General features: G+C 38.5%; 1 long non-coding RNA gene across 1 annotated transcript; it reads left to right on the top strand.

Annotated features, from left to right (window-relative positions):
• Positions 1 to 13176: 13176 nt before the first annotated feature.
• Positions 13177 to 50464, top strand: LOC143272684 (uncharacterized). The gene is made up of 3 exons (XR_013050301.1): positions 13177 to 13328; positions 48859 to 48971; positions 49109 to 50464. It is a non-coding gene; the product is annotated as an uncharacterized LOC143272684 (long non-coding RNA).
• Positions 50465 to 72089: the final 21625 nt, after the last annotated feature.

A 72089-nucleotide genomic window follows, 5' to 3' on the forward strand; every position in this document is an offset into this window, starting at 1 on the left:
GTGATAGAAGGGTTCTGGGTATCCCAGACTTTTGGGTCTGCCTAAGGGACTGGCAAGGGAAAAGAACTGTTAGAGTCAGTAGAGTGAGTGGCTAGGAGAAGGAGGAGGGGAGCTGCTGGCGCGTCTGGGGTGAGGCTAATGTTGGGAGCAAAAGAAATGGATGCTCTTACCTTAGCTAGAAGATCCCTTCCCATTAAAGGTACAGGGCAGCTTGGCACCACTAAGAATGTGTGTGTGAGAGGGATGCCTCTGAAAATGCAATTAAGTGGTGGTGTCTGATGAGGTAGGTAAGGCTGTCTCCCAACCCCAATAATAGGGAGATGAGAAAGAGAGGTAGGCCCCCAAAACTCTCTCAGGACAGAGTAGGTAGCTCCGGTGTCCAAAAGGAACAAGATGGGGTGCCCATTTACTTTTATTACTACCCTTGGTTCCCTGTGTGAGATGGGAGTGGCCGGGGCAGGAACTGGGCAGCGTCAGTCCTTGCTGTAGGCCAAGCCTAGAAAGTCAGCTGGAGGGTGGGCTTCGTCTGGCGTTCCTATCTCTCTTGGGACATTAGGACAATCAGCTGACCAGTGACCCTTTTGGCAACATTTTGGACAAGGCCCTGTCGGTGGCCCCCGTGGGGTGGTGGTGCAAGCCCGGACCTTATGGCCTTCTTTCCCGAACTTGAAACAGGGACCAAATGGCTTTCGGGAAGCCGGTCAGATAGTGTTTGCCAGCATCTGGCAGCTCCTTTTCTGGGCCTTCTCATCTCTCCCATGGAACACCTTAAATGCTCTCGCTAGCACATCTGCCTGTGGGGTCAGAGGGCCGTAAATGTTTAAGTTTAGCTCTAATGTTGGGGAAGCTCTGTGAGACAAAGTGGGTCATTAGGAGCTGCCTGCCCTCAGGGCTCTCTGGGTCTAAGCTAGTGAACTGAAGTAGAGCCTTGGTGAGACACTCTAAGACGTGGGATGGATTTTTGTCCTTATCTTGAATTATCATTTTTAGTTTTTCATAGTTTACTGTTTTAGGGCAGCCTTATGGAGGCCTGTCAGGAGACAGGTAATAAACCTATCTCTGGCTAGAGAGCCACTCTAGCTGTTATAGTCCCAGTGTGGTTCTTGGTCAGCAACCACCTCAGCTCCTGGGGGATGTGAAAGGTTATTCTGCATGGGTCCTAGCCTGTTCCCATACCCACCTGCACTCCTCAGGAAGTAAATTATTAGGAAGTATCATGTATAGATCATGAAAGGTGAGCCTAGAAGATTGAGTTATATATTGAAGCTGTTTAATAAAGGAAGCAGAATTAGAAGTAGAGGAACCCAGCTTAGTTTCTATCTGAGAGAGTTCTTCAAGAAAGAATGGAACATGAACCTTAATCAGTCCATCTACACCAGCCACCTCTCGAAAAGGAAGAATAGTGGACGGGTTTGGATAGCTGGAATCAGGCACTTTAGCAGTTCGAGAATGGGTAGTTGGAGGAGTAAAGTTTGGAGCCAGGCAGGGCCTTTGGAAATGGCCATTGCCGAGGAGAAACAGCTGCTGCCGAGGAAGAATCAGCTTTAGAGGAAGAAGAATCTGGAAGAGGAGCTGAAGGAACAGTCACCCTAGGACTAGGGGTGGGAGCCGGAGGTTCATTAGCAGGATCTAGAGTCAGAGATTCTGGAGTCTGAGAATCCTCTGGTTTAGGCATAGCTAGGAGCATATGAGCAGGAGAGAAGGAATCCAGAAGAGAAGGTTTAGCACTGAGAAAGAAGAAAGCTATGATATAGGGCAACTCTTTCCATTTGCCTGTTCGCTGGCAGAAATTAGATAATTTCTGTAAAATATCGGGATCTAAGGAGCCGCTCGGTGGCCATTTTTTGTTATTTTCTAAAGCGTATTTGGGCCATCTCTTAGTACAGAGACAGATAAGCTTAGGAATATAAGTTTAGGAATATTTAAGCAAGGCATTAAGCTGAGAGGTATCAATGCTTCAAGAAGAGAGCCTAAGGGAGAGGATGGACTGATAGGGTTGGAAGCCTTACTTCCCATGTCTGCAGCCGAGGCAGAAAAATAAAAAAAAAATAAAAATAAAAAAAAAAAACATACGTGATCCGGAGCCAAGGCCCCAGGCATCCCTAAAGCCCAGGACAGATACCGGGCACAGGCAGCTGAACAGCTCATCAGCCGAGAAGCGGACCCCCCCCCCCACACACACACACACGCTGTGTGAAGCAAAGATTCTCTGGGAATCTGGAACAGCATCTAACACTTCATCAAGCCGGAAAAACGTGTCACTCCCACACAGCCTCAGGACGTAACCAACAGTGGTGGTCTAACCACAAGGAATATCTCAAGCTGCAGATACGGGAGATGGCTAGAAATTTAGGGCCGACCGTAGCCAGTAAAGACCATGGTCGGGGGTTCCCCCAGTTTCAAGAATACTCAGTGAGATACCAGACATTCAATGGTCATTCTCACAGATTTAGGAAACCGTTTACGCTGGCCAAAAAGTGGGAGACTCGCCAATTGGAGCAGTGGTGTCACATGGAAATTCGAATGGACAGTGGTTTGGTGCCTTCGGAGCGGAATCCCCGGTTTACAGGTTTACAGGTGCAGGAAGTGCCCATTTCGTCATGGCACCAGATGTTAGTTATTTGCGGCACTCTTACCCTGCGAGGAAATGTCACAAAACATGACAGAATCCACTAACGAGAGTTTTATTAAGTTAAGAGAGAGAGAGATAGATGTGCTCAGGCCTGTGGGGAAGACACGTGCATAAAAAGAGGAGCCGGGAATATGGCATCAGCTTATAAAAGCTGGGCCATGCCTACATACACAGGCTCATGTGGCTACTCCACGCATGCGTGTAGATCTCATGGTTGCACTGCACACTTTACAAAAGCATGCAAAGCCACAGGGTCTTGGTCATGTGAGATGTTTTGACCCGGAAATGGCTATTTTGACCCGGAAATGGCTAGGTGGAAGTGTCTAGGCTTGCCAGATATGAGGGCATATTGTGAATCTCAATCATTGCATCAAATCTAATGATCCTGTCATATACATGCAGGGCCGGTAGTGGAGAGGCCTTGCTCCCAGCTTGTCAATCATGAAGACACATTGGAATCATGGCTCAGAACATTTGGATTTGGATTTTGCCCTCCAGTTAATGAAACCTTGTATCAGGACAAATCAGTCAGTTGTTCCTCCTTTATGGAATGGGAACAATTACATTTTCACTACTTAACTAAGGATTTGCAGGAATAAAATGGATACAGTCAATACAGACGTAAAGACGTAAAAAATATCTGTTACAGAATATAAAACTCATTCCTTTCTTTGTCCTTTTCTGTTCAAGAGATAGGTGGAAAGCCTCTAGTATTCATTTCTCACATGGACTATAGAGCAGGATCTCTCTTGTGGTATGATTTTGAGGTATGTTTGCTGTAATATTTCCATGTTTCTCACCCTTTTGCAGGAAGAAATTTATTCTTTACTGTTCAACTCTGAAGTTTCTGAGGTGTGATAGCTATAACCTATTTGTCCCTTAATAGCCTTTGGTGGCTAACACACATAAAAAATGTATTCTGTTTGCTTAGTAACTGTGAGTAGCTGAGAAACTCACTTGTGAAACATGCTAGGGGTGAAATTTTACTTTGTTCTTTCCCTGGAGCTATGGATACTCGATATGTAAATTAAATGAGTGCTGCCTAGGCCACTGGCCACCTGATTGGCTGTAGGGCAGACATTTAGATTAACATCCAAAGAGAATCAGAACAAAAGAGATAAGGAGGGGAGGGGATGGCTGTAACCCAACAAAAGCAAAGGAATACAAACAGGAAAGGATCATTGTTAAAGCTCACAAGGAGAAAATAGTGAAAGAAACTACCATCCGCATCATTTCTTTTTGCTGGCATTATCCAGGAAAATGTGTGTGTGTGTGTGTGTGTGTGTGTGTGTGTGTGTGTGTGTGTGTGTGTGTGTTCTGATTGTTTCCGTTCAAATCTAAGTGCCATCCATCTTTTAACTTTCTGAGAGTGGTCATTCCAAAGATACTTTCTTTTGTTAAACCTGATTCTCCTTTGTGCTTTAGTAGCTACAATTTAATGCACCTAAAAAGCAGTTTCTGTCCTTGCAAACACAATCTTGGAACTGATTATGCACCTTTGAGCGGCCATCTTTGAGGCCTTTCAGTGCTTCTAGCACAGGTGTCAGCCATCCATAATTATACCAGATGAGGGGTTTTCATGTGAGGACCACAGTCGATGTGCAATGGAATTATTATGTGGATGCCTATAATGAGTTTCATTTTGTTTTTGCAATACCAGAAGTTGGCAACTTCCAGTATAACTCAAGTACTCCCTCATGATGCCATTCAAAAAAATCAGGAGACTGGGTGGCAGTGTCACACGCCTTTAATCCCAGCACTCAGGAGGCAGAGCCAGGAAGATCTCTGTGAGTTGGAGGTCAGCCTGGTCTACAGAGCAACATCCAGGACAGGCTTCAAAACTACATGGAGAAACACTGTTTCAGGGGGGAAAAATGGGATATTGAAAGAACCTTGGATTCCTTTGAATGTACTATGTACTTCTATATTTACTATAATTTATGAAATAAATACTTAATTACTTATGAATAATGTTGAGCATGAGAAAAATGTTCATTCTTAGCATTGTACAACAAAGCTATGTATTTTATTATTAACTCAAGAGGGTTTTTTCCTCTTTTCTACAGTTAGCTACAAGGAGAAGAAAAAGAAAAATATAAGTTAATTTACCCTGTGCTTATTTCTGAAAGAATGTTCCAGTTAAGGGGTTTAAATGCAAATTCTGAGCTGAGCTTCGAAATTGAAGGACCTCAGTGGATGGGGAACACATAGTGAGAAAAAAATAAAAAGGATTTCATCTAATTAGCAGGAAACACCAAAAGGAATGTGGAAGACAGAAATAAATGGATGACTGGGTGACTCCTCCAGTGGGAGTTGTGCTTGAGGGCTGTGAGATGCTGAGTGTACCGAGTATTGTTTCTATGAATCACAACTGAATTGTCTTGTCTAGTAGTTTCAATGCATATTTATGCTTTCTTCTCCCGGCTTTTTTTGTTTATTTGTTTTGTTTTTGTTTTTTAAGACAGGATTTCTCTGTATATCTCTGGATGTCCTGGAACTCACTATGTAGACCAGCCTGGCCTCAAATCTGGAGATCAGCATCCCTCTGCCTCCCATGTGCTGGGATTAAAGGCATGCGCCACCACTGCCCTGCATTCTCCCTGCTCTTGAAGGCTGTACTAAATATATTTCTTCTTTGGGTTCAGAGCTCTCTTTGTGCCCTGCCTGCAGGGCTACATTGGGTTCTCGACCACCCTAAGGAGGGAATGTAGAGACAGGAGATACAAAGGAAAATACACCAAATCTAGATTCTGATCAAGGTGCAACTTTATTTCCTTCTACAAGGGTTTATATAGTTCATGCAGGGTGGGAGGAGCAAGGAGCTGTCATCTGCATAAGGTGGGGCAAGCTAACAGGATGTTTGTATAGGATGTTTACAGGGTGAGAGGGTCAAGGGCTCTGACTCAATGTCCTGTTGCTAGGGAACTGTGATCTAGTTCCCTGTCTTATCAGGGGTCTGTATTTTTTCCACTAACTAGAGATTCTGTCCTTGTCCCTGACATCTTTGTAAGTCTCCAAGAAGCTGTCTAACATGAGTGATGACTATCAATAGTCACAATCAGTACCGAAGTCTCCAGGTATTCTGTGTTGTTTTCTATAGAATAACATTTCCCATAAAGATGATGATAGAAGGTTGATAGTGAGCACAAAAGCCTTAAAAATGATGCCTCATAGAAAAAATATGTGACTAAAAGCCTGGAACTTTCTCACATGCCTCCCCAGATCTACTATGAGCAACACAGACATTAGGTCATGGGAGATCCACATTAAAGGCAAAACTGGTAATAGAGAGAGAAGGTGATAAAGATATTTCCATAGCAAAATAAGGAACTGGAGACAGATGGTGCCCCTCCAGACTTTTGGGTCTGTAGGAGTCACAATCAACCAGGAGCCACTGGCCCCACCAAGGCCTGAATCTACATTGGACACAGATGGCATCCCTCAGACTTTTGGATCTACAGGGGTCATAATGAATCAGGAGCCCACCTGGGCCTCTGATGCCAGTTGATCAGCTGTCATCATACCAAGTACTGCCCAAGGTCTCTAGGCCTGGGTGTGGAAGAGAGGAAAGGCAGCAGCTCCTGGCCATCCCTTATGGCCCTGACGCATCTAGGCTTTGTATTTATGTCTGTGGCTCCTGAGACCATCTAAGATTGTGCCAATGCTGGGGTATAGACTACCATCCAGGGCCACAAGGGCATCTACGGGCCATGCTGCCACCAGGGACAGCCTTATGTGAGTGGCCTATGCTATCACCTGCAACCCTGGTGTTGTCTGGGCTGCTACAGAGGCTCATGTCTGGGTCCATTGCCCTAGAGCAGTCAGGGGTGGGGGGTCTGAGTTTATGTCCAGGGCTCCTGTTGTCACAGAGGGCCATGTGGAGGACAAGGGTCTAGTCAGCCACCTTGGACCATGTCAGTGTCCAAGGACCATGCAACTGGGGGCATGGTAATATAGGTGGCTGGTGCTCTCCCCTGGAGCTATGGAGATGTCTGGGCCCAGGCCACTGCCTAGGGCCGTGTCTGGGTCTGTGAGCATGTGGAGTCCAGGGTCTGGGGTGGTATCCACGGCTCCAGTTGTCACCAAGAGCTCTGCAGATGCCCGGGGTCTAGCCAGCCACCTGGTACCATGCTGATGCATGGAGGCCATGCTGCTGCCAGGCTGTGATGATCCCAGGGGTCTGTGCTTCCACTAGGATCATGGTGGCAACTGGGCCCAAGCTGTTGCCAAGGAACATGTCTGGGTCCATGGTCTTGCTGCAGCTGGGGTCTGTGGTGATGCCCATGTTCCATGTTAGCATGGGGGTTATTGGAACCATGCTGTGCTGAGCCAGCTCTGCCCTCACTGGCCCTTGGATAGCTGGATATTGTAGCAGGCAAGCTGATCCTACCCCTCAGGGGAGAGCTAACCACCCCCAGACCCCCACTCAGGAAATACGGCTCCACCCTCATCATATGTGTGAACCTTACCAGGGAAGCAAACTAGAGCTGACCCTGTGGTGGCCAACCCTGAGGGCATGAGAGCAGGAGAGCTGACCCTACAGTCACCCCTCATCTGTCATGTGGTGGCATGGGTGAAGGAAAGATACCCTCCCCACTTTACCTATTACCACCAGGTGAGAGAGCTGGCCCCAAGGCCACAAGAGTAGGAGAGCCAGCCCTGATCCTGACCAGCTACAGTACACAAGAAAGCAACCTCTGCTTCCCTTCCCGGCATCATACTAGAGCTGACCCCAATGCCAGGGATGCATGTGAGCTAGCCCAGAGGATGTGAGAGGAACAGAGCTGATCCCCTGCCCACCTCATCTGCAATGTGGTGACATACGTGAAGGAAAGATGTCCTCCCTTCTCTGCCCCTTGCTACCTGCTGCAGACAAGAGAGCTGGCCCCAGGGTCACGAGAGTGAGAGAATTATCACTGCCCTACATCAGCTACAGCACACAGGAGAGCGGGCCCTGACCCTGTCTGGGCAGCACACTAGAGCTGACTCTGTTATCTAGGAAGCAGGTGACCCAGCCCTGAGAGTGTGAGAGCAGGAGAGCTAACCCCATCCCACCTCATATGCTCCCTATAGCAATCAGGAGAGAAGGTCCTGCACCTTGCCTAGTCAAAACAACAGAGTTGGCCCTGGCAATATGAGTGAGGGGGACCCAGATCTGAGGGCCTGAGAGCAGGAGAACTGGCCCCACTCCTTGCTGTAGGTTGCTTTGGGTGAGCTAGCCACGGTAGTGCTGGAGAGCTCATCCTGGTAGTGATGATGAAGGAAAGCTAGCGGGCTGACCAATACAGCTACCACCCAGGTCTAGAACCAGGGCTATAAGTTGGCCCACCCTAACATCCACCTCATCTATGAACTGTTGGAGCAGGTTGTAGTGGGTAGCCATTTCAGCTTTGATCTGGAAGTTCCAACCCCCAATGAGACTCTGGCAACTGTCACGCCTATGTGGCAGGGCCAGGGGAGGCGCCTGGAGAACCGAGATCTGGATGGGCCAGTGCTCTCTCTGTTCCGGACCCTGAATGGTGGAGGTGGACTGAGCAGAGCTCCAGAAAACACTGCTGGACTGCGATACAACTTCCCCAGACCCTGCGACCTACCTATCCCTTAATTTGTAAGTTACGCCATTAAATAAATATCCTTTTAACTACGTGGAGTGGCCTTAATAATTTCAATATCAGGTGAAGGGGTGAACCTACAGATGCAAAACAACAGGATCCCTACCACACAGGACAACAACAGGATACCCAAGAGGAGCCCCATTGAAAGCCTATTATCAGTGGTGCAGCACTGATAATGGCCTAGAGCCAGACCAATGACTCGTGGTAATGAACAATTGCAAGTAAAGATGAATGGACTAAGGGTAAACTGTATGTCTCAATGGGCTACTATAGCTTCCACAACAAGATTCTTCTTCTTCTTTTTTTTTTTGTTTTGTTTTTTAGTCTTTTCTTTTAATTTTGGTTTTGTTTGAGTGGAGGTTGCAAAGGCAGAGGGTAGATGCAAGTATCCAGGGAGATAAGTAGGATTGGAATGCATGATGTGAAATCTATAAAGAATCAATAAAAATAAAAAAAAATAAGAAATTGGCTACTTCCTGGTTTTAATTACTGTTAAACATCCACTAATAACATGATGGGTTTCCTGAATTCAGAATATCTGTTAAGCTACACATGCTATAGAAAATATTCCTTATGTAGTACATTGGTAGACTGTATAAATATTTTTTTTCATTCCATCAAAGTGAATGAGATTATCTAGAGTCAACTAACATCAAATCTACTGAGAGCTCAGAGGAGATCTACATTTATAGATTTTTTATAGTGTGTCATAATATTAATTTTGAGATTAAAACTAAGTTACTGAAAACCAAAAAGATAAGACTTGAGTAATTTTGAATTTACAATACAAATAAAAAGTAAAATATTCTTTACATCCTCCAGAGGCTAAATATCTGATAAAGCTGAACTGAGTCAATGAAAGCAACCTTTACAGAACCTAGCAATTATTATTCACTGCTCTACCTGCAGCTAATTCAAATCTCTTGTCTGTAACAAAAAAAAAAAAAAAAAAAAAAAAAGAAAGAAAGAAAAGGAGCTAGGATCTTACAAAATTAAGTCTCCAAGATACAATTTAGCAGCCAATTTAGCAATTTCATTAGGGAGCACACCCATCTCATTAAAAACAGGAAGCTGACCTGTCTAGAACTTTACTAAGTAATCATAAAATGGGATTTTCTAAAGTGCCATGCAATTTTCTGTATACTCTTCTTAAACTGAATGGGGAAGTTCCTTTTAGAAGGTTTTAAAGTACTCTAGCAGTGCAGTAAAGGCATGGGGAATCTAAGGACAGCCTGGTGGTAAGGAGTGCAATGCCAGTAAGCTCAGAGTGTTAGGAAACTGTAAAGCTGGGAGAGGTGCCTGGGGAAAGTGTTAGCCTGCTGCAGGAGCCTCTGTTTTGCTTCCTACAAAGGTCTGGCTAGCTTCAGCTTTCTTTCCCTCTCCCGGCCACCACAGTTCTACAAGACTAATGACATCAGCCAGAAGCCAGTTTCTATGTCGGATGAGCACCCGAGACTCAGTTTGAAGCATCCAGAGAATCAACCTTGTCACCTTCACAATGTCACTCCAACATATGTATTCTTCTCTGCTTTAGTTTCTCCTTGAACTATGACTCTAATTGATCATGCTCAGGAGTATATATCTTAAATTGAGAATGTGCTGGAATGTATTGCCCTAAGTGTCTCAACCATAGAACATGTGGAGGCTTCCCTATTAAATTTCTCAATCATTCTTTGAGAGGGTTATGCCATGTTGGGAAATTGTGTTCTTTTGCAAGTAGACAATAAAAATCTACTTTTACTCTTTCATGAGCTGGCTGTACTTTTCAGCTTTAAACTGACCAAGTTGTGAATACATTGTATTTTCTTCCAACTTTGTAAATACATTCAAAGTATGATTTCTACAAATTACACAATTTGTAGAGTAATATAGATTCAAGCAATAGAGAAACTGAAATTAACTCATGAAATATGATGCCTAGATGAGTCCTGCCTCCACGTGCTTTCTTGGTGATTCTGCTCTGTTCTTTATCTTGCACCATAATTTTCATCCCGGACCCACGTGGGAGCCATACTCCATTGCTTTCTTAGTAAGAATGCTCAGTCACAGAAACCAAGCTGTCCTTTCTTCAACTAAAGCCCAGCAAGGAGCTACACTAGGGAGCTTTCTTGTACCTCACCCATGTAAAAACCCTCCATCACTAAGCCTCTCAGGAGATACCAGTAATCTCTGAAATTAAGTCACTTCATACCCTCTAGATCCAATCAATACAGAGTATCTGAAGAACTGAGCAACAAATTCCTTCTATCTACTCAAAATTAACCAAGTTTGGGCAATAGTAAAAATCAGAACCAAATTCCCATTTAACGTAAACGGGTCAGAAATTCATACCAGACATACAATCAATGAACTATCGCTGCATGCCCAGAAGCCACAGGAAAACAAAAAACATGAAAGACCAAGGCAATACTCCTTCAAAGACCACCATTTGAAGTACTCTTCAATGGGAATTAACTAGATGAGCCCAGAGAAACAGAATTTAAAAGAAAAATTATAAACAGGATCAAAGTATTCAAGGTATCTAAAGAGTATACAAATACTGTGGGATGATCCTCCTGTATGCTGTGAATGTGTGTTGCTCTCATTGGTTGATAATAAAAGCTGATTTGGCCTATAGCCAGGCAGAATAAGGCTGGGCGGGAAAGCCAAACAGAGATATAGGGAGAAGAGGGGCAGAATCAAGACAGTCACCAGCTAGACACAGAGGAAGCAAGATGAGAATGCCATACTGAGAAAAGGTACCAAGCCATGTGGCTAAACATAGATAAGAAATATGGGTTAATTCAAATGTTAGAGCTAGTTTAATAATAATTCTGAGCTACCAGCTGAGCATTTATAATTAATATAAGCCTCATGGGGCTGGAGAGATGGCTCAGTGGTTAAGAGCACTGGCTGCTCTTCCAGAGATCCAGAGTTCAATTCCCAACAACCAGATGGTGGTTCATAACCATCTGTAATGAGATCTGGTTCCCTCTTCTGGCCTGCAGGCATACATGCAGACAGAACACTGTATACATAATAAATAAATAAATCAAATAAATAATTAATATAAGCCTCTGTTGATAATTTGGGAAGTGACCACCAGGTATAATTAGGTGTACGGGACAGAAGCTCTGGTCAGTTTACACACAAATACCTGAAAGAAGTTAAAGAGAGGAAGAAGAAACTTTTTAATGAAGTCCAAGAAAACACAAATGGCTCAATAAAATGGTGAAAATAATTCAGTATTTTAAAAGTGAATTCCACAAAAATAGAAATCCTGACAAAAACTGAAGCTGAAACTGGAAAAGAAAAAAATCAATAATCCAGGTATAGTGGTAAACCCCCTTAATCCCAGCACTTGGGAGGCAGAGGCAGATGGATCTCTGTGAATCTGAGATCAACCTGAAGCCTAGTGTACACAGAGACAACCAGGGAAAGAAAAAAAGAAAGAAAGAAAAAGAAAGAAAGAAAGAAAGAAAGAAAGAAAGAAAGAAAGAAAGAAAGAAAGAAAGAAAGAAAGAAAGAGAAAGAAGGAAGGAAGGGAAGAAAGAAGGGAGGGAGGGGAGGAGGGAAGGAAATTAATAACCCAATTATAAAAGCCAGTGGAGAGCCTTGCTGGTAGAATGGAACATGTAAAAGATAAGCAATCAAGACTTGAAAACAAAAATAGAGGAATTAGGCCACTTGATCAAAAAATAAGAAAAAAATTAGATACACAAAAGGAATATGCAAGAAATTTAAGACACTCTACAAAAAACAAATCTATAAATTACAGGCATAGAAGAAATAAAAGAATCCTGGGTCAGTGTCATAGACCAGTCTTTCATCAGGCTCAAAGAAGAAACTCCCTAATACTAAAAAAAGACATTTTTCTACAGATAATAATAGGCACATTGAACACCAAATAGACATAGCATATAAAAATACAACTTCCCAGACCACATTATAGTTAAATCACTGACTTAGTTACCTTTCTTTTGCTGTGCTAAGACATCATGACCAAGGCAACTTACAGGAGAAAGAATTTATTTCAGGCTTATTAATTCAGAGGGTTAGAGTCCATGACTATCATGGCAGAGAACATGGCAGCAGGGAAGTGTGGTTTTGGAATAATAACTGAGAGCTCATGTCTTGAGATACAACCATGAGTAGAGAAAACTCACTAGAAATGGAATGGTCTTTCAAAACCTCAAAGCCCACCCCCAGTGCAGCACCTCCTCCAACAAAGCCACACCTCCTATCCTTCTCAAACAATTCTATCAGCTGGAGACTAAGCATTCAAATAGAGGAGCCCATGGCTACCATTCTCATTCAAACTACCACAATCACTAGCTGCTGAGAAAAACGAAAGAGTACTGAAAGCTGCAAGCCAAAAGACACAAGTCATACATGCAGGAAAACAATCAGAATAACATCTGACTTTTAATTGGAAACTCTGAAAATCAGAAGAGCTTGGATCAATCAATGTACTCCATATTTTAAACATCTAGAGATGCCAATCCAGACCATGGAAACCACAAAACATTATCTGCCATATTTGAAGGAGAAAGAAAAACTTTCCATGGTATAAGCAAGCTAATAACTCATGTCCACCAAGTCAGCTTTACTGACAACATTAGAAGCAGTATTTCAGACTGAAGAGAGGAAGAAGCACAGACAAGAGACTAATAAAAGTAGAAAAAAGAACACAAACAACAAAGAGAACAAAATTAACAGCGATCAACACACACTCCTAAAGAACTCTGAGTATTAATGCTATCATCTCCCTAATCAAAAGAAATAGAGTAGTTGAGTGGACTAAGAAATAAAATCCATCTCTTTGTTGTCTATGAAACATAGGTACCTCCTTAGAGAGTTCTTAGGGTTTCTATTGCTGTGAAAAAAACACCATGGCCATGGCAACAATTGTTCTAGGTGTCATGGCAATTAACAAAGGGACCTGAGAACTTGACTTCAGGCTTTTCTGAGGAAAGATCCATGGTTATATAGTCAATCTACCTGTTAACTCGATGCCAAGAGGAAAACCTATCAGAAGTCAGGAGAGAACAGAGCAGGACAACTAGTCTAACTTTGAGGATCAGAGAGTCTTCCCTGAGGAGGTAACATTGGAGCTGTACATTGGGGGAAAAAAAATGAATGAAAATTAACTAAGCAAAAACAGTAGAAAAATAATTAGCCAATGATGCTGAGATTCAGAGAAGGGAATAACTGTGCATGATGAATTATAATAACTTGGGCAGGCCAAACCATGGAGAGCCACAGGGGCCATGTGAAAGATTATTTTCCTTGTCCTAAGTAAATAAGAAGTTTAAAAAAAATCAGAAGAGAGCTACTGGTATGTCAAAGTTCACCCTCAATCCTGATTAGCCTCAATTATCTGTTGTGTTACAACCTAGAATCATCTGAGAGAAGCCTCAAATGAAAAATTGCCTATGTCAGATTGGCCTGGAGGCATGTGCGTGTAAGAGTGTCCTAATTAGTAATTAGTGTGCCTAGCCTACTGTAGGCCATATCTGCCCTGGGCAGATGATCCTGAGATGAGTAAGAAAATGAGATCGGCATGAGCCTGTGAGGCGAGCCAATGAGAAAGCCAGCCAGCAAGCAGCATCTTCTATAATCCATCCTGTACTTCCTTTGTTATGAGTTCCCTAGCTGGAGATGATGTTTCGTGGAATAGCAAGCAGTCTTTTCTTCAAGGCCCTGCCTTAAGCTCTTGCCCTGACTTCTTCCAGTGATAGACTGTAACCCAAAGTATAAAATGAAATAAACACGTTACTCCCCTATACTGCTTTTGGTCAGATTTTTTTTTGTTTTTTTTTTTGTTTTTTTTTTTGTTTTTCGAGACAGGGTTTCTCTGTATAGTTTTGTGCCTTTCCTGGAACTCGCTTTGGAGACCAGGCTGGCCTCGAACTCACAGAGATCCGCCTGCCTCTGCCTCCCGAGTGCTGGGATTAAAGGCGTGCACCACCACTGCCTGGCTGTCAGATTGTTTTATCACAACAACATAAAACAAATTAGAACACCCTGGAAGGACTATAGAGAATTATAGATAAGCGGCACAACGTTATTAGAATACAAGTGGCATGGTGGTAGCTGTAGAAATGGAACCTGTCAAGGGTGATCCTTTCAGTTCAAACTTTTCCCCTAGATTGTGATTTAAATATAGAGAAGAAACAAGTATGGGACAGAAAAAAGGACTAATGAGTTAAAATGTTATCAAAATATACTAGAAACCAGCCTGGAGTCAAGAATGCTGAACATGAAGCAAGGTGAGGTAGTGCACACCTATAATACTAGCACTTGGGAAGCTAAAGGAAGAGAACTAGGAATTCTAGGCCACCCTGGTCTACAAAACCTCTGCCTCAAAACAGTATGAAAGTATTTGTTATGTAGATGAAAACTGTAATAAAAGCTCCTTCTTCATTTCCTTTCACTATTGATGTCAACAGTGAAACTACAGAATTACAGCTAAATACTGCCTCCCTCAGCAGCCTGAGGAGTTCTCCTAGAGCAGCAGTTCTCAACCTGTGAGTTCTGACCCCTTTGGGGGTCACCTAAGACCATCTGCATATCAGATATTTACACTACAAATTATAAAAGTAGCAAAATTACAGTTAGGAAGTAGCAGCGGAAATAATTTCATGGTTGGGGTCACCACAACATATGGAACTGTATTAAGGGGTTGCAGCACTAGGGAGGTTGAGAACCACTGAGTTTTTAACAACTTTACACAAATCAAACCAGGGTTTCTGACTTCAAGACTGAAAAGAACTTCAGGACTAGACAGTTTGTGAACAGGATTAGAAATTCCACTAAAGATATTTTAGTTTAAGCTTGAGCACAAGGTTGATGATGAGAGTGGCAAGTAAGACATCCAAATGGGAGCCTGTGCTTCCCAGGGGAGAGGAGGGGAAATTCAGGTGACCTAGACATGGGGTTGAGCTCATGGAGGGAGAAGAAGTCAGTGTTTTAGGATTAGCCATACTTATCATTTTGGTGGCTCTCAGGCAACATGTCAAAAAGTTGCTAAGAACTTCTATATCTTTTTCCTTTTCACTTAATAATTGAGGTAAGTGAGGCACTCTGGAAATGTCTTGGATACTACAATGTAAGACCACAAATGTCTTGGATTGGAACTACAACTGATAGCATGAAACCAGGAGCCACTATGAGTTTAGAAAGTAAATGTCCAGTCCCTATAGATAGTCGTGCTAATTAGTTTTTAATGTCAGTTTGACACAAGGTAGAGACATTTGGAAAGAGGGAATCTCAACTGAGAAAATATCCCTCACCAGACTAACCTACAGGTAATGTTGTGGTCCATTTTCCTAATTGATAATTGATATGGGGAAGACCCGGCTTACTGTGGGCAGTGTCATGTCTAGGTTGGTGGTTCTAGATGCTATAAGATAGCAAAATAAACAGGTCACAAGGAGCAATTCAGTAAGAACATTCCTCCAAGGTCTTTGCACCAGTTCTTACCTGAAATAAGCACTTTCCTTCTCCAGTTGCTTTTGGTCATGGTGTTTTATCACAACAAAAGAAACACTAACTGAAAGAGAAATTGGTATCAGGTTATGGGGTATCACTGAGACAGACCTGACCATATATATGTTTTGGGGTGGATGGTTGTGGCAATTGAACTTTGGATGGAAAAGCCATTGAGTGTTCAGTGGGCTGTTCTGTGGGAGCTTAGAAGATAAGAATGCTAAGAGAAGTAGAGACAGTGGAGGCCTGGCTTGTGAAGTGCCAGAGGGAAGTCTGAGAATACTTCAAAGACTTTATCAGGGCCATTTCTTTGATAGCTTGAGTTAGGAACCATTAAAATGAAATGTTTGCTTTGCTGGAGCAATTGATTATGGTCAACTGGGGCTGAATCAGATGTGATTTTAAAAGTACCTGCGTCATTGAGGTGAAATCTTCTGGGAAATGATTCCTCAGAGTCAGCACACAGAAGTGGTCCAGAGAGGACCAAGGCTCTACCATGTGCTGGCAGCCAAACTTGGTAACGTGTAAGATTTTCTCAGGAGACACTGGTTTTGAAGATATTAAGAGTCATGCAGAGCAGCTGAGGGTTGCCACCAGGAGATTCCACTGGTGAAATTACATGATTAAAGTGGTCATGGAGTGAAGCTGAGGATCAGCACCATGTGACAGGGTCACAGTCCCTGAAGAGAACCCGAGAGCCTGTTGATGAGGATGCAGCCCATTGGGGGTGAAATAGAGAGCCTAGAATTCTGGAGATGCTGCTGTCATTGGATGACCATCCATGACAGTAACAGCGATGGAGTGAAGTTGGCATGAGCCTCGGAGACAAGCTGCATGTGCTACGGATCACAGAGCTGGAGGAATGCCATTTTCTAAGCCCTTCAGAGCCTAGAAGACTGAAACCGAACTTTATCATTGGACTTTGGCTTTGATTTCATTTGATTGTGATTGTGGTTTTTATTTTTCTTATTTAATTGAAATGCATTTTCCCATAAAATATGAAATTCTGATTATGATTTTTCCTTCCCTAACTCCTCCCAGATCCTCCTCACATTCTCACCTATCCAAATCTACACTTATTATTTCTTCCTCTTATTAGAATAAAAAGGCATTTGAAATAAGGAAGTATTCTTTAGGATGATAGACATATGAACTCACTGAGGTTGTGACAGTACTCACAATACTTACACAAGGTCAAACCAGACAAAATTCCAGCATGAAGAATTGGAAATGGACCCAAAGCCCCGCCTCTAACCAAGAAGCAGCTATTTGCAGTTGATAAATGTGGAGAAACGGAAATCAGTTTTCTCTAGTGGGATGCCACTGGGTATATCACATTTAGGGCAGGCCCTATTATAATTCACTCAGGTTTTTTTTTGTCTTATTGTTTGCTTTGACCTTTGTTTTTTTATGAATTTTTTTTTTTTGAGAGAGAGAGAGAACATGAAGTAGGGTAGGTAGGGAGGTTGGGATGATCTGGGAAAAGTTGGGGAAAGTAAAAAATAAAATCAAAATATATTGTGTTTAAAAATATTTAATGAAAAAGTTTTCAAAAGGAGAAATATTTTACTTGATTTTTCATAATTTTTATGGGAACCTACAGTTATGAGATGTCAGAATTTTATAAAGACTTTGAATATTTTAGAAAAAATTTGAACTTTGAAACTGTCTTTGGATACCTTAAAGAGACTGAACTAAAGTGTTTGAATTTCTAGGAACTTTTAAAAATTGGAATGTTTTATACTGTGATATTGATATTCATATGAGGTCTTGGCAATAAGCAAGAAAGGAAAGGTTATGGGTTAACAGTATGTGTTTATGTGTCAAGTTAACAAGGCACCACTTGTGCTGGCTAGTTTTTAATGTCAGCTTGATACAGTCTATAGTTATTCTGGAAAAGAAACTCTCATTTGAGAAAATGTCCCCTACCAGCTTGGCCTGGTGGAAAGCTTGTGGTTCATTTCCTTGATTGATAATTCATCTGGGAGGGCCCAGCTCACAGTATGCAGTACCACACTTGGGCTCATGCTCTTGGGTGTCATAAGAAAACAGGCTGAGTACAGTAAGGAATTATGTTTTTCCAGCAGAGTGGTGGTAGTATATTTTTTTCCTAAGGTCCAAGATCTTACTGGCCCTGAGAATCTGGCTAGATTTCCCACACCAGGCTTTCTACCCATCTTGCTGAATGGGCCCGAAGTCCACTTAGAGGGCTGTTGGTAGTCACTGACATGTGAACTCTACTTCTTACACCTTTATGCTTATTTTGTCAAGCTGGCAATTGTTGTGGTTCATAGGTGTTGCAGCTGGGAAGAACTATTCAGTTGCTTCCCACCCTTGGTAGCTTGCATAGTATTTTCTGGAACTATGAAAACTAGACCATAGGAAAGAGGCATTCTAGGGAGAGGAGAATTAGCCTTTCCCAGTGATAAGGACCCTTCCAGGTTTTCAGATGTAGAGTCATCAGCCTTGAAATCATGTATACACCAACAACAAAAATGGACTCAACAGGTGGTATTCATATGTATTTGCATCTACACACATGTATGCAACAAATATTATCAAATAAAACAGGTTGTCCACTTAGGAGTGGATGGTTATGGAAGGGGTTGGAGACAGGGAAACTGGGAAGGGCTAGATGAAGAAAGGGGAGTGGGTATATGATATAATTCTATTTCAATTCAAACAATTTAAAATATTTAAAAAATAAAAGAATTTTGAGCAAGTCATGAGGAGCAAGCCAGTAAGCAGCACTCCTCTATGACCCGTGCATGACTTCCTGTCTCTAGGTGCCTGCACTATTTGAGTTCCGGCCCTAACTTCCCTCAGTGATTGCCTGTGATGTTGTTCAACTGTAAGCTCAAACAAACCCTGTCTTCTCTAAGCTGCTTTTGGTCATGGTGTTTTCTCATGGTAATAGGAATCCCAGCTAAGATAATGGGGTTTCTAGTGAGATTCTTAGAAAACTTCAAGTTTATGGCTGACAAGGTAGAAGGTGTTTGTACTAGAAATCTTGTTTCTCTGCTGGTCAGAGGTTAAAAACACATTCTAGGGTGAAGGGCTCTTTTCTTCTCATGTGCTCATTTTCTCTGCCTTTCTATCTTACCTCAGAGGGTACTACCATGGTATAGTAGCTTGGACAACTATATTTAAGTATAGTGTGGTAGCTTAGAGTACATGATCAATGTTTAACAACCCCCTCAGTATATATATATATATAATTATTATCAACAATAAGAGTAACAAAGCATATTTATAAATCTTTTTAACTCAAGAAGCGGTCGGGCGGTGGAGGCGCACGCTTTTAATTCCAGCACTCAGGAGGCAGAGGCAGGCAGATCTCTGTGAATTCGAGGCCAGTCTGGGCTACAGAGTGAGTTCCAGGACAGCCTCCAAAGCTGCACAGAGAAACCCTGTCTCGAAAACCGCCCCCCCCCCCCAAAAAAAAGAAGAGCTAGTTCCCTTGTAATTCCATATTGAATATGTGGTGCTGTTTAGTTTCTCTGAACACTTAGCTTCAGGTGAGTTAAATGGATAGCATGTGATACAGATTCCAGATTTGAAAGAACAAAGTATCAGTCTGGTCAGTAAAATATATTTCTTAAATTGGTGTAAAGAGGTGTGTGTGTGTGTGTGTGTGTGTGTGTGTGTGTGTGTGTGTGTGTGTGTAGAGGGGCAGCAAATTCCTGATCCTTTCTATAATATTGTTTTGTTTCTGTGTTATAAAGAAATTCAAATAGTGTGTGGCTCAGCATCCAGTGCAATGGTTGCTTAGAACAACTCTCAGGAAGACCTTTATTTACAATGGAAGCATTGGCTTACCAAAGTCTGTGTCATTGTTACCATTTAATCCACTAGTAAAGAGTGAACTATTATTAATAAAATAACCTAGCAGCTTGGTATGGCTTATTATTTAAGGTTTTAAATCAAAATCAATATGACTTCATACAGTAAAGCCTAGGTAGAGTCTAAAGTGTTGAATGTACATGAATTATGCAACTGTATAAGGCATGCAGCCAGGGGTACATTGTTAGTAAATCAAATGCCATAAATATAAAACCACTCCAATAGCTTAGTTGAGGTGACTGGAGCTACTGCCCCATGTAAAACAATATTAACACAGAACATATTGAAAAGCATTATATGTTTTGAATAATGTTTCTATGTAGCTGTTTGAAATGGTCCACTGAGTATAAGATTACTAAAAGCTAAAGTAATGATGACTAAGAACTCCAAGCAAGTCATTTAGCACTTTAGACAAATACTTTCTGGTTCAATACCAATTATGATCGAATTGTCACCTTGGGACTGAAAAAAACTAAAATTAGAGTTTTGTCTTTCCATTAAATCATAAACTGCCAGGTAATTTATATGCACAACCACAACAATGCAGAACAAACAAGGAATACTGTAAGAGCACAAGACCTCTAATCAAACTGGTCTGCTTTAATGTCCCTACAAAGGCATAAGGAGTCTTTCTCTGTCCCACCAGCCAGCTCCCAAATAACAATGCAGAGACTACTTATTGATTGTGAGAGCTCAGCCTATAGCTTAGGCTTGTTCTTAACTAGCTCTTATAACTTAAAGTAACTCATATTTTATTTACCTTTGTTCTACCATGTGGCATTACCTCTCTTTCATCTTGCAGCTCCTGTTCCCTGTCTATGTCTCCTGGCATCTCCGCTGCCCTCTTTTATCTCCTCTTCTTCCTTTCTCTCCTTGTAAATCCTGTCTATACCTCCTGCATAGCTATTGGCCGTTCAGCTTTTTATTATGCCAATCACAGCAATACATCTTCACACAGTGTACAAATATCCTGCAGCACAAATGCTCAAAAAATCATTTGTGATGGAATTTTTGTGATGTATGAAACCCTCCACATTTATCTGTTCACCAACTTAAGTAGGCTTTGTATAATAATCTATTCTCCTGAAGTTAATTTGTCATAGACTATAAGAACTGAAACTTCATCTTGACAAAATCCATCTTTTCAAAGTTATAAAAACTTGGCTTCTTTTTGTAAGGTAACATGTAATGATAGTCATCTCAAATAAAATATACATGTCAAACAAATATTAATATATTTAATTTTAATGTAATATATACAAACAACATAATCATATATAATAAAGTACAAATTTATTATTTTATTAATGCAGATGTACATATGTGTATATATTAATTGCATAAGTGACACAACTAATTTTTTCATAATCATCAATTGTCAATTGTACAGTATTGGAATAAATTACCTTTGGACCTACGGCAATAATTTGCCAAAAGAGTGCTTGATGTATACTGTAAACCCTGTGAAGAAAGTAAGTTATTTTAAACAGTATGAAAAGAATATCCATTAGTGATCAGACTTTTAAGATGTGAAAATGTAGCATCTTCTAGGCTAAGTAATACTCATTTACAAGTGGTCACATTTTCTGTAGAGTATATGAATGTAAACAGTTTAAGGAACTCACATTTGTATAATTCAGGAGCTTACAGAATGCTATCATCTTCTACTTCATTCAAAATAGAGTAAGTTAAAAATAGTTATTTACCACTGAGGAGGCAAGAGATTAGATAGCCTCAGCAGAATGAGCTTTGAGACTTGATAGAACTTAAATATGATTCTTTTATATCAAGAATTTATTAGGCCCCACCATCAATATGGACTATCTTTTTTGCCAAGATTAATCCCCATTCTGGTATTTCCTTGTGAGCTACATAAATGATAAAAATCTTTGACTCTCTCTCTGTGCAAACCGTAGACTTACATTATATTTTATTCATACTGTAAGCTGTCTCAGAGGAGACATGAAACTGCTGGAAAAGGCAGAGAGCAAATTGGATTTTTAGACTAGTACAGAAGGCTGCTTTCAGGAATCTCTCAGAGTGAAAACAAAGAACGAGCACATCCTCGTGAAAAGCAATAAGACAGATGGGTACATAGGAAGCTTGCACAGCTACAGCAGGATGTGCAAGAAAACAATCTTTCTCGGAAAGTAAAAAGTAATTGCATGTTACCCTCTGTTTAGTATAACACTTTCTTGCTAAAACTTCTATATATTTTTACCTTTCCTCTCATTCTATTGTTACTGTATTTTCTTCAGGTTAACACAGACAGGATATTCCTTGGCAGAACAAGAAGTCATAATCGTGATTTGACATTACTAGGAAATAAATCGTTGAAATGCATAGCCTTACAATATGGGGTTCAGATTCCAGAGAACTTTGAGCTGAGCTTTTGCTTTCACATTTTCTTCCACACTCTTCTGCTTAGCAGCTTTCATTTCAAGAGGCAGCCATTTGGAACCACATACACCTATAAAGGTGAAATCTCATTCTCCCTATACACACTGACCAGTTGACTTCAGCTAATTAATGCATGTGGTAGAGTTTTCTGAAAAACAAAGTGTCAAAAGTCATTTTGTGCCAAATCTATTTCACTTACTCACCTCTTGATTCAGTGTTCTAAGTGTCTTCAATTATTCTTTTTTATTTTATATATTTTTCTATATTAAGAAATTTTCTACTCACTCCTCATGCTCTCCACAGACCCCCTCCTCTCCCCTCCCCCTCCCAGCCCCTCAATTATTCTTTATGTATGATAGCCACTAAAAGAACTACTTCATCTTTTTCTGAACTGAATCGTTTTGTGCATTTTTGTTAAATTCTTATATTCAATATTCTCTTGTTCAAATTCAACTCTCAAACAAGTTATCTACAGTAATTCCATCTATAAGTAAGGTTTCACTTTTGTTCTATCATGTTCTTCATTTACTTACTCAATAAGGAGGAGAATCCTGTGTGTGTATCTGGTATATACTTTTAAACAGAAAAGAAGATTTGACAAATAGTATTTGATAGGTGCTAACAGGTATTGAACATTTTGGGTTTTTTCTTATTGTTGTTACTTGTTTGTTTAATTTTCTTAGCTGATGATTTACTGTGTTTCCCTGTTCAGTATCTTTTATTATTGAATTTGATTTTTAAATTTAAATATATTTTGATCATATTCTTCCCCTCCCCCTAGTCCTTCCAGATCCTCTTCCCTGACTCTTTTCAAAAACAAATAAAAACTCAGTACAAGAACAAAATCACCCAAAACTAAGAAAAAAAATACCACTCAAAAAGAAAACAAAATAAAAAAAAAAACCCTACCAAACTGTAACAAAATAAAAGAACACACATACACACACACAAATGGGGAGTCCATTATATGTTGGTGAACTACTCCTGAACATGAGGTTTGCCCTGCAGTGGGGGATATATCCAGTGTCACTCTGTTGGAGTAAACTGATTTTCCCTCTCCCAGCAGGTGAGTGACAGTTCAGCTGTTAATCCTTACCGTAGTGGCTAAGTTTTTGTTCATTTATTCATTAATTCATTTTTTTAAGACTTCAACAAAATCAAATAAAATGATACAAAGCAAAAACTATCACATCAAAGTTGGACAAGACAAACCAACAGAAGGAAAAGAGCCTAAGAGAAGGCACAAGAATCAGAGATCCACGCTTTCCCATACTCAGGAATCCAACAAAAAACTACACTGGAAGCTATAAGTGCAGAGGACCTAGTGCAGTCCTTTGTAGGCTCTATGCAGCTGTATGCTGCTTCAGACTCTGAATTCACATGAGCCTTGGTGATGTTGATTTAGAGGGTATTGTTTTCTTGATGTCCTCCATCCCTTCTAGCTTTTACCCTCTTTCAATCTCCTCTTCCACAGGTTCCCTGAGGTCTGAGGGGGAGGGATTTGATGGATATTAAATCCCATTTAGGGTTGAGTGTTCCAAGATCTCTTATACTTTTTGTTCCCATCTGCTGCAGGAGGAAGCTTCCTCTGATGATGGCTGAACAAGGCACTGATCAATGAGTATAGCAGAATATCACTAGGAGTCATTTTATCACTACACTTTTTCTTTTTTCTTTCTTTTTTTTTTTGGGGGGGTTTTTCGAGACAGGGTTTCTCTGTGTAGCTTTGCGCCTTTCATGGGACTCACTTGGTAGCCCAGGCTGGCCTCGAACTCACAGAGATCCGCCTGGCTCTGCCTCCCGAGTGCTGGGATTAAAGGCGTGCGCCACCACCGCCCGGCCCACTTTTTCTTTTTTTATACTAGTATTATTTAGTTTTATCCTAGGTCCCTGCTGGGCCATGTAGCCTCAGGTTTTTGGTCACCCAAGCAGTGACCAAGCACTCAATTAGATGTAACCCAATCCCAGGACTGGATGCTTCATTTGATGACAAGAGGTAGTCAGTTAGGACTCTATCTCTACCATTATTTGGTGATTCCATTTACATTGCCTTCATGTATGTATATATTTTAAGATTGTTTCTAGTACATTAGGTTGCCATACTATGCATCAAATGCTCCTTAATTTTAGCTGTCTCTTCCATATTCCTCCCACAACCCCCTTTTCCCTCCTTCTCCCTACTTGATCCTACCATTCCAAGCCCTTTCCATCTATATCTGTCTATTCTATTTCCTTTTCCTAACACAATCTATCTATTTACCTCTAGCCCCTTACTCTATACCAATCCTCTATGATACTATAGATTGTAGCTGTGTTATCATTTACTTAACAACTATTATCCACATATAAACAAATACATATCATTCTGGATCTGGGATACCTCAGTCAGGATGATTTTGTTCTACTTCCATCTATTTGCCTGCAAATTTCATATTGTCATTTTTTAATTGCTTAGTAATAGTCCATTGTGTAAATGTACCATATTTTCTTTATCCATTCTTCTGTTGAGGAACATCTAGATTGTTTCTAAATTCTGGCTATTATGAATAGGGTGGCAAGGAACATGGCTGAGCAAATGTCTCTGTTATAGGATAAAGCATCCAGTGATGGTATGAATAAGAATGGCCCTATAAGCTCATATATTTGAATGCATAGTCATTAGGGAACTGCACTATTTAGGAGAGATTAGGAGGTATGGTCTTGTTGGAGCAGAGATGGCCTTGTTGAAGGAAGTATGTCACTTGGGGTGGGCTTTGAGGTTTTAAAAGCCCAAGTCATGCCCAGTAGCTCTTTTCCTGCTGCTTATGAATCCACACGTAGAACTCTTGGCTACTTCTCCAGCACCATGTCTGCCTGCATGCCACTATGCTCTCCACAATGATGACAATGGAATAAACCTCTGAACCTGTAAGCCAGCCCCAATTAAATGCCTTCCTTTATAAGAGTTGTGTGGTCATGGTATCTCTTCGTAGCAATAGAACACTGACTAAGACATGTCCTTGGACTATATGCCAAAGAGTGGTCTAGCTGGATCTTGATTAATTGATTAATCAATTGATTGCTATCTTCCTGAGAAAGCACAACACTGATTTCCATACTGGCTATTGGAGTTTGCACATCCATCTGCAATGGGTGAGTGTTCCTCTTTCTCCACATCCTCTCCAGCATAAGCTGTCACTTTTTTTGATATTAGCCATTCTGATAGGTATGAAATGAAATTTCAAAGTAATTTTGATTTGCATTTCCCTAATGGCTAAGGTTATTGAATATTTCTTAGTGTTTCTCAGCTATTTCAGTTTCATCTACTGAGAATTCTGCAGGGTGGTGGTTGTACCTCATTTTTAATTGGGTTATTTGTTTTCTTGATATCCAGGTTTATGGGATCCTTTTATATTTTAGATATTAGCCATCTATCAGATGTGTATTGGTGAAATTTTTTCCTATTCTACAGGCTACCACTTTGTATAAATGATGGTGATGGTATCTTTTGCTATGCGGAAGATTCTGACAGGTCACATTATTTTAGTGCCTGTGCTAACAGTGTTCTGTTCAGAAAGTCTTTTTCTGTGCCAATAAGTTCGAGGCTGTTCATCACTTTCTATTCTATCCAGTTCAGTGTATCTGGGTCTGTGTTTAGGTCTTTGATCCATTTAGTGTTGAATTTTGTGCAAGGTGATAAGTATGGATCTATTTAATTCTTCTATATGCAGCCATCCAGTTTGACCAGAACCATTTGTTGGTGATGGTGTCTTTTTATCCAGTGTGTATTTCTTTATTAAAAATCAGGTGTTGCTGGGCAGTGGTGGCACACACCTTTAATCCCAGCACTCGGGAGTCAGAGGCAGGTGGATCTTTGTGAGTTCGAGGCCAGTCTGGTCTACAGAATGAGATCCAGGAAAGGCGCAAAGCTACACAGAGAAACCCTGTTTTGAAAAAAAAAATCAGGTGTCTGTAGGTCTGTGGAATAATATCTGGGTCTTCGATTAAATTACATTGATCAACATGTCTGTTTTATGCCAATACCATGTAGCTTTTATTACTGTAGCTCTGTAGTATAGTTTGAAATCAGAGATGGTGATATCTCCAGTTGTTCTTTTATTATTCAGCATTGTTTTTAGCTATTTTGGTTTGTGTGTTTGTGTGTGTGTGTGTGTGTGTGTGTGTGTGTGTGTGTGTGTGTGTGTTTGTGTGTGTGTTTCCCTATGAAGCTGAAATTGTCATTTCAAGGTCTGTGACGAATGAAGAATTGTATTGAAATTTTGATGGAGACTGCATTAAAACTGTAAATTACTTTTGGTATGATGGCCTTTTAATACTACATTAATCTTACCAGTTGATGAACATGGGATATCTTTCTATATTCTGATGTCTTCCATTTCTTTCCTCAGAAACTTGAAATTTTTATCATACAAGTCTTTCACTTGCTTGGTTAGAGTTACAAGATATTTTATTATTTGAGTCTATTGTGAAAGGTGGTGTTTTCCTGATTCTTTCTCAGTCTGTCATTTGTATATATGAGGGCTACTGATTTTTGGAAGTTAATTTTGTATCCAGATACTTTGCTGAAAGTGTTTTTCTGCTGTAGGAATTTCCCAGTGAAATTTTTCATGTTATTTATGTATTCTATCATACAGTAATGGTGCTTTGACTTCTTTCTTTTCAATTTTTATCGATTTAATCTTCTCCAGTTGTCTTATTGTTCCAGCTAAGTCTTCAAGTACTGTATTGAATAGGGGTAGACAGAGTGAACAACCTTGTCTTGCTCCTGATTTTGGTAGAATTGCTTTGAGTTTGTCTCCATTTAAGTTGATGTTGGCTATGGGCTGGACATAAATTACATATATTATATTGAGGACTGTCTCCTCAACCATTAATCTCTCCAGGACTTTAATCATGAAGGGGTGCTAGATTTTGTGAAAGGTCTTTTCTGCATCTAATAAGATGGTCATGTAGTTTTTGTTTTTCAGTTTGTTTATATGATGGATTATATTTGTGTATTATGTATGTTTGACTATCCCTGCATCTCTGAGATAAAGTCTATTATATTATAGTGGATGATCTTTTGATGTGTTTTTGAATTGTTTGCAAGTATTTTACTGAGTATTTATGTTCATAAAGGAAGCTGGTCTGTAATTATCTTTCTTTGTTGGGTCTTTATGTGGCTTGAGTATCATGGTGAATGTAGCCTAGTAAAATGAATTAGGCAAGGCTCTTTCTGTTTCTATTTTGTGGAAAAATTTGAGGAATATTGTTGTTAACTCTTAACAGTAGAATTCTGTGCCCAAATCCTCTGACCTTGGGCTTTTTTGGTTGAGGGACTTAATGACTCTTTCTATTTCACTAGGAGTTATACATCTGTTTAAATTGCTTATCTAATTTTGACTTAGCTTTGGTAAGTGGTATGTATTGACAAAATTATTGTTGTTTTTGTTGTTGTTTTTTAGATTTTCCTATTTGATGGAGTACATATTTTTAAAGAATGTCCTTATGATTCTCTGGATTTCCTCAGTGTCTGTTATGTAACCCTTTTTGTTTCTGGTTTTGTTAATTTGCATATTCTCTTGGAATGTTAATTTGGATAATGATTTGTCAATCTTATTCATTTTTGTTAAAGAACCAACTCTTGATTCATTGATTCGTTTGTTTCTATTTTATTCATTTTAGCCATGAATTTGATTATTTCTTGGTGTCTATTACTCTTGGGTGTTATCTCTTCTTTTTGTTCTAGAGCTTTCAGTCAGGTGTGCAGTTAGGTTGCTAGTATTCATTCTCTGCAATTCTTTTCATATAGGTATTTAGTGCTATGAACATACCTCCTATAACAGCCTTCATCGTGTACATTGTGTGTAGATGTAACCAACCGTCTTATTAAATAAGAAACACAGAAACAATGTAAAAGAGAAAGCCAAGAGGTCAGAACTCAGAGCTAAAATCTCACCCTTCCTTCTGCTGTCCCAGCTTCCCGTAAAAGAGCTATTTCCTGTGTGTAAGTCGATTTTCCAGTCATTCTGCCTTCTCATTGGTTGTAAACCCAAACACGTGACTGCCTCGTCACTGTCTGAATGTACAGCCCCCTAGGTCTTAAAGGCATATGTCTCCAATGCTGGCTGTATCCCTAAACACACAGAGATCTATGGGATTAAAGGCGTGTGCCACCACTGCCACATTCTTGCTATGGCTCTAATAGCTCTGACCCCCAGGCAACTTTATTTATTAACATACAATCAAAATCACATTTCAGTACAATTAGAATACCACCACAATTGTGAGTTGGGTATGTTGTGTATTCACATTATTCATTAATTCTTGAATTATTCAATTCAAGAAAAGAAAATCTTTTCTTTCTTATGTATGTCAATCCATACATAAGAAACTTTTTCATTAAGTAGAGAGTTGTTTAGTTTTTATGAGTTTGTAAGCTTTCTGTTGTTTCTATTGTTGATATTCAGCTTTAATACATGGTGGTCTGATAGGATGTAGAGATAGATTTAAATTTTCTTGTGTCCATTGAGACTTGCTTGTGTCTAAGTATGTGGTCAATTTTGGAGAAAGTTCAATGAGGTATGTTCTTTTGTGTTTGGGTGTTCTGTAAATATCTGTTAGGTTAACTTGGTTTATAGTACTAGTTAGCTCCAGGATTACTCTGTTTATTTTTTGTGTGGGTGACCTGTCCATTGGTGAGAGTAGAGTATTAAAGTATCTCACTATCATTATGTGAAGGTCAATATGTGATTTAAGATGCAGTAGTGTATCTTTTACAACTTGGCTACTACTGTGTTTGGTGCGTAGACATTAAGAATTGCAATATCCTGGCTATGACAAATAATGCTGTTGTGAACATAGTTGAGCATGTGTCTTTGTGGTATGATTGAGCATTCCTTGAGTATATGCCCAAGAGTGGTATAGCTGGGTCTTGAGACCTGTCCTTGGTGCATGGGCTGGCTTTTGGGAGCCTGGGGCCTATGCTGGGACTCTTTGCTCATCCTTGGTGTAGGGAGGAGGAGATTGGACTTGCCTCCATTGAGTCTACCAGGCTGGGCTGACTCCCTAGGGGAGACCTTGCCTTGGAGGAGGTGGGAATGGTGGTGAGAGCTGGAGGGTGGGAGGAGGGAGGATGGGGGAATCCATGGCTGATATGTGAAATTAAGTTAATTATAAAATAAAAATATTAAATAAAAAAGATATAAACAAAAGCAAAACAAAACATCAAAAAAGAATTGCAATGTCCTCTTGGTGGATTTTTCCTTTGATGAGTATATAGTGTCCTTCCTTTATCTGATTAGTTTTGATTTGAAGTCTATTTGTTAGATATTAAAATGGTTACATTAGCTTGTTTCTTGGGTCCCTTGGCTTGGAATATCTTTTTCTAACCTTTTAACCTGAGGTGATGCCTATTCTTGATGTTGAGGTTTTTGTTTGTTTATTTTTGATGGAGCATCAGGGTGAATCATGTTTTCACATCTGTTCTAGAGGGAATTGAGACTGTTGATGTTGAGAGATATCAATGTCTGATGATTGTTGATTCCTGTAATTTTGTTGCTCCTGTTGTTATTGTTGTCATTGTTGTTGTTGTTGTTGCTGCTGCTGCTGCTGCTGCTGCTGGTGGTGGTGGTGTGTGTTTTCCTTCTTTTGAATTTGCTGGTCTGAGATTATTTATTTATTGTGCTTTCTTGGTTGGAGTTAACCTCTTTAAGTTGGAGTTTACCTTCTAGTATCTTCTTTAGGGTAGGATTTGTAGGTAGTTATTACTTAAATGTGATTTTATCATGGAACATTTATCTTATTTTCTCCTTCTATGGTGATTGAAAATTTTGCTGAGTATAGTAGTCTGGGGTGGCATCTGTTTTTCTCAGAGTCTGCAGAACATCTGTCCAGGCCCTTCTGCCTGTTGGGGTTTCAATGAGAATTCAGGTTTAATTCTAATAGGTTTTTATATGTTACTTGTTCTTTTTCCCTTGCAGTTTTAAATAGTCTTCTTTGTTCTGTACATTTAGTGTTTTGATTTCTATGTTCTGGGTGGATTTTCTTTTCTGGTCCTGTCTACTTGGAATTGTTTAAGCTTCTTGTACCTTTATAAGAATGTCCTTCTTTGGGTTAGAAAACTTTTCTTCTGTCATTCTGTTGAAAATATTTTCTGCACCTTTTACCTGAATTTCTTCTCCTTCCTCTCTTCCTCTTATTCTTAGCTTTGCTCTTTTCATAGTATCCCAGATTTCTTGGCTGTTTTATACCAGGAGATTTCTAGATTTAATATTTTCTTTGACCAATGTATCTATTCTATTTTGTCTTCAGTGCCTGAGATTTTCTCTTTTATCTTTCGTATTTTGTTGGTGAAGCTTGCCTCTGTAGTTGGTTGTTGTGGATATCGCTCTGTAAAAATAAAATGCTGATTGGCCAGTAGCCAAACAGGAAGTATAGGCAGGACAAGCAGAGAATTCTGGGAACAGGAAGGCTGAGTCAGGAGCTGCTGCCAGCCGCTGCCATGAGTACTAATGTATAAGATAGTGGCAAGCCACGAGCCATGTGGCAAGGTATAGATATATAGAAATGGGTTAATTTAAGATATAAGAATTAGATAACAAGAAGTCTGCCACATCCATACAGTCTGTAAGTTATATAAGTCTCTGTGTGTTTACTTGGTTGGGTCTGAGTGGCTGCAGGACTGGCAGGTGAGATTTGTTCTGACCATGGGCCAGGCAGGACTGGAGAAAACTCCAGCTACAGTTGGTTCTCGTTCAAGTTCCTAAATTTTCCATTTCCAAATTTCCCTCAGTTTAGATTTTTTTTATTGATACCATTTCCACTTTCAGGTATTAAATGATTTTATTCATTTCCTTCCTCTGCTTATTCATGTTTTCAAAGATTTCTATAAAGGATTTATTTGTTTCCTCTCTAAGGACCACTGCCATATTCATAAAGGTTGTCTTAAGGGTTTTTACTTGTGTGCCAAATATGTTGGAATATTCAAGGGCTGCTGTGGTAGCATTCCTGGATTCTAGTGAAGACATATTTCCCTGGATATTATTGTGTTTTTACACTCATGTCTAGGCATATGTAATAGGGAAGATTGTAACTATAGGTTCTCCTATATGGTCTTGTCTTTTGGGTGGGTGTTTTGTTACTTAGTTTTCATTTCTTCTCTGTTTTTCAGGAGAGTGTGGTGGTTGTGTGTTGCCTGTAGGAAAATCTTCTGGTGTCCTGAAAGCTGTGTGCACTGGAGGTTCCAGTTAAAATATGTTTCTGGATATTGGGGTCTGAAACTTAGGAATGGAGGACTAAGGTCTTGGGAGGGCTTTTACAAGGAAGAAAGTAGAGTGTTCCTGCTTAGTAAGTCCCCCAGGTATGTGTGCAGAGAGTGAGGAGGGTCCAAAGCAGAAGATTTAAAAGAGCTGGGGATGAGACTGGGAGATTTGATTAGGATGAGCAATAGCAGAAGGTCTGCAGCTAGTCTACTTGCTTCTCTGACCAGAATGGCCTGTCAGTTCACAGGGAGTGGCTGCTGAAGCTGGGGAGTCAATAGTGAGCATCTTAAAGGGGAGTTTTAACACTACATCTGCTTCAGAATGAGGCACACAGGAAGTCCTGATGGATTTTGTTGGATACATCTAAGTGACCACTGGCATCTGAAGAGCTGAGACACTAAAGAGTGTAGGGCTGCTGCTTATATCAACATGTTCCTAGGCAGAATGATATACCTGTAATTCTTCATAAACTGATAATTTAAGCTTAACACAGCATCCTTAACAGGCTACCTGTCTTAGAAACCTACACAGAAACATTCAGAATGATTGTTATAGAAATAATTTCAGACCAGCACATCATTCTCAATTCAAAAGACTTACACAGTTGATTTCTGAAGTAAGCTTTGCTGATGTTTCATTATGGAAAACATCCTATGAATTGTACTGTGTTAAATCTAAGTGCATACTCTGATTCAGCTCCAGTTTTAAGTCACTGCTCAGAAGGACCCTCATCTGTGTGAAATATCACTGTGATGAAATGCTGGTTATAGGAAATAATTTCAAGGGCCCTACACTTCTAATTCAGAAGAAGTCATTTCTACTGCTCTGAGTGTACCTCCTTTGACCATCCAAGAGACTCCAAAATGAAATGACAAACAATTCTACTGTGTACTTTTATACATTGAATGATGTCTTACAGAATTGTCTGCTGTGGGATGTTCTGTATGTCCTGTGGGAGCCCTTCTTGGGTTCTTTGTGGCGTTACCCAGCAGGTCCATATAGAGGATGATTAGGACCATGGGCCTGAGTGCAGGTGTTTGAGATGGTCTGCACTTGGCTGTGCTGGGGGATGGTCTGTATGCTCTGATTGGTTAATAAATAAAACCTGATCGGCCGTGGCTAGGCAGGAAAGATAGGTGGGACTAACAGAGAGGAGATATAAAAGGACAGAAAGGCAGAAGGAGACGCTGCAGCCGCCGCTATGACCAGAGATGCTGCAGCCGCCGCAATGACCAGAGAGGCTGCAGCCGCCGCCATGACCAGCAGCATGTGAAGACGCTAGTAAGCCACCAGCCACATGGCAAGGTATAGATGTATGGAAATGGATCAATTTAAGATAAAAGCACAGTTAGCAAGATAAGGACAGTTAGCAGGAAGCCTGCCACGGCCATGCGTTTGTAAGCAAAATTTTTTTTTTTTTTTTTTTGGTTTTTCGAGACAGGGTTTCTCTGCGTAGTTTTGCGCCTTTCCTGGAGCTCACTTGGTAGCCCAGGCTGGCCTCGAACTCACAGCGATCCGCCTGTCTCTGCCTCCCGAGTGCTGGGATTAAAGGCGTGCGCCACCACCGCCCGGCTTGTAAGCAAAATTAATCTCTGTGTTTACTTGGTTGGGTCTGAGCGGCTGTGGGACTGGCGGGTGACAGAGATTTGTCCTGACTGTGGGCGAGGCGGAAAAATCAAGCTACAATTGTCCATCTCTTCTTTTTAAAAATGGAAGTAGACCCAACGTTCTGTTTTGTGTCCACTGAATGTATTTGTCTTCTCACAGACACATTCATCAAAATGGGTAAGATTGTTTTGTAATCCACCTCTCAACAAAGCTTACCTCTATCCAGGAATAGATTTGTGTTTAATTCTTTTTTTTCAATCCTAGTCAAAAAGGCTATATAAAATAAAATTTGGGGATCAGTGAGGAGAGTGCGATAAGTCTTACAGTATTCTAGATTAAGCTCAGCTATTTAATAAAGTATGTATATTAAATAATTGTTTTGGGCATTACAGCACCCACCTGTAATACCAGAATTTAGGGGCTGGAAGCAAGAGCATCAGCAATTCAAATTCACTGTCTATATAGATAGTTGCATGCTAGCCTGGATTATGTGAGAACCTATCTCAAAAAAAGGTGGCAAGCCTCATGGGAATAAGGAGACATACTGCTTATCTATTCCTACTGATAAGAACAGAGAGAAAATCTAGCCAGTTCTAAGGAAGGGACCTTGAAAGTAGTTATGTCCTTGTCCTTGAGCAGAAATTAGAAATGCTCTTACAGCTGGGCATGGTGGAATAGGTCTTTAATCCCAGCACTCAGAAGGCAGAGGCAGGCAGATCTCTGTGAATGCAAGGCCAGCCTGGTCTTGAGGCCAGCCTGGTCTATAGAGCAAGTTCCAGGACAGGCAGAGATACACAGAGAGACCCTGTCAAACAAACCAAACCAAATCAAAACAAAACAAATAACAACCAAAAAATGTTCTAGCTAGAGGCCAAAAATGTCAGAAGCATTTGAGGACACTAGTTTCTAGTATGCCTATTTGTCCATCTGTTTGCCTCCCTCCATACCCCTCTCTGCTATATTTCTTTTCTTTTTACACAAATGCATGGATACTTTATTATGAAAGTGTTACCAAAACTGCAATCCAGACAACCATCCTTTTTGATGAATAGCTTTGGAATTGGATGTCTGGATTTTCAAGGTGAAAAATGGATTATATTTATTATTTATTATAAGGTTACTAGTGATACTATATATTTTTTGACTTTATATGCTAAATTACTATCATAATTTTATTTCTCCTCATTAACAGTCAATTCACACTCAGACAATGCTGCTGCGGTCTATGTAAATACCCTTGTATCCTTCAAGATGTGAAAGTCAGCAAGAGCGGAGGATTTAAACCCTTCTATGTCCCAATGCCAGTCCATTTCCTCAATGTTTTTAGGGTATTGATTCTTGAGAGGGGTAATATTTCTGAGATTATTAGCCTTCAAGTCCATTGAAAGTAGAACCCTCTCTTATGGTCAGCTTTGAACTTTACCTCCTATTTCTCTGGTAATATTAAAAGGATAAATATTATGACTCTTCCTCCTTAGGATTTGAAATAGTATATAAAAAGGTGAAGATATCAGGACTTTGTTGGAGTGCATTAAGGAAAATATATATTCTCCTGGCCAAAAGAATGGAATCAGGAGTTCTACCTCTGGACTTGGTTGAAGACATTTTTATTTGCTCTGAAGATTTAAAAATAATATACTATTTTATCATCCCTTAAAAGTTAATTCACCTCACTTTTCAGTCACTTGGCCAAAGACCACCCTTCAGGTAGGCTCATTCTCCTGAAAACTTGCTAAGGTGATGTTCATTCTCCTTAATACTTGCTCAGGTGATGCAAGGAATATTTATCCTCATAATAAGACAGTGTGCTTATACTTCATAGAAACCTTTCCTACAATGCAAGTGCTTACAGATCTTCTCCAATTCAGGTAAATCTGTCTGTATTTCTGAATTCTAGCTCTAAAAGCACAACTCTTCCTCTTTTTCTGATACTGGCCCAAAACTTAAACATGCTTTAGTTGATTTTTTTCATTCATTCTCTGAAGACCACCTCCCCTTTCTATCATGCAGCTGCTTGCTTATCTCTATTGTTGAACATGGTTTCCTCTCTTCTTTCCCATATCTCTCCACCAGGCAGCTTCTATGACATAGAACTTGTTGACCCTGTTTTTCTCTCAAATTCTAATAAGATGGTCCTAGATATTCCTTCTGGGTCAGTTTTAAAATTACTTTATTAATGAAACTAAGAACACTAAAAAAAGGAATTCCAATTCCTCTGGTAACATAACTGGTTTTTGAGCAAATCAATGCCAACTTCAAGTTTGCTCCCATCCAAGGTCAAACCAACAACTGTGAAAAACCAAGTAGAGCACAAATAAAATGATTACCAAGGCTTTCAGGTTTTTTTCAATACCTCTAAGATAGCATACAGCATTGATTTCTTTTTTGTTTTATATTTTCACTAGTTCTTTGAGATTTTTGACCATCTTCAATTTCCCTCTGACAACTCTTCTCAGATCTATCCCAATTTCCTACCAAACCCAACTTTGTGTGCTATTAAAGAAAATCAAGACCAACTCATACTGTCCAAATATAGTTGGGTATGTGGTCTTCACTGGATCGTGCTCTACTTGCCAGAGGCTACTGAAAGACCCCCAGGGGAGATCTTCCTCCGGGAGAGACCCCAAACCCAAGGAACACACCGAAACCACAGATCAGATGCAAAAGCAAGAGGGTTTATTTAGACCAGGTACCTGGGGCGAAGTCTCTTGGAGGACTTGCGCCCTTTCCTAGGGCAAGGGGGACTTTTTATGGGATCCCAGGGGCAGAGGCGCGGTTACAGAAGCGAGAAGCATAGTTACAGGGTCCCTATTGGTTGTTTCAAAGAAGGCCAGGGTGAACTTGGGGTCGTATGTGTGTGGCTGATTTGGCCTTGTCCAGGCCAGCTGCTTATTCCTCAAGGCCAGGGGGCCAGCCATAAAATATCCTGATTTGACTCAACTGTCTTTCTCCCAAGGCCGCCGACCACAGTTATCTCTCTCAAGGCTGGATGGCTGGCCATAGTTATCTCTGTCAAGGCCGGGTGGCTGGCTACGGCTGTGAACTCCTGTTTTTCTGATTCCTTTAGAATGGCGTTTCTTAGGCTAAGTTATTGGGGGGGGGGGAGCATTTCATTGGCCCAAAGCCCCATGTCCTCATAATGGAGCGGGGGTCTTTCACTACAATCTTAGAGAAAACTTTCCCCATCTTCTAACAGCTAATAATTGCAGCAGCTTCACCATTAGGGGTGAAATTTTGTGCTTAGAGCCCATCTTCATGATAGGATTTGTCTGGATTGGGCTTGCACAGGCTCTATGATAACTTAGCAAAAACATTCTATTAGGCACTTACAGTACGAATACCTTTTTATTGTCATTTTCTTTTAACACTAATTTATGTGCAATACATTTATTCTAATATTTGTTGCTGAGAGCGTCTGGTAGCAATGGCTTTACCGGAGGCCATGGGAGCACACAGCAGGTGACAACTAGTGTTCAGCAGGTCGAACCACTAGATGAATAATTCTCTGGTGGGGAGTACCAGTTGTCAAAGAAGTAGGGTCACTAACTGTAAACAACTGGTTGCTTCTGTCTGTAATTTTTCTCATGTGCTACTACATTTTCTTCCCTAAAAACAAACAAACAAACAAACAAACAGCTATGGTTATTCTCTGCAATGCTTATGTGTTTATCTTATAAAAATATTCCATCTTTGGGCACATATAGCTATGGATGGTCAGGAAGATGATTTCTAGTATAATTCTGATAATACTAGAATATTTTTCATAACTGACATAGGAAAGTAACAGTATTCTCAGTCACAAAGATAGCTAATTTTAGACTTCAGAACAAAGTCAAGCCAGGCAGTGGTGGCGCAAGCCTTTAATCCCAGCACTCAGGAGGCAAAGCCAGGCAGATTTCCGTGAGTTCGAGGCCAGCTTGGGCTACCAAGTGAGTTTCAGGAAAGGCCCAAAGCTACACAGAGAAACTCTGTCTCGGAAAAACCAAAAAACAAAACAAAACAAAACAAAGTCAAAACAGACCAGCTGCCCCTGCAGAGAATAAACAAAGACAAATTCCCAGGTGTTTATTGCTGAATCAAGGTCAGACTTGAAGCAACTTTGGTAGACATAACCCTCTGCAGTAATTGATGTTTTGCACATCCTCCCAGCCTCAGTTTATGTTACAGGACTCAGGGTTCAGTCAATTAACAAGGTGTGGCCTTATTGGTGTAGGTGTGGCATTTTTGGAGGAAGTGTGTCACTGATGGTGGGCTTTGAGATTTCAAAGGCCTAAGCCAGGCCCAGTTGTTTTTTCTGTTTCTGCTGCCTTTGGATCTGGATGTAGAATTCTCAGCTACTATATCTGACTGTATGGTGCCACACTCCCCACCATGAGGATAATGAACTAAACCTCTGAAACTGTAAGCAAGCCCCATTAAATTCTTTCTTTTATAAGAATTGCCTTGGTTGTTATGTCTCTTCACAGCAATAGAACACTGACTAGGACAGATTACCTATTTACTTGTTTTTAAATGGTATTAAAATTTTAGATTTCCTTTTTTTAGACTTCAGTTTTTTCTTTTATGTTTCATGTTCCTTATGTTCTGTTTTAAAAATCTTTACCTACAACTGAGTCACAGAGATTGCTTCTTGGGCTTTCCTCTACAGTTATTATAGCTTTATCTTTACATTTATTTGTTTATCTACTTCAAATTAATTCTACATATCATGTGATATGAAGGTTGGAGTTAATTTCTTTAACAGAAATCCCTAGTTGTCTAGAAACTTTTTATTGAAAAGACTTCACTCTGCAATTGAATAATCTTAGTGATTTTGTCAAAAATCAGTTGATAATACATGAGTCTCACCAGGGCTGCCAAATGTTATAGAAATTGGAGTCCCTTGTCACTGTTCTTAGTCTTGAACATTATATATAAAGAAGAATGTACTCAGAAAGAAACCTTGTGACAATTTTATTAGAGGTTAAAAGAAAAAACCCACATCAAGCAATTTGTAAATCACAGTAGCTACCTGAAGGAGAAAGATGCAGAGATAGAAGAGTAAGAGCCACAAACTTTGAGTTAGGCAAATGAAAGATAGCTTTAGAGAAACTAAAAAAGAAAAGAAAAAGAGAAAAAGTCAAATACCAGAGAAAGCATACTTATGCTCTAGCCAGCCTCTAAAATAGACTAAAAGCAGAAAAGGGGAAAGATATACCCAACATCCTCATTGAAATTCCATACAAAAAAGATTCTAAAGATTCCACCATGCCGGGCGGTGGTGGCGCACGCCTTTAATCCCTGCACTCGGGAGGCAGAGGCAGGGGGATCTCTGTGAGTTCGAGGCTAGCCTGGGCTACCAAGTGAGTTCTAGGAAAAGGCGCAGAGCTACACAGAGAAACCCTGTCTCAAAAAAAAAAAAAAAGAATTCTGGGAACATAAAATGTACTATCCCATTAAAGCAATAATTATTCTTCTCATCTTATCAACATAGTAAAGGTGATAAGACTTCAGGATTGGTCTCTTGGCCAAATGAGTGACTAACACACCTGGATGAACTCTTAAGGGAAAATGTGGGAAAGGTTGTCTACATGGCCTCTCTTGATTAGTACAGGAAGAAGTGAAGCAGGGCGTTGGTGGCACACGCCTTTAATCCCAGGGAGGCAGAGGCAAGTGTATCTCTGTGAGTTCGAGGCCAGCTTGGGCTAGAGAGTGAGTTCCAGGACAGGCTCCAAAGCTAAACAGAGAAACCCTGTCTCGAAAAAAAAAAAAAAAAAATTAAGGAAGGGTCTACACTTGTTTGTACTTTGACCTTGAAAGAGGGAGGTTTTTTGACTCTCCCCTTGTTGGTATATAAAAAAAAAATCCCATTAGAAATAAACTTGAGACAGTTGTGGTATTGATCCAGAGCCCTCCCAAAGCTGTCCTGTTTCTCTGTCTTCTTCTTTGTCTAGGTCTATATTTTTCATATCTATTATATCTCTCAATCCTCATTGAGGATTTCAAGGACTTCAAGTTTGACAGGTTAGGCTGGTCCCAAAAATTAGCCAGTGGGAAATTTTCTGTTTTCATGTATAACACAATTGTGTATCAGGCAGTGTGGGAAGCGTGAGGCTCATGTCAAATACATAAGAAAAATTGGATCTAAGAGTCAGAAAAATATGTTCCCACAAAAAAGGACTAACCTACAGGCAAGGCCTTTCCATGTGCTGAAAACTGATTGTGTACAACTCCACATTATGAGGAAGACAAAAGATATGAGAAGACCTGGAATATTTTCTGATATTGTTTTGTTATGGGATGTGACATTGTCCCCAGCAATGTTAGTATATTAAATAGAAGAGATTCCTAGTTACAGAATTTTTTTTAAATAAAATTTGGATAGAAAGAGCCTCATCAATGTAAAAAGAAGTCTTATTAGGTTTTTCTAGTAGCTAGTTGTATCAATAGATTATTCTCCTAGTGTCCTAACAATTCCATAGCCAATTCAGGGATGGACACATTACTTTGTGCTGCAAGAGTTGTCTTTTTTGCTATTTTTCCATTTTTGACAATTATATAGCCTTGGTCCTCAAATTCAGCTTATAATTTAATATTCCAAGTATTTTCCTTTTGTGACTGATCGGATAGATTATGCCACCTAGTATTCTCCAGTTCAATTTGTTGAAAAAGTACTCATCCCCTATTATCCCAATCAACAGTACCAAATTCCTCAGGTTCCGTTAACACAAACATATGAGCATGTCCACACTATAGGTGGAGCCAGCTTTGGTGAGGCCTGTAAGGAGGCAGACAGTACACAAGAAATAGAAGTTGAATGAATACATATTAGTGTCATTATCATGAGAAAGAAAGTCATAGAAGTTATAACCTGATGGTTTTGCTCCAAGTTCGTTCTGTTTCCTAGCTCACTTTCTCAATCCATCCTCACATATGGATCTCTGCTCGTTGAGCCTATGGAGTTGCCTCTTCTTTTAGACTGGTGATCTTCATCTTCTTGAGGAATGCTTCCAGTGAGTACTGATGTTGAAATTCTGTTGTTTCATACCAGGGTTTTACATATCACTGTGGTGTTCATACCTGTTGGTCTGAGTCTGTAACAACACAAGCGATGCCATCTTCCCTCATTTTTCCACCCACACAACCATCACACAAGGACTTTCTCTTTTTATTTATTTATTTATTTATTTATTTATTTATTTATTTATTTATTTATTTAACGAATTGCCTGCTGCTTTCCAATGCTTTATGTCATGCTCATTCAAGATTTCAAACTTTAAAATATAGAGTTTTCATAACTCCATCACAAAGGGAAGCTGGAGGAACTGCTCATATTTTAATAGAAACAATCAAAGGTGTGATTTTAATTTTCCCAATAGCTTAAAAAGTTGAGTTATAAGAACTGTTTTATATTTTATGTCATAAGCAGCAAAAAATAAAAGTTTTGCAAAGACAATGAAAGGTAAGTGGAGGTGTTGTCAGTTTTAATTTCCATCAGAATACCTAAAATTACAAAACACAGAAATAAATGAGTAATTACATAATTAACCTCCCCAGAGTGTAGAAGCCCATAAGAATGCAGAGATGGAAAGAGAGAGAGAGAGAGAGAGGAGAGAGAGAGAGAGAGAGAGAGAGAGAGAGAGAGAGAGAGAGAGAGAGTCAACAGTGACATGTACTTATTTAAGGCAATTGAAGAGATAAGAGGAATAGTCATTGGTCTGAGTCCAATGGGACCATTTTGTCAGATATTAGCTATGGTATAGGAGGGATGAAAATTGATAATATGTAGTGTTTAGGATTTAGACAAAGAAAATCATGTTTGCAAGACAGAGACAGGACTATGTGTAACTGCATGGCATTGTTGAGAACCTTTGATAGCTGTAAAGGATACCAACTTATCTGCTTGATCATCCCATCTTTAATAGGGAACCAGGAAGTCCTGAGTACAATCTGATATGTGTAGTCAGATTTTTTTTTTTTACCACCCACTAGTTCCAAAGTAACCAATTCAGAGGCTGAATATTAATTATAAATGCTCAGCTGATAGCTCAGGTTTCCTACTAACTAGCTCTTACACTTAAATTAACTCATAATTCTTATCTATGCTTCGCCACATGGCTTGGTACCTTTTCTCAGTTCAGGATTCTCATCTTGCTTCTCTGTATTTGCCAGCAGCTCTCTGACTCTGCCTTTCTTCTTCCCAGAATTCTCCTAGTCTGGCTCTTGTAATCAATCTTTTCCTGCCCAGCTATCGATCAATCAACTTCTTATTATCCAATGAGAATAATACATATTCATATTGTACAAAAAGATTGTTCCACAACATTTCTCCCTTTTTGTGTAAATAAAAAAATAAGGTTTTAACTTTAGCATAGTAAAGTTGTATACAATAAAAACAGTTATTAAGTAGGAATTACAGTTACAGTATCTAGTTTATTCATATTGGACAAAATTAGAGAAAATATTTATTATCTGTTTTATCTTGGTGAGTCTACAGTTTCACATCTAATTTACCTTTTATTATAACTAAGATATCTAGTATTCAACTCCATCAAAGACCCCAGAAAGATATAATATTACCTGAGTAAGCAGGAATTGCATAGCAAGAGACTTCCAAATTAAGAGAAATGACAGACGTAGTTGGCTGCCTGGACAGTCACCAAAAGTTCCTCTGTAACATTGGGGCATCCATCTTTGGCCTACAGGCCTAGTATATCTGACAGACATTTCTCAGAAGCATATAATTTTGAAGGAATGTCCTAACTTGTATCGGCAAAGTTTGGTAGTTACTTTCTTTTGCATCCTGCTGGTCAGCTAGGATAGCAACTGTCAGTAATTGAGGCATGGGCAGTTTCTTTGCCCACATGGTTAGCTTTAGCCATAAAGAAAACAAACTCCATTTGGCGTTTCTTCTATGCCCATCATTTTCTGTGAGGCAGATTGGTGCAGATGTGTCTCATTGTTATGAAAAGCCTTAGATTATTAAACATATTAAATGACATATTCTGTTGGTCTTTGAAGTGTTTGAAAACCATGTATTTAAATATATCTATGTATGACCTTGAAAACATACCTAACATGGCTATAAGTTTGACTGTTATAGATGACTATTAATCTATATTTCTTAATATTACTTTTTTAAATGAGCTGCATAAACACAATACTCTAAACAAGAATAGAAATGTACATACAGTATAACAAAATTAACTTTAAATTTGTATCAATATACCAAAATTCATACCAATATAAAACATATAAGATCAATGGTTATTTTATATATTATATAATACATAATATATTATAGTATATTCAATAATATACCCTTTTATCCTATTATTTCTATATCCTATCCCCCTTTTTCCTTCAGAAAAATAACTTTGAATTAAACTCTTTTGTTGTTTTTTTCCTGAATATGACCAATAATGATTTATAACCAACTCCCCTTAAATGATAATAAATATCCATGACCCATTTTTTGGGAATGTGGGTGTAGTTCTCTAGACTATTTCTTGTTGATTGGGGGTGCTATTAATCTTTGGACCCTGAGAAATTTTAGGAAAATGGTTGTCTTGGCTGTAGAGGTCTGTGAGGCTGAATCATCTCAGTCAGCTGCCTTGAAGTTGTTTTGGATGATGAACTCTGAGAAAACTGCAAAAGAGGCATTCTGAGATGTTCAATCATCTGGGCCATTTGTTTTCATTGGTTTCTGGTTCCCTTGCTTTGAAAATACACAAACTTTTAAAGGTAAAATACATATATGCATTAATATAAGTATAGACCATGTATTGTATAAAGTCAGTCAAAGATGACTTTTTGTAATGTGTTTGAACAGCTAAAAGTATGTATATATTTTAAAATTTTTTATTTTATTTTATTTTACAATATAATTTAGTTCTACATATCAGCCACAGATTCCCTTGTTCTTCCCCCTCCCTCTCCACTTCCCTTTCCCCCAGCCTACCCCCCATTCCCATCTCCTCCAGGGCAAAGACTTCCCAAGGACTGAGATCAACCTAGTAGACTCAGTCCAAGGCAGGTCCAGTCCCTTCCTCCCAGGCTGAGCCAAGCGTCCCTGCATAAGCCCCAGGTTTCAAACAGCCAACTCATGCACTGAGCACAGGACCCAGTCCCACTGCCTGGATGCCTCCCAAACAGATCAAGCCAATCAAGTGTCTCACCTATTCAGAGGGCCTGATCCAGTTGGGGGTCCATTCAGCCATTGGTTCATAGTTCATGTGTTTCCATTCGTTTGGCTACTTGTCTCTGTGCTTTATCCGACATTGGTCTCAACAATTCTTGCTCATATAAACCCTCCTCTTTCTCACCAGTTGGACTCCTGGAGCTCCACCCGGGGCCTAGCTGTGGATCTCTGCATCCAGTTCCCTCAGTCATTGGATGGGGTTTCTAGCATGCCAATTAGGGTGTTTGGCCATCCTATCACCAGAGTAGGTCAATCGGGCTGTCTTTCGACCATTGCCAGCAGTCTATTGTGGGGGCATCTTTGTAGATTTCTGTGGGCCTCTCTAGCACTTCATATCTTGTAGGGTTTTTTTTAGGTTTATTTCTTTATGTCTGTAGTGAAAAATTTCAGGGGGTTTTTCTTTATCAAACCTGATTTTCTTTAACCTAGAATGATTCCACAGCCTCTCATTTCCTGTGGAAATAAAAGCATAATCTCACCCTCAAAGTAACATACCTTTTGACTTAAAATTTGAAGTCAAGATATTTAAAAAATATATAGGTTTGTTGAATGTAGCATTTTTACAATGTATTGTCTCTTACTAGCCAAAATTTTATAGATAACACAATGACATACAGGATCCAGACTCTCTATGTAATTCCATCTTTACATGGGTTATTATAGTCTTTATTATTCTACTCCCTCTTAAAGGACTTTCTACCCTTTTTCTTTTCCAAACTAAGCCTACACATATTTTTCAACACATTCTAACCTGTTTAGAGGTTTAGAGTTTTTTTTTTCTGTCTGAATCTGTCTTTACTGCATATCTGAAACCTTTTCTGTCTGCATGAGCAAAATTTAAACTGCTATGTAGCTTAGTTCATGGTGTGCTGGTGCTGGCTCCTGCCCCTCAGTTTCCTGAGAGCCTAGTCTTTTTTTTTTTTTTTTTTGGTTTTTCGAGACAGGGTTTCTCTGTGTAGCTTTGCGCCTTTCCTGGGACTCACTTGGTAGCCCAGGCTGGCCTCGAACTCACAGAGATCTGCCTGGCTCTGCCTCCCAAGTGCTGGGTCTAAAGGCGTGCACCACCACCGCCCGTCCCCCGAGAGCCTAGTCTTATGGTGAAGGAGGTACATTTACCACTAGCTCTGGGAGGCATGTTTGCCACCCCAACTGGGAAGTTTCTGGTCCATGCTGTCACCAAGTAGTATGCCACCCACTGCTCATAAACTCCATTAAGTATTTCATGGCAGGAACTCTCAAAGAGTCACATGGTTTTTGCTGCTGGCACTGAGTCAGGAAGCGGTCTCTTAAAGGAGCTGCACCTCTGCTCACCACTAGTGAAAAGAGCCCACCAAAGAAATCGTGGCTACCAAGAAGCTGTGCTTGACTCTGTTCTTGTGTGCCTAAAATCCCTTTTTAAACTTTTGTCAGGCTGTACACAGAAATTCCAGCCCCATGTTGTAGTGCCATATGTAGTCAGATGTTTCTTTTCCATGTCCATCAGATACCAGTAACCAACTCAGAGGCTGAATATGAATTATAAATGCTCAGCCAATAGCTTAGGTTTCTTACTAGCTAACTCTTACACTTAAATTAACCCATGATTCTTATCTATGCTTCGCTGCGTGACCTGGTACCTTTTCTCAGCTCAGCATTCTCATTTTGCTTCTCTGCATTTGCCAGGGACTCTCTGACTCTGCCTTTCCTCTTCCCAGAATTCTCCTAGTCTGGCTTTCATGCTCAATCTCTTCCTGCCCAGCTATCAGTCAGCCTTTTATTAGCTAATGAGAGTAATACACATTCATAGTGTAAAATGATTGTTCCACAGCAGATATGAATGACAGGATGGATTTGTTGTTTTATAAATTCTTCATCTTGAAAAACCATCAAAGAGACAGTGTTATTTTCATTTTGCATAATGGGAGTCATTTATAAAAACGGTACTGAAACAGTGACACATTAACCAGCTGTAGAACAAAATGGGAGTGGAAACATCCTTTAGTAATATTTGCACAGCATACAGTTAATTTTGCCATATTGATGGAAAGCATATTTATAATATCTTAATGAATGGTTCAGCCTAGGTTGCCCATTCACAAATAGTACCACCTGTAAAATAGGTAGAAGTTTTCTCAATGGATGACATATAGTAGACTTTGGAAACTACCCAAATAGTAGATTTTTAGAAGGATAATTATTTGCTTTAGGTTAAACTTCTGAAACACATACGTAAGACCATTTAACAAGAGATAATGATAGTTCTCTCCCTCCAGTCATGTTTTTGTAAATGGATTACATTTGTATGTAACAAAACTACAAGCATAATTCTAGAAGTTAAGTATATTTGATGATTTATTACATTTTATTGATTTTATGTTTTATTTCCCTTTGTTTCAGCAGTTTATTATAGATTAATAATTCTGATAAGATTACAATGTATAAATTAAGGTAATTTATACCTGTTAAGATTTTGAGCCTTAAAAATTACAGTCTTTGAAACAAAGTAAACTTTAAACTATAAGTACAGTCCATAAAGATACTGGGAATTTTGTTTTCTTGAAATTTTTTATAATGTATTTTTATAAGAGCTAAATTAGTTTAATAGGTCTACTATATTAAGTAGTTTATCTTATCATACAGAATATAATTACAGGAGAGAACAGTAAGATTTGTTTTTATAAAGGGATATTTATCAGAATAAAAAGATATGTGATTAGTCTTTCCCATAGCTGTAATAACTTTATCTTAGTTGTGTTTTCTATTGCTATAACAAAATGCCATGAACGAAAAGCAAGTTGGGGAGGGAAGGGTTTATTTGGCTTACACTTCCCCATTGTAATCTATCATTGAAGGAAGCCAGGACAGGAATTCAAATAGGGCAGGAACCTGGAGGCAGGAGCTGGTGCAGAAACCATGGAGGTGTACTGCTCACTGGCTTGTTCTCCATAGCTTATAGAACCCAGGACCACCAGCCCAAGGATGGCACCACTCACAATGGGCTGAACCCTCCCCCATTAATCACTAATAAGAATATATCTTATAGCCAGATCTTATGGAGGAATTTTCTCAACTTCAGTTCCCTACTTTTTAGACAACTTTAACTTTTATCAAGCTAACATAAACTATCTAGCACAGTCTCATTTAACTATTTCACTAATAAAGAATACATCTTATAGCCAGATCTTATGGAGGAATTTTCTCAACTGCATTTCCTTACTTTTAGACAACTCTAACTTTTGTCAAGCTAACATAAACTATCTAGCACAGTCTCATTTAACTATTTCCAAATGGTTAAAAGTTCACAATGTTATCAAAGATATAAGTGATTATCTTGATTTGGCATACATTTTAAGTCAAATTTTATTGCCAGGAATTAATCATGATACCCTTAGGAATTCATAAATCCTAATCCTCAAATCTCATTACAAAAATACAAACAATATTAAAGATCAGTCCGTATATTGTCTCCAAAAGCTACCATTATTATAGAAATGTTTATCAATAAGAATTTCCTAGATGGCCCTCAGGACAAATAATTTTAAAAATTCATCAAAAAAGGCAAGAAATTTAAAGAAGATACAAACAATAGCTTAATAAAATTAAGGAGAAAGAATGTAAGGAGAATAAATTCTAAGTGATGCCAAGAAAACACAAACATAAGGCTGAGGAAAATGGCAAAGACAATACTGAACTCCAGAATAGACTACATTAATGAGATAGATACATTGAAGAGGACTCAAACTAAAATGAAAATGGAATTGAAAAACCCAATAAGTCAATAGGAAACTCAAAGGAAAGCTTTACCAACAGAATGAATCAAGCAGAAGATAGAATAACAGTATTCAAAAAAGCAAAGCATATGAAAATTTCTTTAAAATGCAGGAAAGGAACATACAGAAAATGTGGGACACCATGAAAAAAAACTTTTAAATTATAGACATACATAATGGAAAAATCCCAAGTCAATGACAAAGAGCAGATCTTCAACAAGATCATTGAAGAAAACTTTCACAAACTAAGAAAGACACACATATAGAAACAAGCACACAGAACACCAAATAGGCAAGACCAGAAAAGAAACTCCCCAGTGCAAATATAGTTAAAACACTAAGTACACATAACTGAAAAGATGTATCAAACTAAAAAAGAAAACACATATACACACAAGTCACATATAAATAAATACTCCTAAGAATTAAGTTCTCAAGTGGAGATTTTTGAAAGCCAGAAGAGCCTGGAGTAATGTATTCCACATCTTATAAGACTATGACTGCCAGCCTAGACTAATATACTTAGAAAAACTATCTGCTATAACCGAAGGGTAAAGAAAAATTGTCCATGAAATGAATAGCCTAATAGAATTTATATCCAACAAATCAAAACTAAAGCAAATACAGGAAACAATATTTTGAACTAAAACCAGAATAATATAGCTGGGAGACTGTGGGAATAAATATAAAGTCATAATAATTAAAACACAAAGTGCCACTGAGAAAACAAACACCACCCCCCAAAAAAATCAACAACATGATGACCACAATTAACACACATTTTGATAATAAAGTTCAAAGTCAATGGCTTCAATTCTCCAAACAAAAGACACAGGCTGACTGAATTAATCAAGAAACAAAATCCCTCAACCTGTTGTCTATAAGAAGCATATGTTACATTTAAATGCAAGCACCGCCTTTGAGTAAAAGAATGGGCAGAAGTACTCCAACCAAATGGGACCAAGGAGAAAGCAGGGGTAGTTTTCCTAAAATCTGATGAAATGGACTTCAAACTACAACTATTCAGAAGAGATAAAGAGATCATGCCTCATTCTAACTAAGGGAACAGATAATCTAGAAGATATATCTTAATATATGCACCAAACTCACGTATCCAATTCTATTATAGATTTTAGTATTAGATTTAAAGACACATTATCAATACGTTAGTAGTGTGTGATTTCAGTACCCCACTTTTTGCAACAGTCCAAACTTCTGGACAAAACTAAAACCCAAACAAAACAAGAGAAATATTAGAATTAATTGACACCATACATCAAATGAACTTAACAGATATCTAGAGAATATCTCACTAAACACCAAAAAATACACATTCTATGCAGAAGCACATGGAAGGTTTCCTAAAGTCCTGTGACACAAAATAAATCTTTGTAAATTCAAAAAGATTGAAATGACTCCTTGTATCCAATCTGACCGCAATGTGATAAATTTAAAACTGATAGCAAACAAATCTATAGGAAATATACAAATTCATGGAGACTAAACACCTCATTGCCTACAGATGAATGGGTCCAAAATAAATTAAGAAAACATTCAAAATTTCCTAGAACTAAATAAAAATGAAGAAACAATACAACAAAATCTCTGGAACACATTAAAAGCAATTCTATGTATAGCTCTACATACCTATATTAAGAACTTAGAGCACAAACTAAAGACTTAATGATACAATTAAAGAACTGGAAAAATCAGAATAAACTAAACAAAAATCCAATCAATGACAAGAGATCATCAAAATCAGAGCAGAAATCAATGAAATATAAACAAGGAAAATTATTTAAATACTTAATGAATCCAAGAGCTGGGTCTTTGAGAAGATAAAAAAAAAGTTTGACAGATTTTTTTTACTTATCTAACCAAAAGAAAGAATAAAAAGACCCAACTGAATTGTCCAAGAGTGACTGAAAGTATAAGTAATTTGAATACATCAAGGAAATTTTCAAAATTGTTCTATGGCTCAAAGTAGTTTAAAGGAAAGTGGTTTTAACAGAGATGCAACTGGTAGAGATTTATTGGACTTTCTTGTCATATTAGCAAGTTAACGGTATGTTTAAAACATCCTGTAATGTTCAGAATCTAACCCATTTTTAATTTGAAGGTTCCAGATGGGTTTAAACTTAAAGATGAATAATTGAAACGCAGGACAGAGACTACTGAATAAAGCTATCTGCAAGATACAAAGAAAAGGGTGTAAATTGGCAGCAGCTGGAGGTAAGTCCTTTTGTTAGCCTCTAAGTGAGGCCAGCAATTTTAGTGACCGATTTCTATATTGGCAAAAGACATCAATCACTGCTTTTTAATCAATGTCTTAATTCATCTTGAAGATTTTCCTTTTCCCTTTGTTTTAGAGGTGAAGAAGAATTCCTGAAGAAAAAGAAAGCTGTGTCTGAAAAGGTTGATTGACATCATGATAGATATCAACTTCAGTGAGACAGAGAGGTTAGGATGCAAGCCAAGAGCTCCATTACATTGATTTAGAGCAGTTGTTGTCCTCTAAATAGCTAGTCCTTGCTCACACTTGTGTCTGACCTAACATCATATGACTAACAGATACAGATAGTCTGTAGTGTATAAAACTACCCCTGCTTTCCACCAAAGGATAGAAAACTGTCAGCATCTAAGGGCCATAGTAGTTTTCCTTTCTTTGTTGTACCCTTCCTAACTGATGTACCCAGGAACATATTTGCAAGTATGCTGCTATTATATTGTATCCACATGAATATTTGTTGATATATATATATATATATATATATATATATATATATATATATATGCTAGATTCCACGCATAAGAGGCATGTATTTCTCTTTCTGAGATTGTGTAACCTCACTTATCATACATTTTAAGTCTATCTATTTTCTACAATATTTAACGTAAATTTTCTTATGAGCTGTGTAATATTCTACTGTAGATATATACCAAATTTTTATTATCTGTTCATCTGTTGATGGATACATCTGTTGATGGAATTGTTGATTCCAATTCTTTTTTATAGTGAAAAGCAGCAGTAAACTTGGGGGTACAAATATCTCTATGGCAGAGTATCAAGTTCTTTGGGTATGTTTGCCTACAAGTCATATAGTAGTTTTAGTCTTTGTTGTTTGAAGAGATTCTATACTGAGTACACAATGACTGTATTAATTTATAACTCTACCAACAGAGAATAAGAGTTTCTTTCTCTATACACCTCTTCTACATTTGTTAATTTGCTGTCATATTTGTTGATGATAGCCTTTGTGACTGGAGTAAGGTAGTATCTCAATGTAGCTTTAATTTGCATATCCCTGATGACTATCACTATTAATTGCATTTTCTTTTAGATATTGAAAATATTTTTATTGCATTTGAAGACATTTTCTATAATACTTGAGTTTGACATCTTGACTAGGTAATTCATCTGCACCAGATTTCTCTGAGGCAGTTCCATTAGCCACAATGGTATTTATCAAAAATACAAATGCTAGCCATTAAATATGTCACAACTTTACCTACTTATCTACCAGCTAGGGAAAAAACAAATGTAAATGTGAATATTTAGTACAAATCGAGATTATTCACAGAGGAAAAATATATGAAACTAATTTTCCACATGTCACCTGCTTATGAATTCTTCAATATTATTATTTCACTTATTTTAAGGATAATGTTATATTATCAATATTTGATGCTTTTTTGTATATATTATAATAGTGGATGCATGGACACAGGACAAATATACACTTAAGTCATTAGTTATTTTTCATGTTTTGAATTAAAGTCTTTGATCCACTTTGAATTATTTTTTTGTATATGGTGAAAAAAATAAGCCTAATTTTATTTTTCTGCAGGTAAAAATCTAGTTTTGCCAGCATCATTTGTTGAATATACTATATTTTCTCAAAGTATATTTTTGCCTCTTTTGTAAAAAATTAAGTGGTTATATCTTTGCCATTTTATTTCTTGGTTCTCTATTCTATTCCCTCCATCCACATGTCTATTTTTACGTTGATATCAGACTGCTTTTATCACTGTAGCTTTATAGGATAATTTGAGGTCAGATGGTGTAATATCTCTATGAGTATTCTTAATTCTTAGGACTGCTTTGGTTATTCCTGGTCTTTGTAGATCACTGTAAATTCTTGTATTTTTTTTCTAAGCCCAAGAAATATTACATGGACAGTTTGTTGTAACAAGAAGAAAAGATATGTAGAAAGTATAAGGGAATGAGGAAGAACTAAACGGGCAGTGGGCACAGTTAGGAAAGAGAATGTAAAGCTAGTTGTTTTCCTAGGTCTAATTTTATCATGGATTTTTGTTTTGGTGCTAGAGAAGTACACAGCATTCATTTAATAACGGAAGGTTAAAATTTAATGTAAAGCTCCATAGCTTCTATTCTGAATGACTATTTTAACTCTTCATTGAGTTGTATAGACTTATGGTCTAGCTAATTTTGGTTTGTGATATTTTTATTTGTTTGTTGCATGAATCCTGAATGGTTTTATAATAAAATCCTGGAGCCAGATATCAGGGTAAAAGCTGAAATATCAGAGAAGCAAAGTAAGCCACAGCTACCACCTCTTACTCCACCAACTCCTCAGCCTGACAGGACCTCTGCAAGAGAGCAAATTCCTATCTCCTCCTACCTTACAATCCTTTCTCTGCCCAGCCAGATCACTTCATGTCTCAACTTTCCTAGTGCTGGGAATAAAAGTTTGTAATCCCAAGTGCTGGAATTAAAGGTGTGTACCACCACTGCCTGGCTGTTTTTTAAACTGGATTAATCTCATACAGCCCAGTGTGGCCTTGAATTCACAGAAATCCAGACTGATCTTTGCCTCTGCCTCCTAAGTGCTAGGATTAAAGGTGTGTGCCACCACTGCCTGACCTCTGTGGTTAACTCTGTGGCTGGCTCTGTCCTCTGATCTTCAGGCAAGCTTTATTTCTCCGATTACAAATATATCACCACATTTCCCCCTTTTTGTCTAAAATAATAAGAGGTTATAACTAATATAAGAAAAACTATATACAATAAGTACAATAACTATATACAATATATAATTCAAGAATTAGATGAATAATGTCCAGTCCATTAACAACTGACAAATTCAGAAAAAATACTTCATTATTTATCCAATTTTGGTGAGTCCAAACTGTTATACTTAATTCATTTTCTATCCTAACTTGTTTTACCAACCCAAAATGATCTCTTTCAAACTTATGCACTGTACACCTCTTTAGTGAGTGTCTTTTCTGAATTTCTTAACAAGAAAAACTACAACTAGCCAGGCAGTGGTGGCACACACCTTTAATCCCAGCACTTGGGAGGCAAAGGCAGGTGGATTTCTGTGAGTTTCAGGCCAGGCCGGGCTACAGAGTTTGTTCCAGGAAAGGCTTCAAAGCTATACAGAAAAACCATGTCTGGAAAAAACAAAAAACCAAACCAAACCAAAACAAAACCAGAAACCAAAAAAGAAAAAAGAAAAAAACTATAACTATCTAGTCTTCACCTCTATCAGATACCCAAGAAGGAAAAAATATTAACTTTCTAAGCAGAGGTACAGGCAAGCAATTTCCAAAAATGTGAGAAATGACAGAAACCGCTGGCTGCCTGGACAGTCACCCAAGGTTCCTCTGCAATGTTGAAGCATCCATCTTTGGCCTAACGTCTTAGCATATCTGACAGACTTTTCTGTGAAGCAGGATTTTCTGAAGGGCCTTCCTACCTGGTCTTGGCAAAGTTTGGCAGTCTTTTCTTTTGTGTCCTACTTGTCCACTTGGACAGCATAGTGTCAGCAGTTGAGGCAAGGACACTTTCTTGCCCAGTGGCTAACTTTTTCCACAAAGAAAGTAAACTTGATATGGAGTTTTCTTCAATGCCCATCATCTTCCCTGAAGTAGATTGGTGCTGCCAGGAGCAAACATGTCTCATTGTCATTAAAAAAAAAAGAATCTATGTTATTAAAACATTATAAATGCCATATTCTGAAGATCTTTAAAGTGTTTGAAGATGACCTGTCTATGTAAAATATATCTCTGCTTGACCTTGAAAACATACCTAATATGACTTACAAGTTCCATTGTAATAGGTCAGTACTAACTGTCATTTATTTATTATCCTAAATAGTTGATAATAACTTTCAAGGACTAGAATAGGTATCAATGGTATGGTGTACTTATTTTAATTTTTCAAATTCTGCAAAATGAAACACATCCATCTGCCAGATTTCATTCCTTTGAGTACCCATTGGGTTACGTCTTACAGGTGGTGGAGTTTGGTTATATAAAGAACAAGTAGCACATTTCCTTATAATTTCCTTGGCTTGTTGCCAGGTTGTGGAAAAATCTCTTTTCAAACCCTTACTATTAACATAGTATTTTTTATGAAATTCTGAGGCCTCCAGCATATTTTCTATCAATAGTTGATCAGTCTCATCATTACCTTGTGCAGAGGGCCTGGAAGACCCATATGGAATAGGATGTATGTTATATATAAAGGATGATTCCTATTCCTGATTATTTATTGTCACTGAATAAATAACAAAGTTAATTCTGATTCATCAGTGATAAATCCAGCAGTTTCAATGTGTAAAACAATACTTTCTATATACAGAGTCAGCAACTATGTTGAGAGGTTCTGTAAAATCCATTAATACCATCATAATGGCATATAATTCTGACTTTTGGACAGAATTATAAGGACTTTGAGCCACTTTACTTAAATTTTCTGATTTATTTTTTTAATTTTTATTTATTTTATTTTATTTTACAATACTATTCAGTTCTACATAATAGCCACAGATTCCCTTGTTCTCTCCCTTCCTGCCCTTCCTCCCCTTCCCCCCAGCACACCCCCCATTCCCACCTCCTCCAGATCAAGGTCTCCCCCGAGGACTGGGATCGACCTGATAGACTCAGTCCAGGCAGGTCCAGTCCCCTCCTCCCAGATTGAGCCAAGCGTCCCTGCATAAGTCCCAGGTTTCAAACAGCTAACTCATGCAATGAGCCCAGGACCTGGTACCACTGCCTAGATGCCTCCCAAACAGATCAAGCCAATAGACTGTCTCACCTATTCAGAGGGCCTGATCCAGTTGGGGGCCCTTCAGCCTTTGGTTCATAGTTCATGTGTTTCCATTCATTTGGTTATTTGTCCCTGTGCTTTATCCAACCTTGGTTTCAACATTCTCGCTCATATAAACCCTCCTCTTTCTCAGTAATTAGACTCCCAGTGCTCCACCAGGGGCCTAGCTGTGGATGTCTGCATCCAGATTCCTCAGTCCTTGGATGGGGTTTATGGCACAACTATTTGTGTGTTTGGCCATCCCATCACCAGAGTAGGTCAATTCCGGCTGTCTCTTGACCATTGCCAGCAGTCTTTTGTGGGGGTATCTTTGTGGATTTCTGTGGGCCTCTTTAGCTCTTTGTTTCTTCCTTTTCTCATGTGGTCTTCATTTACCATGGTCTCCTATTCCTTGTTCTCCCTCTCTTTTCTTGATCCAGCTAGGATCTCCCGCTCTCTTTCCCTCAACCCTCACTCTTCATTGCTCCCACTGATGTCTAGGCTGTTCATGTAGATCTCATCCATTTCTCCGTGTCTTTCTTGGGGTCCCATTTTCCAGGTAGCCTCACTGGTGATGTGAGTAGCAGTCCACTCATCCTTGTTCCACATCTAGCATCTTCCTATGAGTGAGTACATAACATATTTGTCTTTCTGAGTCTTGGTTACCTCACTCAGGATGATTTTTTCTAGATCCATCCATTTGCCTGCAAACCTCATGATGTCATTGTTTTTCTCTGCTCAGTAGTATTCCATTGTGTATATGTGCCACAATTTATTTATCCATTCTTCAGTTGAAGGGCATCTAGGTTGTTTCCAGGTTTTGGCTATTACAAACAATGCTGATATGAACATAGCTGAGCAAGTGCTCTTGTGGTATGATTGAGCATTTCTTGGGTATATGCCCAGGAGTGGTATAGCTGGATCTAGGGGGAGATTGATTCCCAATTTTCTAAGAAAGCGCCATATTGATTTCCAAAGTGATTGTACAAGCTTGCATTCCCACCAGCAGTGTAGGAGAGTTCCCCTAGTTCCACATCCTCTCCAGCATAAAGTGTCTTCAGTGTTTTTGATCTTAGCCATTCTGACAGGCGTAAGGTGGTATCTCAGAGTTGTTTTGATTTGCATTTCCCTGATGATTAGGGATGTTGAGCAATTCCTTAAATGTCTTTCTGCCATTTGAGTTTCCTCTGTTGAGAATTCTCTGTTTAGTTCTAAAGCCCATTTCTCAATTGGACTGTTGGTCGTTTTGATGTCTAATTTCTTGAGTTCCTTATATATTCTGGATATCAGTCCTCTGTCAGATGTGGGGTTGGTGAAGATCTTTTCCCATTCTGTAGGGTGTCACTTTGCCTTGTTGACCGTATCCTTTGCTCTACAAAAGCTTCTCAGTTTCAAGAGGTCCCATTGATTGATTGTTTGTCTCAGTGTCTGTGCTACCAGTGTTATATTTAGGAAGTGATCTCCTATGCCAATGTGTTCCAGACTACTTCCTACTTTCTCTTTTAGCAGGTTCAGAGTAGCTGGATTTATGTTGAGGTCCTTGATCCACTTGGACTTAAGTTTTGTGCACAGTGACAGATATGGATCTATTTACAGTAATCTGCCTTTTCTGATTTGTTTGCATCAGTAGAAAATGTAGGGGCTCCAGATATTGGTGTTTCCTGTACAATGTGAGGAAGGATCCAGTTAGTTCTCTTTATAAATTGAATTCTATTGCTTTTGGAATATTTGTTGCTAATCTCTCAAAAATTTACCACAAGCTCTTTGCCAAGGTTCACTTTTTGCCCATAACTTCTCAATTTCATTGTTGGTTAAAGGCACTATAATTTCTGCTGGGTCTATTCCTGTTAATTGATGAAGTTTAATTTTCTTTTTAAAATCAAATCAGAAAACTTTTCCACACACGTCTTTAATTTCTTACTCCGTTTATTTGGTAGAAATATTCATTCCAATACAATATCTTTCCTCTGCATTAAAATTCCTGTAGGCGAATGCTTAGATGGTAAAATAACCAGAATGCTATCAAGTTTTGGATTCAAACAATCCACATGTACATCTTATAATTTCTTTTCCACCAAAGCCAATTCTCTCAGCTTCAGCTGATAATTCTCTTGAACTATTTAAGTCCTTGTCACCATCTAAGGTTTTGAACAAATGACTCAGTTCATCTTTTTTTTAACCCCAATAGTGATAATATCTCCTAGCAATCTGGCTCCAGGTTTTTATTTATAAGACCAGTAAGAATTCATGCAACATTTGTTTGTACTTTTTTAAAGTAACAATGTTTACAAATATGTCTTATAAAGGAAGTATTTTACTTTATACCTTTCTTTGTTCTATTACTGTAAACACAAAACAAGTTCATGAAATTGCTACCTCACTGGAACATGGTTTTGGGGGGGTCATGACTATTCATATGGCTCTAGAATAAACCATATCTTTTATTCCTTTATGGAGAGAGCTCTTTCTTTTATTGACATAACTAATATTTTCTGTAGAAATTTATAAGAAATCTCCAGTCATGGTCATTCTGATAATTTAAGTGTCCTAGGTAAACTTTGTTTATTAAAACATTTAGTTATGTGTTCAGAAATATTTTTATCAAATTCTCTTTTTGAACATGGAATTAATTTTATGAAATTAAGCAAGTGCAGAAACATATACCTCAGTTTTAAAATGTTTGTTTTTAGCTCTATCCACTTATCTACATATTTTATTTCTTAATAGCTGAATAATATTCTATTGTGATAATGTGCCATCTTTCATTATCTACTTATTTGCTGGTGGACATGTAGGCTGTTTCAATTTCCTGGATATTTTGAATAGAGCAGGAATAAGCATGAGTTTGTAGGTAGCTTAATATTAGGATGTAGAGTCCTTTGGCATATTGCCTAAAGTAGTACATCTGGAGCATGTGGTGGATTTATTTCTAGCTTTATAAGGAAACTGAACATCAAATTTTGTAGTGGCTCTACCAGTTAGTCCTCCCAAAAGCAGTGAGTAAGTGTTCCTCTTTCCCCATATCCATACCAGCACTGACCATTTGCTTTTTAGACCTTGCCTGTTCTGATTGGGGTATTGCATTTGCTTAAGCTAAGGATGCTGAAAAAATGTTTTTCAGCCATTTGTTTCATCTTCTAAGAACTCCCTGTTTAGTTCCATCCTCATTTTTGACTGATTGTAAGATTAGGGAGTGGAAAGACTGTAAAAAGCAAGATCAGTAGACTTACTAGTGTGATTCCTGGAACATGGACTACACCTCAGGACAGACCACTCATCCAAGCATAGTTGGCCAATACAAATTGGACCTGATGGATTTAAAGAGACAGAGAGAGGGAGAGGGACAGAGACCTAGACACAGAGGGGGTGAGGGAGAGAGAGAGGGAGGGAGAGAGAGAGAGGGAGACAGAACACTTGAAGTTGGGTAAGCAGACAAGTGGGGATAGATCTAAAATAAGTTATGGAAGGGGCATAAATATGATCAAAATATATTATGTGAAATTCTAAATAATTAAAAAAATTAGTAAAACAACAACAACAATAACTTTATGAAACTTTTACTATGCTGAAACATGGACTTTAAAGTAATCTGAATCTTTTTCTGAGCCATAGTCACTCGTGTTCACTCCAGAATAAACTATATCTTATCTTCTTCCAGTTGTGGGGGTTTTTATTGTCTTTTGTTTTGTCAACAGCATCAAACAATAGATCACATATAGCATGTGAGAAACAATAAGTTGGAAAACTGCATATGCTATTAAGCAAAAGAAAAACAGGTCAGCATTCTTTTCAAAAAACTTCATATGTATTCTTAACAGTTGAAGAAGCACATTCTTTTTTCATCCTTTCCATATACCATTTTTATTGTCTCTCTAGAAGTTCCACATCATGTACCCACCACAGTCCCTTCCTAGTCTTTCCATGTCTGTCTTCCCTTGTGCCCTCCCCCACAAAAGAAGTAAAAACTAAAACTAAAATTAAAAAAAAAAGTCCACATTGTGTTACCTATATACTCCCTGGAGCATGGTCAAATTCTTAGTGGCCTGTCCCTTAAACAGAACTGAGTCCTTCCCCTCCCACACTTCTATCAGGAGCCATCAATCATGTAGAGCTACCCTTTGCCATTACTGTCAAAATTTTTAAGAGTTTTCCTCAGTAGCTTTCTGTCTAGGCTGCTACTTTTGGGTGTGGATGGATGGAGGATAGGGATAGGGATTGTCATAGAAGCCTTCACTGTTTCTCCATTGCAACTGTGCATCTGTGTTTATTTATTTATATCATGGCAAAAGTAGCCTCCTTGCCCTTCACCGTCAGAAGAGCACAGACCATAGTCTTCACTTGGTTTCTAGTGACAGCACAGACCATGGACATATCCCCTGTTGCAGTAGGACCCTAGACCAGACAAAGCCTTTGGAGGCTGCCTAGACAATGGACATCAACATGGCCTCAGGTGGCAGTATAAGCCACTTTCATCAATATGGCCCCTGTGGCACCATGGCCTATAGGCATTGACATAGCTTCAGGCTGTAGCACAGACCACAGACATCTGCATGACCCTCAGTGGTAACATGTACCACAGACATTATGCTGGCCTGGGTGGTAAGCAAGCAGTCATGGGCCTGGCTGGCTCACTCTGACTTCTGGTTCTATCTCAATCTCCATATTGAACCCCCATCTAAAGCCTTTCATTTGTCTGAACTGGATAGGAGGAGTTTTATTACTTTACATTATGTGTAGAAGAAGGATGTTATCTTCAAATAAAATTTCAAAAAACTATTATGCTAACATATGTGGTTACAGACTCATTCATGGATTTATTCTTATAAAATCTATGGGATCCAACGCCCCCAAATTTAATCTTCATCTGACAAAATATAAATTAAACTTTGAGTAAGTATTTTCAGTCATCATTCCCTCTGTTTTTAAGTATGTACATTTTTAAAGAGGACATTACCAATTCATTTAAAACAACGTTTTAGTGCAATCAATCTTTGCTTTTTTGTTTCAGCATCTTATTAATAATAATAAGAAATAATTTCCCAGTTGTTTGCTAATCCTAGGATCAGCTATTCGGCTTTGAGCCAAAACATCCCTATTGAGAAATTATTTGTAAAACTACAAAATTTTCCAAGATGCTACCTACTCATTTTACCACAGATTTTATCTTCTTTCTCTAGTGATGTTCTTTTCTTCCTTCAGATAAATTATCAGAGATACAATGTATCTCTCTATTTGGAAACTACATTTCTGTCTTAGGGTTTTTATTTCTGTAAAGAGATACCATGACCACGGCAACTTTTAAAAATGAAAACATTTAATTAGGGTGACTTACAGTTTCAGAGGTTCAGTCCATTATTATCATGGCGGGGAGCATGGTGGCATGCAGGCAAACATTGTCCTGGAGAAGTAGCTGAGAGGCCTACATCTTGCAGGCAACAGGAAGTAAACTGAGGGAAGTTTGAGCAAAAGAGACCTCAAAGCCTGCCCCCTCAGTAACACACTTCCTCCAACAAGGCTACACCTACTTTAACAAGGCCACACCTCCCAATAGTGCCATTCTCTATGAGCTCATGGGGGTCAATTACATCCAAACTACCACAACTAAACATGCTTTCAGAACAGCCACCAACTAGGAACTTGTTGGAGACGTCTGTTCTGAAGCCCACCTAGGCCTGAAGAACCAGTGACCTGGTTGAGCCCAGGTGAGCCCTCTATGCTAACAAACTTGAGAGATGGTTTGTTCTATATTCAAGATCAAGAACAATTTAATAGAGCCATTTACAGTTCCTTACATAAAGAAAATGGCACTATTTAATTTTACTCTTTTCATCTGCTCATTATTTTAAAACCTTTGAGTTATGTGTAAAAAGATTATCCTCATTTACCTTTGCCTGTTTTCTGCAGTCATTTTTTCAGCACCACAGAAACTTCATTTCAGAAGCTTTGTATTTACTGTCTTGAACAGTCTACATCCCCAAAGAGAGAAGGATATTTAACTAAGTGTAAAATTAAGGGATTTTTTCTTAAAGACATGAAAGCCAGAAACCTAACTAATGTTTACATATTAGCCTTGTATGGTTAACAATGCATTTTTCTTTTATATTGATCAGAAAATTAGTGAGGCTTCCCAAGAAAAAGATGTGCTAAAATGGAATACACTCCTATCATATTTTACTTGGAAAGTTTGTATGAATCAAAATATGTGCTCTAGTTTAAAAAAATAAACTCAATCTACACTAATACCCCATTAAGGAATTAAAAAATAGATTTTTTTCAAATAGGTTAGGCCAAGAGTGAGCCCAATTTTAAATTCTCTTTCTTTACCTGTTTCTTTTGTCTGTCTGTCATTTGTGCTTATTGGCCTGTCTGTATGTCTGTCCCTATTATATGTTCCAAACAAAGGGCTTTATTATTGAACACCACAGAAAACATGGGATTGAAAAGGAATGGGGAAGACTACTCTACAGAAACCTTTAACAAAGCTTCACAGTGGAAGAAATTATTTTACTCACCTCAAATAATCCATAACATCCCACAAATATTATCAATCTATATTTGCACATTGCTTCCAATATTGATGGGGTGTTTGTTTTTAAAGGTTGCTTTTAACCTGTTGAATTCTTTTGGTAAATGATCACCACAGCACATATGCATATGTACTTACATTATCCTGGGACGGGAGCATCAGTACATAATTTAAGATTAATCCTATGCATTTAGCATAGATTGTAAAAACTGATTACATGGGAAATCTAAGGCATGGTAAGGTTGCTTACAATGTACTTAAAAGGAAGCTAAACTTAAACAGGCTGGGTACATAGTAGGGTAGCAGATTGAGCATGTAGTTTTAAATGATCTCAAGTTATATTAATTGTGTTACAAGGTCTGGCAAGAGATATTTCAAAAAAAGATATTACCAAGTTGTCCAATCATTCTTTCTGAATCCAGTGGCTTTGAATAAAATCAGATTTTTAAAAAAATGATCAATTAAGATTTTAATAAATATTCCTTTCAAAAGAATTTTTATTACTGTTGTGTAAGAGACAGGTTATAAGTATTAAAAATATTTATAGAGTAGCTGGAGGGAATCGGTGTATTTAATTTCAAGTAATATATAAACAGCAAACACCCCTAGAAATGTCACTTGTATGTTGTAGAATATTTATTTACACTGTAAAGATGTGTCTCTGTGTAAGATGCCTTCTGATTGGTTTAATAAAGAGCTAAATGACCAATAACTAGGCAGGATAGATTAGTGGGAGTTCCAGGCAAAGAGAGGAAACTCAAGATGAATCTAGGCATGGGAGAGAAGCCAGTGAGATGCAGCCCAAGTCAGACACACAGAATGGGATAGAGTAAAAGCCATGTGGAGGAATGTAGATTAATAGCTCAGTTGGTAGAGCATGGGACTCTTAATCCCAGGGTTGTGGGTTAGAGCTACAAAACCAAATGTAGAATGAATTGCTAAATGGTCTTATTAATAAAAAGCCAAGAGCCAGGTATTGGGATGAATGCTGAAAGATTAGAGAAACAGAACAAGCCACAGCCACCCTTACCTTGCTAATTCCCCAGCCGATCTTGTTTCTTCAGACTGAAAGCCTCTGAGTCCTCACCCCTGAGGGTTTCAGTTGAACTACCACTAAAAGCCTCTAGTTTCTGGTCCTCACACCTTGTATATCCTTCTGTTTCCTGATGTTACCTGTGTTTTTCCCAAGCAAAGACATGAGATCTCAAATGCTGTGATTAAAGGTGTATGCCACCATGCCTGGTTCTATTTCCAGTGTGGCCATGAACTCACAGAGATCCAGACAGATCTTTGCCTCTTGAGTGATAGGATTATAGTCATCTGTGCCACCATTACTCTGGCCTCTATGTCTAATTTGGTGGCTGGCTTTATCCTCTGATCCACAGATAAGTTTTATTTGTTAGAGCACATTAGGCAGCCTAATTATTGACTTCACTGTGAATGTCAGCCTTTTTGGTGACCAAACAAACAAGCCCTTTATTTGATTTCACACCAAAAGAAAACAAGATAAATAAATTAATTAATTAATTTTAAAAAAGCTGGACAGTGGTGGCACATGCCTTTAATCCCAGCACTCAGGAGGCAGAGGCCAGTGGATCTCTGTGAGTTCAAGGCCAACGTGGTCTACAGAGCAAGATCCAGATCCAGGATAGGAACCAAAACTACACAGAGAAACCCTGTCTCAAAAAAACCAAAAAGAAAAAAAAAAGAAAAGAAAAAGAAAACAAATATAAGAATCACTGATTCTGCTTGCCTGTGTTTGATTGGAAATTATGTAGTTCATCTATCATCTACCATCTCTATACATTATGATTTTTCCCATACTATCCAAGGTTAAATTTTCTTATAGATTAAATAATGAAAGTTGCAGGCAAATGCATGGAACTAAAAAAAAATCATCCAGAGTGAGGTAACCCAGAACAAAAAAGATAAACATGGTATATATTCACTGGTCTGGATGAATTAGCCATTAAGTAAATGATAAGAAAGCTACAATCCATAGACCCACAGAGGTTAGGCATAGAGGAAAGGACTGAGCGGGGACACATTGGTCTCCCTGTAATGGTGAAATTGAATAGATTTTATAGGTGGTCTGGACCTTGGAAGGAGTGGAGACAAGAACAGGAGAATCAAGTAGGAAGAGAGAGAGGAGAAGCAATTAAGGGAGGAAATGACAGAATGACTGGAGAGATGGCTAGAATTGAAGATCATTTAAGGAGCATTTGAGGGTCCATATGGAAACCTAGTGTAGAGGATACTTTCTATAATATAGGATATATAGAGGTGATCCTAATGAAGTTGCAAAATAATGGGGAAGACAAAACCCTTACTTGCCATATCTTGTCACCAAATGAAGCTTCCAGTGCTAGGACTGGGTTTCATCCAATTAAGTTGTTGGCCAAATGCTCCAATAGAAATCCCCAAACAACCCAGGCTGTTGCCAAGACAATAGGTTTCTCTTCACAAGCCAACAACAAGGCTTCATTGTTGAAGACAACACTCACACAACTCATTGAACATGGAGAAGTGGAGCTGGTGCCTACATAGAATCTTCACCTCTGTGTTCTGGTGTTTGTGACTTGGGAAGGCATTCTGCAGACTATCAAATGAGAAACATAAACACCAACCCAATCACAAAGCCTTTGATCTACAATCTACATGCCTACAAAATAGCCTAAGGCAATGGTCTGAGTTACCAGCCAATGTCTGACTTGACTTAAAGCCAACTCTGTGAGATGGAACTTATACTTGACACTGCTTGGGTAACCAAGAACTAGAGTCTAGATAGCCCAGAGACCTAGGGAAAAACAAAATACGACTGGACTTTTAAAAAGTAACAATTAAATGACTCCTAATGATATCCTGTGATACTCAGAGATCAGTGCCGTATTCAACCATCATCAGAAAGTCTTCCTCCCGCAGCAGATGGGAGCAAATAGAAAGACCTAAAGCTAGACATTATACACACCTTGGAACACACAGCTCTAAACAAGATGTCTCTATCAATTCATTCCCTTTAGAGCAGGCAGGAAGAGTCAAGGGGACAGAGGAGATAGAGGATACCAAGAAAACAAGGCCCTCTAAAAAACTGAGCAAAGCTCATAGGAACGCACAGAGACTGAAGGAGCATGCACAGGGCCTACACAGGTCTGCACCAGTTCCTCTACTTATATACTATAGCTTTCAGTTTAGCACTTTTATGGAACTCCTGAATATGTAAATGAGTAGATCCATGATTCTTGTGCCTTCTCTCGGACCTGTTTTATTTTTCTGTAGGCTTGTCTTATCCACCTTCAGTATGATGGTTTTTATTTTATTGTATTATACTTTATTTTTTTATTTGTTGTTACTTTCTCCTAGCAGCCTGTTCTTGGCTATTGAGACACATAAAGCAAGTAGATCTGGATGGGAGAGGAAGTAGGCAGAAACTGAAGTGAGTAGAGGGAAAGAAAAATGCATTCAGATTACATTATATGAGAAAAGAATCTATGTTTAATAAAAGTGAAAATTAAATAAAAAAGTAAATAAACCAAATAGAAAAATAATGGAAGTTTTCTCTTACATGTTCATGATCACCAGTCCTCTACTGTGTTGTAACTAGATACTGTCACTGGCCTTGAGTGAGGCACAAGTGTAAGTGTGATATGTGACAAGAAGGCATCAGAGTAGGACCAAGTGATCACCACATCTTGTTTCTCCTTATTCATGGTTAGAAATCGGAGACCCTATTTTATCATCTCGTCTCTAAGAAATACTGGGAATCCATATATGGCGTGTTTTAACAGCAAGAAATTAAGACTCTGGAATATTCTTTTAAAGTATTGCAGTGACATTCCACTTTTGTAGACATTTTATGAAGTAAACAGCTGCCACCTGCAAATCCTCATAATTCTAAAGTCAAAAGTTAATCTCTGATCTCTGATCCCTTAAGATTTCTCTTGGGTCTATGCGATTTTTCCAACCAGAGAAGAGTCATTATGAAATGAGCATCCAATGAGGAAGCTGTTATTTCCACTAACATATTCCCGGCAATGCACTAAGATGAGTAATAGGTAGTAGACCATTTCCTCTAGGACATAAACAAAGTCACAAATCAGGATGGTTGTAATTATCTTCTATTGTCTCTAGTTCACAAAATAGAAACTCAGTCATTTGTAAACCTATACACTACCATCTATTTCTTGGAAACACAGAGAGTAAAGACCTTTGGGTATCGTGGTCTCAAATCACTGGAAATTTACCTTAGTTTAATGTACCAAGCCTTTGAATGTATTCAAGGTTTGCATGCTTAATTGTTCTTTTTGTAAATAGGATACACACACACACACACACACACACACACACACACACACACACACACACACACACACACACACACACACATTTGAGCCCATACACAGATGCAGAGGCCATGGAAGAACACTGCTTACTGACTTGCTCTATATGATTTGCTCAGCCTGCTTTCTTACTGAAGTAAGACCACAGGAATGACACCAATCACAGCCTCTTTGGCCCCCCACATTAATCATTAATGAAGAAAATACCTTACAGGTTTGCCTGAAGTACAATCTTATGCAAGCATTTTATTTTTTTAAAACTTTCTTTTTATTTAATCTTTTTCTTTCACATCATGCATCTTGATCCCATTCATTTCCCATCCCTACGTATCCCTTGCAACCTTCTTCCCCAATAACAATTAAGAGAAAAAAGAAAAGAAAAAAGGGGGGTTGGGAATCTCATCATGGATGCTGTAGTGGGACACAGTTAGTCATGCAGCAAACCCTTTTATCCATATACATTTTCTTGCAACTGTTCATTGCAAAGAGTCATTGGTCTGGTCTGAGGCCTGCTACACTATCAATGCTGGGCCCTCACTGGGACTCCTCTTGGGTATCCTGTTGTTGCCCCATGTCATGCAGATCCTACAGCTTTGGGGCTGCAGGATGTGCCCCTTCACATGCTTCAGCAGGTCATAGATGGGGTGGATGTTGGGGTAGGCCAAGTCATAAACCTGGTTCTAGGCCTCAGTAGTTGCAGAGTTGGTCAGGCTACCAGCTCACCCCTGTCCACACCACCAGGTTGAGCTCTCCAGAATTGCCCTGGCTAGTTGACCCCTTGCAGCAATGAGCAAGGGGCAGGACCAGTTCTCCTGCTTTCATGCCCATGGTGTCAGATCTCCCACACCTTCACCATCAGGGCCTGCTCTACTGGGTTTCCCCCCCACCCCATGTGCTGCAGCTGATGAGAGGCAGAGACTGCTCTCCTGCTCTTATGACCTCAGGGCTAGCTCACCATAGCTTTTACATTTGGGAATAATCTAGAAAATATGAAGACATTTCTTCTTTGCTATATACAAGAGTCAAACTTTCCTCCATCACATTTGTACTGTACATATATTACTTAATCATCACACAGAGCATCGCTGTTGCATCACTAGTGTGCTTGTAATCAAATACCCCTTATTTTATTTACCTAATAGTGGCCCCCAAACTCAAGAGTAGTGATGCTGTCAATTCAGATAAGAGGAAGAGAAACTGGAATCTATTCCCTTTACTTGTAAAGGTCAGGCCTGGAGACCTGTCTCAGCAGCTAAGAATATTCACTGATCTTCTAGAAGACCTAGGTTTGAGCCTTAGCATTCACATGGGGATTCATAACCATTTAAAATTATAAAAAAAAGTTGGCTTACATTAATTAATTTTGGTAGGGATTAAGAGGATCATAGATTGCTGATTTTTAATATATTTAGTTTTATATATAAATTTTAAATTTATATTTATTTATTAAATTAAAATTAAAAATTTAAATTATATAAAAATTTAAATTAAATGTAATATATTTAAAATGAATTTTAAATATATTTAGTTTGGAATATAAAATGACCACGGCACTTGTGAAATTTATCTCATACTGTTGTATAATGCAATCTATTTGAAAGTCATGCATTGCAGTGTGTGCCTGTAATCCCAAGTATAAAGGAGGCCAAGATAGGAGGACTGTGATTCAGAGCCTAGGGTGATCAATGTTTTGAGTCCTCTTCTTTAAAATCAAACAAAATAAAGCAGAACAGGAAAAAATTCCGTTTTACCTGTTACTCTGTCTAGTTTGCTATTGTTTTTGAGGGTTTTTTATACCTGCAATCACCTAGATTATTAAATTACAATCTTTATTTCTTAAAATAGTTTTGTCTGGATTTGTTATTGTGGGAACACTACTCATAGAGAATGGACTGGAAAAGACAACCTTCTTTTCTTAAGTGTTTGCAACAGATGGACATGAATTCTTCATTATGTATTTGGTAGAATTCACCAATTTAAAGAATTACTGGACACAGTTATTGAGGGCAGGGCCTTATAAGCTATGGAACTTCGTTTTTTCCTAATTTTGTATCCAAGCTTGCCAGTTTTCAGCTGTTAAATGATTTTTCTTCTTTTTAAATGATTATTGCTTTCATTCCATAAATTGCAACAACAACAACAACAAAAAAAAAACTACTTGGTAAAAGGTTAAAATGCTGATAAACAGCTCTAATATTTGTACTGTTGCTCTAAATTGATATTTTATATTCTGAAATTGATGTTTAAGGTTTCTAAAAGTCTTGATCAGATATGATTTCAAAATAAATACTGGCAGCAACATTTCTTAAGCTCTTAAAATGGATTTCTTGACTTTGTATTAAGATTTAAGTCTACATAAGAAAACTAATACAGATACCTCTGATGCTCTGGTGTGCAGAAGGTAAATGTTGAACAGCATGAAACTCAAAGTGTTTGCAAGTTGAAGTCTTTTTAAAATTTTATTTTATATTTATTTGTGCATATGTTTGTATGTGTGCCTCCCTCCCCCCCCCCCAATCTCTGTATGTGTATGCGCACAGGCATGCTCATGTGTGCATATTTGTTACACATGCATGTATCTACATAGATGAACACTTGTACATGGTACAGTGGGCATGTGGATGTTATAAGACAACTTGTAGAAGTTGATTCTCTCCTCCATCATATGTGTCTGAGGGAACAAACTCAGGTTGTTAAGCTTGGCAGCAAGCACCCTTACTACTGAGCCATCTCACCAGACTTGCAACTTGAATTCTAGGTGCATTTTCTGAGTCATTGGGTTGAAAACATAACCATGTTTCACTCTAAAGAATCATCACTATGGCAGCTCACTAGTACTTCTTGGTTGTTTGCTAAATCCTCACTATAAACATATGCTTTTCTAGGTAGAGTTTTAATTTTAATTCATTTTTATTGATGTAGTATTTTCTCCAAAATAGTACCATCATAGTTGAGAATACAGATGGATTCTGCAGGTAGTAGTGACAGTAACTAACAAAATCCCTTCTCACAATCTCTCCCACAATACTAACTTAGAAAAACAAATGAATTTAAATTCCCCAACTCTATTCCATTTATTTTCATAAATTGCATTATACTGAAACAAAACTTCTGTGTTATTTTTTCTTGCCTAATTCTGGATTACATTTCACAATAATGACAATCAACAGGCTGTAAAATGGTATGTTTATAGCAACATGGTATAACTAACTTAAGCAACATCAGAGAGAAATTGAAATCTCTATTTTCTTTCACTTGATTCAATTTTCAACCTGAAAAACTCAAATGGAATTGCATTGCTTTACGGCTTTTTAAAGTGATTACTGAGCTCAAAAGATGCTCTCTGGTTCTGCAGGATCAGTGATCAACATTTGTAAAGTGCTGCATCTAATTAGCAAACCCATTTCAGTTACACTCCTTAAATTGTTATATTGTTGGTTAAATTGTGCTTGACAGCACTAGATTCCATTTTACAATGTAATTTGGTGAAATATATGATTTCAGGTTTCTCTAAAGCAATAGCTCTTATTTAACATAACTTCAGCAGACAGAGCCTTTATTAACTCTGGGCATTTAATATATTATGGAAGAAATTCATATTCTTTATAAATATAGATTACAGGAACAGGTCAAAAGGACTTGCTATGGCATGATTTGTACTAGAAATAGGCTCAAGTGAGTATCAAAACTGTAATTTTCACATCTCAGCAAATGAAACAATAATGCTAGATTACTTGATACTAAAGATTTAGAGGTAAAGGAGATGACCAATGATCATCCAGTTCAAATTCTGAGTCTACACCTTTCTGCCATGTAATTAGGGGTTAGTCATTCTACATTTTAAAATGTTCTATAATGTGAAGTATCATGTGCTCATAGTAATTCTACTGTATCTCAAGTCATGAGAGAGACATAACATTCTCACAGTAAAGCCTTATCTTCTAGCCTGAGACTGTATTGGGTCAAACCTCATTTTTGCTAACTCCTCCATAAAATGGTTCATAAGACCATTTTACTTCAATATTTTTATCTCTAAGCTAGATTTATACAAATATTAAGAAGTAAGTATGCATGTGCTTGTTAATTATATTTTTCCATTTGACCTAAGCTACACTCCTCTGGCAAGAGAAAATCTCAATTGAGAAGACATTTTTGTCAGATTGTCTGTAGTCAAGTCGGTGGTCTTTTTTTTTTTTTTAAAAAAAAACTACATCCACATTGTCTCTATTCATGGTATAGACCAAGAGAGTGTATAAGCTTCTAAGCAAACATTTTTACTCAAGGAGCTTTCTAAGCCCTAGGAAGAACAACTGAATCAAAATGAAAACCAAATAAATAGTTAGCACTTTACTTTCAGAAAGCAGGCATGTTTGTTTTTGTTGAGTGCTGTTACTTGTCACCTGAAAACTATAAGGAAGAATATAAAAAAATGTGGACTCTAGAGCATATTGTGTAAAGTACAAAGTGCCCTCTCTATACCAGTATGCTTTCTGTTCTACACATATATATCTTCAAATTGCTTCAAAATAATTTTTTAAAACTAAAAATTTTATAAAGGTATTGAGACCGTGTACAAATCTTTTAGATATTGTTATGACTTCTAACAAGTTATGTTCAGATGAAAAACCATGCTAATATCACATATTTGGAATTAACATGACAAAAGAAACAGAAAATTAAAAATAACTCTGTAGCTAGAGTTTTCCTGCCTTGCCCACAGTCAGGACAAATCTTTGTCACCCGCCAGTCCCACAGCCACTCAGACCCAACCAAGTAAACACAGAGACTTATATTGCTTACCAACTGTATGGCCGTGGCAGGCTTCTTGCTAACTGTTCTTATAGCTAAAATTAATCCATTTCCATAAATCTATACCTTGCCATGTGGCTCATGGCTTACCGGCATCTTCACATGCTGCTTATCATGGCGGCAGCTGGCAGTGACTCTCTCCACCTTCCTGTTCTCTCAATTCTCCTCTCTGTTAGTCCCGCCTATACTTCCTGCCTGGCCACTGGCCAATCAGTGTTTTATTTATTGACCAATCAGAGCAATTTGACATACAGACCATCCCACAGCACTTCCCCTTCTTCTTTTCTTTTATTTATTTATTTTTTTAAAGAGGAAGGTCTTTAACTTTTATACATCTCCAAAGCCAGCTTGGTATATTTGGGAATATGGGCATAGCTTCTCTTACTACTGCTTACTTCTCTTACCTGCTGGAGGGGGGCGCTGTATCTTATGGAGACACAAAGAAAATTTTAGGATTATGGAGTAGTCCATGAGGGTATATCGTCTGAGCCAGTTGCCTTGAAATGGTTCTGAATGTTGGATCATCTGAGCCTTGGTGTCACTGGATACCTTTCAAGGGGTCTTGGCTGGTCAAACCTGATGTATCTTAATCTGGAACAAATCCATAGCCTCTGGCTTTCTGTGGAAACAAAAGCAGAGCCTCTTTTCCAAAGCAACATATCCTTATATCCAAATTTTGAAGTCAAGGTACCTTTAAAATATACATTTTGGCATAACTCAACAGCTTTTGCAATCAAATGTTTTTCTTCAGTTACAAATACCAAAGAGAACATAATCCAGATTCTCTGTGTGGTAGCTATCTTTACGTGGCTTATTTTTTATATTACCTTGAGCCTATTGCTTTAAACTACAGCATTCTAAGACTGAGGCTGTGGCTGCTGCCTCCACCCACTTCAGCTTCCCAACATGGCAGTGGTATGTTTTCCACCAGCTCTGAGAGCCATCAACTCTCAGAAATAGTGTGTCTATGTTTCTATCAAAGCAGCGTGTAGCCCAGAAACCTCTTTTTTTTTTTTTTTTTTTTTTTGTACTAGCAAAGGCTAAATCCACGACACAGCTTAATGTGCCACTTGCAGAGGCCTCATTCCCGCCATACTGCAGGTTGAGCACACACGCCAGGAACCTGCCATAGTAGCTCAAACACACAGGCTGCCGCTAACTTGAGAGAAACAACTAGGAACTGTTTTTAGCTCCATTTTAGAATCTTTTTACTCAGGTTTTAGGTGGAAACTCTTGCCAACATGTTGGGAGCCATTTGTAGCTGGAGAATTTTCTCTCCAGGTCCTGCCAAACCCAGACATCCGACAACCCACTTACAAAATAAACACAGAGATGCTTATATTATCAGATTTGTTGGATTTTTGTATAACCTCCACTTTCATATATAATTTCCCCAAGTTTGGATTGAGTTCATAGAGGGCAATAACCAAGGCTTCCTGTTAGGATATATCCACAAAAGCAGATATTTAAATGTAATAAACAAGCAAATGTGTTACTTGTGGCATAAAAATACTGAATTGTATGTGCTGCCCCAACCTCTGGGCTTTGACTAGGAAACATATTCTTCACATCGACACAGGCCCCTCCTTCTACCACCTGACATCATTTATGCTACCTCATATCCAACTTCCAGGTGAAGTGCAGCCCTAGACATGTTGTAACAGGTCCAAGCCAAGTGAGTCCACCAGATCATCTCTTCCACATACATTCTCCAATCCCCATATCTAGTCCAGATCCCATATCTAATGAACTGGCTAAGTCTTGTAGCCCTAAACATGACACCAACTACCTCCAGGCTTAGACTAGGTATATTGGTCTTACATGCTAATCCAACCATGTCTGGCCAACTGACTTCATCCCTCCCACACCATACCCAGCCTTCAGTCTCAATCTGGACTGCACATCCTGTGTTTTGTACTAGCTTATTTTATACAAACAGACAAAGAACTAAACAAAAAAGTCCACTTTCTCAGATTTCATCCCTCAAACACAAATAGTATGAAATACCAAGACTATCTGCCTACCAAAGAAGAAGTTTCCATCAATTCCATTGAAATATTCTCCAGTGAGAATTACTTAAGTGAATCCTACTACATGGAATTTAAAAGAAGAGTCATGAACTTAACAATTTCAAGGAGTTTAAAGAAGGAAAAAGGAATAGCTCAATAAGTTTAAGTAGACTAAAGACCTGAGTGATACCCAAGAAAACACAAACATAAGACTGAATGAAAAAAAGACAAAGAAAACACCACATTTAAAATTCAAATTATATAAACAGGTAGAAATGTTGAAAAGAACTCATGCTAAAATGAAGATTGAATTGAGATCCTCAATAACTAGAAAACTAAAGAGAAAATCTTACAAGTAAAATGGATCAAGAAGAAGAAAAATAGCAGGAGTCAAAGATAAAGTACAGGAATTAGTTTACACAATCAAAAAGTACAAAAAAAGGAGAGGAAAGGAACATGCAGAAATACAGGGAACCATGAAAAGTCCAAATCTTCAAATTATAGGCATAGATATGGGGGAAGAATCTCAGGTCAATGATACAGACCACTCAACAAGATCATAGAAAAAAACTGTCCAAACTAAGGAAAAACATATCTAAGCAAATACAAGAA

The sequence above is a fragment of the Peromyscus maniculatus genome, chromosome 4, assembly GCF_049852395.1.
Source record: "Peromyscus maniculatus bairdii isolate BWxNUB_F1_BW_parent chromosome 4, HU_Pman_BW_mat_3.1, whole genome shotgun sequence".
Taxonomy (NCBI): Eukaryota; Metazoa; Chordata; class Mammalia; order Rodentia; family Cricetidae; genus Peromyscus; species Peromyscus maniculatus.